The 60,948-nt window shown below is 40.8% G+C and overlaps 4 protein-coding genes and 1 long non-coding RNA gene across 6 annotated transcripts; 4 read left to right on the top strand and 1 right to left on the bottom strand.

Annotated features, from left to right (window-relative positions):
• The first annotated feature begins 13,682 nt into the window (after positions 1 to 13,682).
• LOC149948546 (uncharacterized) lies at positions 13,683 to 15,897 on the top strand. The gene is made up of 7 exons (XM_090171107.1): positions 13,683 to 13,841; positions 13,929 to 14,090; positions 14,181 to 14,331; positions 14,401 to 14,777; positions 14,865 to 15,240; positions 15,282 to 15,637; positions 15,865 to 15,897. The coding sequence occupies exons 1-7, from the start codon at positions 13,683 to 13,685 to the stop codon at positions 15,895 to 15,897; spliced, it is 1,614 nt and encodes a 537-aa protein (XP_090027233.1).
• Positions 15,898 to 28,323: 12,426 nt separating this feature from the next.
• LOC149948545 (uncharacterized) lies at positions 28,324 to 29,882 on the bottom strand. Of its 2 annotated transcripts, none has more exons than XR_016480385.1 (3): positions 29,345 to 29,882; positions 29,037 to 29,233; positions 28,324 to 28,973 (listed from the first exon to the last, which is right to left on the bottom strand). It is a non-coding gene; the product is annotated as an uncharacterized LOC149948545 (long non-coding RNA). The 2 variants fall into 2 exon arrangements; XR_016480384.1 differs by having other exon boundaries at positions 29,037 to 29,569; positions 29,640 to 29,882.
• A 12,016-nt stretch (positions 29,883 to 41,898) lies between these two features.
• LOC149948544 (uncharacterized) lies at positions 41,899 to 43,016 on the top strand. Its single transcript, XM_090171106.1, has 2 exons — positions 41,899 to 42,060; positions 42,201 to 43,016. Exons 1-2 carry the CDS (start codon positions 41,899 to 41,901, stop codon positions 43,014 to 43,016), a joined length of 978 nt encoding a protein of 325 aa, XP_090027232.1.
• A 402-nt stretch (positions 43,017 to 43,418) lies between these two features.
• On the top strand, positions 43,419 to 45,731 carry LOC149948543 (uncharacterized). The gene has a single exon (XM_090171105.1). It carries the CDS (start codon positions 43,419 to 43,421, stop codon positions 45,729 to 45,731), a length of 2,313 nt encoding a protein of 770 aa, XP_090027231.1.
• Positions 45,732 to 45,830: 99 nt separating this feature from the next.
• LOC149948542 (uncharacterized) lies at positions 45,831 to 48,548 on the top strand. Its single transcript, XM_090171104.1, has 2 exons — positions 45,831 to 46,840; positions 46,895 to 48,548. Exons 1-2 carry the CDS (start codon positions 45,831 to 45,833, stop codon positions 48,546 to 48,548), a joined length of 2,664 nt encoding a protein of 887 aa, XP_090027230.1.
• Positions 48,549 to 60,948: the final 12,400 nt, after the last annotated feature.

The following is a 60,948-nucleotide window of genomic DNA, read 5'->3' as shown; positions in this document are numbered from 1 at the left end:
ATCATAGTTTTTTTTTCCTAACTACGAGAGCTCGTCTCGGGATCATAGTTTTTTTTTCCTAACTACGAGAGCTCGTCTCGGGATCATAGTTTTTTTTTCCTAACTACGAGAGCTCGTCTCGGGATCATAGTTTTTTTTTCCTAACTACGAGAGCTCGTCTCGGGATCATAGTTTTTTTTTCCTAACTACGAGAGCTCGTCTCGGGATCATAGTTTTTTCTTAACTACGAGAGCTCGTCTCGAACTCTTGAATTTTTTTAAACACGAGAGCTCGTCTCGGTTTCATATTATTTTCTCCCAAACACAAGAGCTCGTCTCGAACTCATTCCTCTCCATAAACATTAGTGCTTTGTATCGGGCTCATACTTATTTCTGTTACTAACAAGGGCTCGTATCAGTCAAGTTAATAAGAATTTGCATAACTCGCGGTTCTCATTCCAGTCTCTTAATATATCTTTTAATTCTTATGATTTATTTATCAATATGAAAAATAGGAAGTCAAACGAAACCGCCGGGCGACCAGGCTTGGTACTCTTTTCACTACAACAACCTTCGAAAATACCAGAAGGTATACTACTTTGGACCAATCAGAAAACGACTGAGCTAAGTCACGTTATCCGAAATAGCCAATAGGCGCTTAAATAAATCATCCTTCCTAGGAAATCGCCAAGAAGATATATTTCCGAGAGCCAGGACCCGCAAGGTTTTTGTTTATATAGTGCTTGTGAAAATAATGGAAAGTTTTCACCTGTAAACAGAACGTCGTGTTTTTGCCAAGCCTTATTAAGTCGAAAAAGCTAACGGGTTAAAATATAACGCCATGGGGAACGCTTGTGGCTTGTAAAGGTAAAAAGTGTCAATTTTTTTTAACAAGCACTATATAAACAGTGACTTGCAGGTCCTGGCTCTCAGAAATATTCCGAAATATTCCTTCTATGTGATTTCCTGGGAGGATGATTTATTGAAGCGTTTTTTATGTAAACTCCGAATTAACCCTGTAGGCCAGAGCTCTCTTCACACGGCCAACTGTGCTCACGCGCTGTTCGAGCTTTAGCTATAAAATGTCACGTCAAACTATAGCGCAAACAGCACGTAATCAAAGTTGGTCGTATCGGAGAGAACAAAAGTGGTACGGTTACGGCACGTGTTGCTATGCGCCGCAGCACTCCCTAGTGGCCAAGGGAAACATAATCGTGGAAAAACGGCCACATAAGCGTCTCTTAAAAATTAGAAGGTCTCATATCGGGCTCGTTACAAAAATATGGTATCAGTTGGACTTTATAATATTACTCTGCTCAGGCTCACAGCAATTTACTATATTTGAATGGTCTCATCTCGAGATCACAAAAATACGCTATATTAAAATGGTCTCATCTCGGTCTCACATTAAATGAACAAAACGTTTTGGTCTCTTCTCGGGCTCGAATCATTTTCTTAATAAAGCTTGGGCTCAGTCTCAAATCGAGCTCGGGCTCTTAGTGTGAGACGAGCCCGTTCAGCTTTGGTTACAGTCTCTGATTGACTGCCCATCGCACATTGGATGACAGTTAAAACATTATAATTTTCATCAATAGGCCTTTCCATCAATTTTTTCTACGTGCTTTCACTGTTTTTTCTACGTCACCCACCACCAATTTCCCTCAAACTAAACAAAAATTTGGCTGTACTTTTTGCATTTTCCGGTAAAAATTTCCCCAAACATTTTACGCGGAGCTCGGGTTAGGCTTAGTGACTTCGGAATTCAAACTGATTTTAATTTATTTTTGATACTAATTGAATGAATTATTATTGCAATACTTATATCAACTCTGTGAAAGTATTGTTAATATATTTATTAGCTAATATTTTATGATAAACAACAATTAATCTTAACCCGATACACTACTGTGGCTGTCAATGAAATGTTAAGCCTTAGTTCACAAGACTATAAACATAATTGTTAAACATCATCGAAACCATGTAAAATTTTTCGTTATTTTAAATATTTAAATCCCCTCCTATTATGACTAGTGAAGTAAACGAAATATTTTATACTTTAAACATTTGATATAACAAATTTATTAAAATTACTGGGATTAATTTTAATCCTCCCGGTTTTGTAAATACTTACACTCGGCAGCAGACGACATACCGAGTAAAAACAAGGAGTAATATATATAACGTTGATCTAAAATATCCTTGCAAAAACAGTTTTCCTTCCCCGTAACGAACATTAGGAAAGGTCTATTTAAAAATATACATTGCGGAGCGCCTCGCTCGCTCATACTACGCCACTGAAAACAGTGCCCTACTAGTGCCCTACTCAAATTTTAAGGCTGGTTACGGCGCTGATTCCATAACGTTATCTTTTCCCATTTTATGCTGTAGTGTTATTTACCATTATTAAACAACTTTTCCCATTTTATATCATGTTATTTACCATACCACGCTTTCATAATCGATGGAAATTTACTCCTCAAGCTAAAACGTTGATATTTGGTATATGATAAAAAGTTCCCTTTAGTAAAAATTTTCAAACCTGGCGGTATTTGTTCGAATACTTCAGCTCATTTTCGAAATCAAATTTGACAAATGATTTCTAAAAACCGAAATATTTGGTTTTTGACAAATAGCCAACATGGGCGCCAGCAGACATTCTAAGGGAGTGCCATGATATAGCGACCTCACTCACTTCGCTCACTTGCTATCTCGTCGCCACTTTGGTGCCACCAATTCGTACGCCACCCAAAATAAAAAGTGCCAGGGCCTCACAATATGTAAAGACGGCCCTGGCAGCGCCACGAAACCCTGGGTAGGAAGACTTCGACAAAAAAAGAACATAGCCATATCAGAGCACACGCATGTACGTAATATCAGGAAACTATAGAGGTATACACTTGGAATGTCTAAGGTTCCATTGGTACGGTGTTACGAAAGCGCGTCGAGAAAAAGGCGGGGCTTAACTACGTCGAGTGTAAGACGTAATGCTTGTTTTCCACTAGCGCGCGTCATAATGTTATTTTCTTAACGCGCGTAAAAACGTTTGAACGTTTCAAAGCTGAGAGACGCGTCGTTGCGCGTGCCAGTGGAAAACAAGCTTAACACGACATTTCTAATTCGTGGCCAGGGCCGGCTCAAGAAATTATTTTCACCCGGGCAAGGGGGATTTTTGGCGCCCCTCTCATTTTGAGGCTAAATTAAACTACCCCCCCCCCGTAAAAACATTACCGTGTCCATGTTATAAATTTACCGTTTTCATAACAATAAATAATCTCTTTCTAAATACTTTGTGTAAACATATTTAATACCTTCTTTATGGTACATGGTCATTTTACATGGAGTTTCAAACACTAGGTAAGGTGGCAAGACTAGTATACCTTAAGTACTTTACTTATAATGTCCATGCTGAATAGGATAATCGTTAATATATAGGTTGTCCTAATTTGATCGGCCCAGGCGTTTATAAGAAAGGACCCTTTTCTTTTGGAATTTTCAGAAAAATCGTTAAATTTTTCACCGTTTTGAAATTTTTATTTTTTGAACGATAATTATAATTATTATTGAGAGGGGGCGGTGAGGCATGAATGCCCAACCATGCACTTCGACCCTAGGTCCATTGTTCTCCCCTGACCTATGACTTAGAAAAGTCCTATCTCCGACACAAACCTTAAGATACTTTTGGCTGGCATATTAAAGAAGTCGTTAGTTTCCAATTGATGCATCCCAAGATGCTCTAGCCTTTGAGCCGCATAAAAATCGCAGCTACAGAGAACGTGAGAGGCAGTTTCCTCCTCGGCCATACAGGCCCTACATAGTGGGTCATCGCTGATACCAATAAGATTTAAATGTCTGTTAAGCTGGCAGTGACCTGTAAGCAGGCCAGTAACCCACCTTATACTAGATTTTGAGAGCGAAAGCAGTTCTTTCGCCCTTTGCCTAGAGGGGCCAGGAATAAACTCCTTATAGCCTGTGTTTGGCCATCCATCTCGAGCCAGAGCTCAAGTTGATGGTTAGTCATGTACTTGGAGACCAGGCTGCGTATCAAGCCACGGGGGATAGGGACAGCAGGTTCTGGCCCACAGAACCCAGCCGTCGCACCCTCCCTGGCCAAGATGTCAGCCTTTTCATTCCCATGATACCCCTTATGTCCTGGGACCCAATAAAGTTGAACCTTATTAAGCGTACCGAGATTGGAAAGGAGATCCAAGCAGCTAAGAACCAGTCTGGAAGAAACACTAGACTGGTTTAGAGCTTTTAAAGCAGCCTGGCTATCCGAACAAATTTGGATAACTTTCCCGCGATAGTTCTTCTTAAGACAGAAGTCAACACAGAAGCAGATAGCAGAAATCTCTGCCTTAAAGACACTTGCATAAATCCCAAGGCTCTCGTAGAAGCCGTACTTGGTCGTTAGGCAGTTCATCCCTGCGTCCGCACCTAAATGGGTTTTAGACCCATCGGTGAAATAGACAACTTCCCCTCTGGTACCGAGGGTAACATTTGACCATTCTGTGCGGCTAGGGAAGTTCACACCGAAAGGCTTACTAAAACGAAGTTTAGCAGCCATGTTGTCAGAACCCATTGAAAGAACAGGTAACCGACTGGAAATATCCCTAAAAAGCGTAGTGTGGCTCTTTTCCCAACTATTGGCCATCCACCACCCGTTTTGGTTTAGCCTATAGGCACCAAAAGTAGCAGCGTACTCGAACACCATTAATGAAATTGGTTTGGTCAAAAACGGACAATTTTTCATTGAAATAATACGTCATGAAAAAAACCAAGTTGGTACTACCCAAAAAGGTTTACGACTCATGAAAAAGAAAGAGAAACCTATCTAATTTGAAATGATCGTATGTTGGTAAAGATAAAAATAGGGACTGCTTTTTAAGCCAAATCATCTTTTTTTAGAGAAAATACAATTTACATAGTAGATCAATTCCAGAATTCACCCGTCTTATTTGGGGCAAGAATGTTGCAAGAAGTCCACGAAACCGTCTAATTTATGCCAACTGAATTTCCCACGTGTTTTTTATTTTGCACTACTCTGTCGCTTAAAGTGTGGTTCCATTTTATTATTTAAAGAGACAGCTTCGTTTTAAAATCATTCTCTGAACGTACTCCAGTAAAATAAAAAGATGCCTCGTTATACCTGTGAACAGCGGTCCAGGATGGTCGAATTATACTACGGAGATGGTCAACGAAATGTACTTGAATTGAGTCGATTATTTCAAATGTTGTATCCTGACAGTGTGTCAGAATTTATAGCCCGGTGTACCTACACCTCCGACTTCGGTCAGGTTTGGGCTGGAAACTGAGCTTCGGGTCACCCTAACGGAGATGGTCGGTGCAAACTGGCCACCTCGGCGGATTGGGTAGCCTGCTGTGGGGTGGCGGGCCTCCATATGAGGTGGTCCTGTTTCCTGGCCTTTTGGAGCACACCGGGATCTACGGTGCCAGCTGTGCCGGGTTATGTGGACTGCTGTGTTCCCGTCGTTCCCCTTTAGGAGCTCTCTCCAAAGGGTATGACCTACGTAGGTAGGTTGTCAGCTGGAGTTGTTGCTATAGCATCCACTCTTAATCCCACCACTGTGTGCGAAGTGAGAATTGGTCAACCCATTGCCGCACCTTTAGCTGGGTTGAGTGGTTTGCATCAAAGGTGCGACCATCATTAGTAGGGTACTACTACCCATGCTGGATTTGTCACCTGTCCGGGCTTTGGGACGCTGGCGTAGGGCACTATGATGATAGGCCTCCGGTGGTATGGCCCCTGTTACTAGGTACACCGGGCTAAAAATTCTGGCACACTTCTATTCTTGTAGTATCGCCCAACCACTTTTTCTTCTTATTATTATATACCCTGGTTTATAATGTTAATACCAGAAAAATGCTTCATCCGTCAGAATTGCAAAATAAATTAGTAGCAAAAAAACGTTCATCGACGATGTTGGACATTTTGGTTGGGAAAACGATTTGTATTTCTAATTAGCTAAAGATTTTTCAAATTATGTTACGCTTTCATTAAAAAATTTATAAACAAATCCAATTCTTGGTAAACCAAAAAGGCGCACAACTCAATTTCGGCGCCCCTCTCGAACCGGCGCCCCGGGCAATTGCCCGGGTTGCCCGGCCCTTGAGCCGCCCCTGTCTAGAATCGTGGCTCGAGGTTTAGCGCGAAAAGAATCAAATAGGTGATCTTCCCGCGCAAAAAACGGCTTACCAGAAAATTGATTTAAAAACCTCCATTTGTTATCGTACTGCAGTTTTATGAGTATTTATAAAGTTATTCGTTAAACAAATGTAGTGATACCTAATTTCAGGTATTTATATGGTTCAAAGTTTTGGCAGTGCTACGTCACTGTTTTTTCAATAGTTTTTATAGTGGGAAGAAAAATATAACGACAATGGCGGCCATGGCCAAAGCTACGGCCAAACCTCAATTTGTTATCGTACTGAAGATTTATAATGTTATCCGCAAAAACAAGTAAAGTGATACCTAATTTTAGGTATTTATATGGTTAAAAAAAGAGAAAATCAGGTAAGATAATATATAAAAACCGGGACTAGGCTTAATGAGTCGAAGTTTTCGTCGAATTAGGGTAGTGAGTCGCGACAGTTTATCTCGTGAGTTTTCGCGCTTTAAGCCACGCCCGTTTCTACGAGCATCATCACGGCTGCCAAAATCTTCCTCAGACATTCCAAGTGTATACGTATATAGTTTCCTGGTAATATGTATAAACTAGTAAATTTGAACTGCAAAGAGTTTCGCGCAAGGGATAGAAAAATTACCAAAGCAACAAGAACTAATTCGGGGAAAAAATGGCACCCGGAAGCGAGACTCAGCGGACTCAGCGCTGAGGTCAGCGCTGAGCGTTGAGCTTACTGTACGCTTTTTTGAACTTCCGGTTTCTACGTCATGTTGCTCAACGAAGTCAGCGGTCGGAGGAGCAGGTTTTTCCGTTGCTCATCGGTGTCGTGACGTCATTCGAAAAAGTTAAAGGAGGGGTAGCAGACGATATTTTGTTCGTTAAGTCAGCGAACTATGAAATCGTACAACAACTTTTAGATTTTTGTGACGTAGCGTTGATTAAAAGAACTCAACCAGGGCTGCGTTCAACAACTATCAACGGAGAAAAACCGCTGAGTTATCGTTGAGTTCTTTTAATCAACGCTACGTCACAAAAATCTAAAAGTTGTTGTACGATTTCATAGTTCGCTGACTTAACGAACAAAATATCGTCTGCTACCCCTCCTTTAACTTTGTCGAATGACGTCACGACACCGATGAGCAACGGAAAAACCTGCTCCTCCGACCGCTGACTTCGTTGAGCAACATGACGTAGAAACCGGAAGTTCAAAAAAGCGTACAGTAAGCTCAACGCTCAGCGCTGACCTCAGCGCTGAGTCCGCTGAGTCCCGCTGAACGTAGCCGATAACTCAGCGGTTTTTCTCCGTTGATAGTTGTTGAACGCAGCCCATGTTTAAAAGGTCGCCGATGAGAAATCGCCTATATTGGGCGATGTTTGCAAAAATAAATAAAACTGCGGGAAATCGGAATTATTATGCAAAAAAGACTTTGAATTTGTTGAAAGGTTATGGGAAACAATATTAATTACAAATAGAACCAACTTGAGATGTAAAATATTTTATGCATACAAATTTATTTTAAATTATGACTTATGAGTAACACTTATTAAAACTTTTTCCTACGTAAACGTTTTTTAATTTAATCGCTAAGTTTTAAATTCTGTTTATTAAACATTAATTAACTTCAGTGAAATTTGTAAACCTTTATTGAGCGTAGCTCTCACTGTGGAAACTGGCAGAAAAAGTGGCTGTCCGGTCCTAGAGAAGCTATTGGATGAAACGAAAAGGGGCGTTTCGGAAAACGACTCGAGAGGGAAAAACGGGTGATTGTTCCGCGCTTTAAAAAAAATTGGTATTCTCTCACTGCGATGAATTGGGGGGAAAAAAAGTGGGGTTTCGGAAAACGAGTCGAAAGGGAAAGAGTGGTTAATCGGTCGTGTTGGGGGGAAAACGACTCCAGAAGAGCCGGCGCCAGAAAATTGCTGTCTGACGGAGCCACGAGAGGGGAAACAAGAGGGCCCGGCAGTCCCAAATAATAGTTTCACACGAGCCAAGCTTTACGAACACACGAATAGTAGTATAACCGGTAACGGAAACATGAACAAATAAAATAAACGGTCGAGAAAAACCGCTCGAAATATTTTTGTGGGTAATATGGGAACCGCTCGAAATATGTTTGTGGGAAATATAGGGGTGACAATTTCAAAAATTACCCATAGTGGTTGGGCTAAAGGGTTAAAAAACCAACAGAAGCGATTTCACCACGTTTAGAGATGCACTTACGAAAACCCATGCCACCCCCTCCCCTCCCTTCACACCTAGGGGCTCAGGGAAGGTGATAGCATAGTTCCCAAATTCCACAGAATGGCTGGGCTCCGAAGAGTCGCCAACAATAGATAGGAGCGCTCGGTGGGAGAGTCGCCATATCTTACCCTCCCCCACCCGAATGGAAGCGAGAGGCAAGCGCTGTTGCGGAAACCGTGTGCGAACGAAAACGCCAAAACGCCTGAGACGGAAACGCCAGAAGATCGCCGAATCCCGATTGCCTGACTTGCAAGGTTGTTGGTTGTCTAAACCGCGTGAATTTTAGGGATGAAAAGCTGGTGTAACTATAGCAGCATATGGCTAGCTTTCTACGGCCTTTCCCTCTCTGGTTTAAAGCGCGAGCGTAGGAGGATTCTACCGTGGCGTAAGAGAACGACGTTATTGCGGACGGTGGGAATCCTACCGTGGCGTTCGAAAACGGCGTGTTTGCGAACGGCGGCGGCGGGGACCGTAGCGGCTACGGGAGTTTTACTCTAGCCTATACTAGGCTCGTGTAAAACTAAAAAGACTCAACAGCTGACAATGACCGAAAAACACAAAACGTTTAAATGAATTTTTAAATTTATATTTTTATTGACCGAAAAAAACAAAACGTTTAAATGAGTTTTGAAATTTATATTTTTATTTAAAAAAAACAACACGTTTAAAAATTTATTTTGAAATTTTACGTAAAAGAACATTTAAACAATGGGCCACGTCGACGTCGACCTCAGATTCCACACCGGCAAGTCGTTCCCCGCATCTTATAACTGTTTCTCCACTCATTAATGCAAACGAATTGAAATAAAGAGTAATCTTTAAAAACTAAATTATTTATCTCGCTTTTCTTTCTCTACTTGAGTTTAATTAATCTAAGCCTAATTAACCACCGGATTTGCATCTCGCTCCGCTCAAGTATTTGTTGAAAATTGCGTTTTCGGTTTTTGCAACGTCCTAGTTTATTATTTAAATTTATAATGTCTTCCAACACATTAAAATTTCGCGAGTGACTGATTTTTCTCGATTTAAACTAGACCTATTGAATCGGCGTGTTTTACCGAAGAATCTCAATCTAACGTCTTACAAAGATAGGTTGGCGTAAAAGTAAGCATTATCTCTTCTGCCCATGGGCCAAATAATGATAAATGATAATGATTTATCATTATTTGGCCCATGTTCTGCCGTAGGCACTAAACAAAACGCTAAACATAATCCTTTACAACCGCGAAGTCCGAGAAAAGGGTCGACAGTCGCTACAATAGAGGGGCTACGAGGGGGAAGTAAAAATAATGTTTGAATCCTGTTTTTTGTCCAAGAGAGGGAGAACTTTAGGCCTAAAATAATGTAAAGAAGAGCAACGGGTCACCCCGGAGCGATATTCTAGGTCTATGCAATATACGGCTATGTCGTATAACGACACTCGTTCCTACCCTCATCCATCCGGGACTGGAACTCTCTGCCCGATCATCTCAAGGGCATTTCCAAGCAAACCCTGTTCCGAAAGGAGCTTGCGAACTTTCTTGAGCTCTACGAATAAGGGTCAAAAAATCTATCCTAACAAATTTATCGTTATTATTTCTCTATTTTCGATGTATGTATATATTTCTATCTATTGTTTGTACATATTTCATTTCTCAATGTCTTGACGTGATGGGTCTCAGACCTTTTGTTAAGCAAATAAAGAACTAAAGAACTAAAGAACCTTCCTCGTGCCTTTTCACCCCTTACCAGGTGACCCACGGCCAGACCTCATCCCATAGAGTTTCCATAGGAGGAAAACGTTTTTCACAATCATTCTATCTGGTTATATTAAATGCGACTAAAAGTTGAAAATATTATAATAATAAAACAAAAGTATTATTTTATTATTAAGTTAATTTATTTTTATAAATACGAATCAAAGGAAGAATTAAAGAGTTCTGTGTATTTTTTCGTCATTTTATAAATTTAAATATATCGGTTTTGTAGATGGCGTAGTAAGATTGGAACGCCTGCGAAAGGTGTAACGGTCAGCGCCATCTGTCGATTTTCATTGGTACTAATAGTCTAAAATGCTTCCCCTTAAGATTTATTGGTAAACCCCAAGGTTCTTACAAGCGGCACTTTGTAAACCCATACAAAGTACAACCATGGTACAACCCCTTGAAATCGGGGCGGCGTCAAAAAATAAAAGGGAGCACGGTTTAAAAACAATACACAACATTAAACCAAATATATAAATAGAAATATATACTAGGGCGTCACCATGGACAGTAAATTAGGAGTAAATTAAGAGGACAGGTTTTCGATACCCGGGCTTTATATTCTTTGCTTCCACAGTGCATTTTATTTCTCCCCGCGTGTCAATCAGCTCTAGAGACTCCGAGGGAGTCTTGCAAGGTCGTTTGTACCACGTGATCTTAAAATTTCAAAATGACAATCTAATGCGCTGCCCTACATTTCAGCAACTTGATTTCAGAAACGCATTATCGACCAATTTTGAGTTTCACTACCTTTTATACTAATTTTAAATCGCTGATTCCTAATTTCAAATCCATTTATTTTTATATCTCCTAGATTTCAAGATATTGTAATTGACAAAACGCATTTTTAGGCCAAATTTTCAAAATTACCGCGCAGAAACGCATTATCATGCACTGCACAAGTTTTGATCAAAATTGAAAATAATTAATTGTAAAATTGGATTAATATATAGATAAATTTTGTTTTTTGAAGAAATTGATTTATTTTTTCTAATTGGTCAAACTTGACCAAAATTGTTAAAAATAAATCAAAAATTGCAAAATTTTAAAATTTTGAAAAAAATATTTTATTTCAAACTATTTTGGTTTTTTAGTAAAATCATTGTAATTTTTTTAATTTAAAATTTTGCCCAATATGATCTATTGATTCAAATTTTATCATTGTTGACCAAATTGACCAAAATATATATGTTTTCAAATGCACCAATTTATCTATATATTATTCGGATATTTCACAAATAATGTATTTCAATCAATTCCTATCAATTATAATCGTTTTTCATAAAATTTACTGCTTTTGTTAAAGTTTTTCACGGGGGGGGGGGGGGGGGGCTTGGAATTGGTTATTTTCAATAGAAAAATTTTAATTTTTTTTGTCAAAAACATTTTTTGTTGCTATGGCAAAACGGTTGTCCATTGAATAAATCCCCTTGAGGATTTTTTCATGATAAATAAAGGCCTACCAATCCCCCGAGTTTGATCATAATCAGTGGGTTACACTTCGGGATGCCTCCTTGTAAGAGAAAATAACAAACCCACGAATCAGAGGCTCTCGTGACGGAGACTTCTGAGACTGATAAAAATCTAGAGGCAATAAACAAGACCTGGACGAGAAATCGTTGCGTTTGCCATTCGCTTCTGTTGGTTGTTAATAACTCCATAAAGACAATCGTGCGAGCCGAGTGCATGGTGAAACGCATCAGTGAGTGGGTGACTTTCTTGCATCGGTCACCCAAATGGAGCTAAGTCTTTAGGACGAAATCACCCGAGGGCCTTGACGTAAAGACCGTCGGCGCCACAAGATGGAATTCCATATAAAGAATAAGAAGTGTCATACTTATTTAACAATATTTTTATTCTTATGGTAATATTAAAAAAATTCCACATTTATTTACGATATTTATTTATTAATTTCTAATAATCGGGCCGAATCGAACCTTGGAATCAAATAGCAAGTGATTCGGGCATTTTTTAATTAATATTATTTATTTTGATTGCTATACGATTCCCGGTTTGAAAGCATTGAAATGGCCCCATACTTAGAACCCTATTTGGTTAGACTGCAAACCTTCTTTCGCAATTTCTACTTTTTTCATCCATTGATCCATTCCAAACAGCAAAGGCGCCACTCTCTTCTTAGTGCACTGATAAGGGGATATTTAGGGGCAGTCTATGACTTGAAAGTGCTGTGTTTGTCCACTTAGCATCCAGACTTACAGTCTCTTAAAATTTTCTTCATTCTCGCGGTTTTCAATTTCAACAATAGCGTATACTACTTAGTCATATGACGATGGAGGCTCCACCGGCGCCAAATGCCAAGGGGCCTCCCCCCCTTCCTTTGGGGCTTGGTCGTATAGGCTGGGCAAGCTTCCTATACTTATACCTCGCTTCATAATCCTTTCTACGGCAATAGTATAAATAGTAGGCTACAAACTCAACTCGTTACAGTTTCTTGTCGACTTTTCTCGAGTCTGCGTCTTTTGAGTTTCAATTCCTATTTCAAATTTTCAATCCTTTCGGCGTATAATTTTTTCGGGTCTAGGATCTAGCTTCGAACTTCGGAAGTACGAAGTTTCGTAATTTAGAGTCCTCAGTCTTGTACTCTTGTTTGGGAGTTATACAATTTCAGTTTAACTTGTTTAAGACTTTAGGTTCGCTTCGTCTAACGGACACCTTTCTACAGCTAACAGATAAAAGGCAATTATTTTTATTTATTATTTCTTAAATTTTTAGGTCAGTTTCTTACTTTATAAAGTTTCCTACTTTGATTTCGTTTGTTTTTCTTTTATTTAAACTTGTAACGGTGGTTTGGTACCTCTTTGCTTTTTTCATTACTTTAGTTTCTACTCAGCAGTCCTTTATTCGATATAAATATTTTATCAATGAAATCACTATAGCATTGATTTCCTTTAAATTTAATTTAATTTATTTCGTTGATCAGTTCCGTTTTCGTTTATTTGTTGGCTAAATATTTTTGTTCTTTTCTAATTTACAGTATTTACTATGTCGAGTTTCCTTAAAACTCCTTCACCGAGTACCGCGAGTACTAGTACTTCGACGTCTTCAATATGTTCAAGTTCTTTTGAACTGGACTCACTGGAAGACTTGGAAGAAGTCTCTCCTTCTTCCCCGAAAGTCCTTGCCTTGGAGGATGCCCTAAAAACCCTTTTTTGTAGGGGTGATTTTGGCAACAAAAACATACAAGAACATGTTGTTTATATTGGTAGTTGCCCGTCGACCAAATCTGGAGTCAGCAAGACTGCGGTTGCTGTATGCAACTATTGCGACAAAGAAGTAAAAACGGCCCAAAACAACCCCACATTTTGGGAACGCCACGTGACGGTACGTTATTTACGATTAACTCTTCGAAAGACCCTCATTATTAATTATTAATAATTATTTATTTAACGGCATGTACAGATGGTCCACAAAGTAGCTTTGCGGATCAAGAATCGCAAACGCCTGGCGCCCAAAACCGCCTTTTTCCCCGAAGTCCCCCCCGAAGAGGAAAAAGTCTATAGAAAATGAAAACGTAGTAAAAGCCAAAAATTTAACATTTCTTCAAATGTTGATAAATATGGTTGCCATGGACGGTTTACCTTTCTCCGCGGTTGAAGGAAAAGGGCTGAGGATGGCCTTTCAGTTCGCCAACCCGGACCTGAAAGTGCCATCGAGACGATCTTTGGTCAGGGGCATCGAAAATACCGTTAAAACCGATTTGCTACCCAAAATGAAAGTAAGTTTAAAGTGTATATTTTTTCCAAATATCTATACTTAATTAATTAATGTAAAATTAAAATTTATTTTTAGACTTTGTTGACAGAGGCAATCAGTAATGGGAGTGAGGGTCCAGTTTATAGACCAGACTTGGACGTTCAGGAACGTCCTCCTATCATTTATCCATTTCCCCGGTAGCCATACGGCGGAACGAATTGCGGCCAAATTGAAAGAGATTTTGCAATCCGTTGGACTGACTCTTTCAATGGTGATTATATACATCCGTGTTTTATACTTGTTATATTTATCATATTAGGAGGAAATATGTATAACTCTATAACAAATGTACTTTTCTTAGATATATAGTGTGTGTGCGACCAACGCCCAAAATATTTCGAAGGCCCTGAATATGATGGACGTGGTGGAAACTAATTGGACGGTAACCGGACTTAACCAAGAAGAAGGGACTTCGGAGGATGAGGAAATTAACCAGGCCATTTTAGATGATGGTATATCTTTAAGTTTGCTACTAACTCGTAATTTTGTAATATATTATTAAAAAGTCTTTCCGCCTATAGGTTGGAGTTCTTTAAACCAAATTTTCAATCCCGAAAATTTTGCAATGCCGGAACCAGACATTTCGGCGGAAGACATGTATGAAGACCTCCTCACGACGCCGGAAGAAGTCATCCAGGGGGTTCTGGATGACAATCCATTATGGGAAAGGAAGCGCTGTATTGCCCATTCACTGCAGTTAGTTGTGAATAAGTCCATTAGGAGCAGCGATGTAGTGAAAGGAATGATCGAACGCGTAAGCGCTTGGATCGCTTTCCTGCATCGCTCTCGTAAATGGAATGAAGCCTTTAAGCAGCGTTCTCCTTCTCATTTGGATGTCCGCTCTGTTGGCGGTGTACGGTGGAACGCCGTATATTTGGCACTGGAGCGATTGGCCGAAGTAAGATCATTCTTAAACGCGCTTATTTAATTTAATTTTTCCAAAAAATCAGTTTAAAACACGTACGTATTTATTCAATTTCTATAGGACGGAATGGTTAAAGCACTCCGAGATACAATTTTGGACGCGAGGGAAGCGAAGCAATGCCCAACCGACATTGAAATCCCGAGCGTCGCCGACCAAAAAATGATGAGAGATATCCTATCACTACTAAAACCAATTAAGGTGGCGACGGATGCTTTCCAAGTGAACGGACCGACTTCCCACCTGGTCATAGGTCAATTGATGACGGTTTTCCAAATCCTAAAAGGCGTGGAAATTTCGTCATTGGACGAATTTAAAACAAATTTATTGTCTAATTTGGCATCTCGTTTTGCCGAAGAAATTCGGGATAAAGAATACATCGCCACTGCCATTCTAGATCCTTGGCAAAAAACCACCCTATTTCAAGTTTTGTCAGAATGTCTGATAGAAAACACGAAATTAAGTTTTTTTCCTATATAGATATTTACAGCAACCCTGGAAATTTTCTTCCGACAGACCTTCCGGATCTAGACAGTCAAACTGTAAATTTTCAAACTCCGGATATCGGCACAGCCACCGCTACCGTGTTGGACTTCTTAAAGCGCCTCCCCAACGTCAGCGAGGAAAATTCAAAAGACATAGTCGCCACGCCGAAGAACTCAACACGTTTTCCTCATTTGATGGCACCGAGAAATCCGGCGGGAAAGTCAAGCTGCCCTCAATATGAGAAAGAGCTGAAATCATACCTTGAGGAGAAGCTGTGTGATCAGGAGGAAATTCAAATATTGGACTATTGGATGATCCATGAAAAACGCTTCCCCACTCTTGCAAAACTGGTGAGGCGAGTGATGTCGATACCGGCATCCTCCGCCGATGTCGAAAGGATGTTTTCAATTGCGGGAGCAATCATGAGATATCGGCGGAGTAAAATCTCGCTCGAGCATGTAGCTCAACTGTTAACATACAGGGAATACCGGTTATTTCACCGCACGTAAGGTAAGTTGACCAATTCAAAATGAATAGACGCAAAATAATTTAACTAATCACTGTCTCTCTATCTTAGGAACAATTTGACGACAGCGTACGTCGTATTTGACAAAAACAAAAGGCCTTTCTAAAGGCCATTAGAAAGTGTTCATCGTGTAAAATGCAAAATTATTGAGTTTATATTAAGCGTAGTTGTTTCGCATTTTACAGGATGAACACTTTCTAATGACGTATGAAGTTCCACGGAGGAAGGCTTTAGTTTCCGCCGTGGAGCATTAGCGGAGTTCATTGCCTCCCCGTTTGGCATATGTCGGTAACTAATTTAGGTTTCGCTATCATTGCTTAAAAAATGTGCAAAACTTAATTAGGCTAAAATGACACGCTCTAAAGAAATAACGCTTCCGTTTAAGATTATTTACAGGTACGAGCAAAGAGTTCAAGATTTATTTAATTATTAAATGAACCATTATTTTCGTGGATGTAAATAGAAATAAATAACAATAATGAAATGCAACCGTATTGTTTTTGTTTTCGAATAGCCTACAATTTTAAGTTAAAACCGATTATTACCTTCCACCAGAAGTAAATAGAAGAAATGGCCCTTTGTACCTATCGTTAGTGCAAGTGTTCCCTTGACCACAAACTCATTTTTGGCGGGAAATCGCGGATTAATACATTGTTTAATTTCCATTTAAATAGTAATATCATTATTTATCACGTCGAAACGATGGTAATAGTATTGAATTTAATTAGGCTTAAGTTAAACTGATGTGTCAACATTTTGCTACCGCGAAATATTGCTACTGTTGTTTAAATAAGCTTAGGTGTATATAAAAAAAGCTAAACCGCATCAAGTTGCCTTAATACTCGGCTACGTATTTATTTTTCTTTATATACTAGCTTTAATACCCGGCTTCGCCCGGGGTCTTTTTGATTTGTACGTAATAAAAGTACCGCACCATAACAAAACCGTCTTCAGAAAACTTCGTATTTTTATTTCCTTCTGACGATTCTTCCTAATAACTTTTGGAAGAGCTAACTTTGAATTTGTTCTTTAATTAGCCGACTGAAAAGCTAACTAACATTTAAACCTACGACTACATTTAAAGAGACTGATTTTGTACTCCTTAACCAAACTTGATTTTATTTCTCCATTTGGGAGCGACCTAAATGTTTGAGCCCTTTCACTCGGCCTTTTCGAGTTTTAATTTCCACAAATGTTGAGTCCGTTGAAGAGCCCCCAAATTCGACCCCTTCTACCTGTCCGTCAATGTAGAGCCTACGGGCGACTAAGATAAGCCCTTCCCGTCAAAACCTCCAGCAAAGTCCAAAGTCGAGTAAAATATAACTGAATTAGATATAATAAAATTGAATTAGATTAATAACCATGTCAGGTATTTGGAATTAGGTGCGTTTAGTTGCAAATCAGGCCCTGAACATTGAGTTAAAATTTCAAAGCTCTAGAGCTAACCGTTCTCGAGTTTTTATGAACATGACATTTACAAATAACTAAATAAATAAATCTATATACAAAAAATCTGATGTTTGTATATATCTATATCAGGAATTCATACCTCGAGGTATGAATTCCTGTCTATATATATTGGTTTGTTACCTTCTATGCACGCCCAAGATAATGTCCGATTCGCACAAAATTTGGCCTGTGGCATTGTGGCCCGGCCCTGCCGTCAGGTTTTAGGGGTGTCTTGAGATTGCTTACCTTTGTAGTTTTTGAACACGGGACCAATAACCGGTGACCGCAAGACCGAAACCCGTGACCTCACGCTGTCAAGAGACGCGGGTATTAAGAGACACGGGAGTTTATCTCTCTGGCTCTAATTGCCTCACTTAGCATGGCACGACCTTCGACCCTTTTCGCTTGCGTTCGTTCTCTTTTCTCAGCCCCCCACCCCTCCCCATCTGTGTCACGCAGACACCTTTGCCCGGGCCGTATTCATTCCATGCATACCCATAATTCCAACCGATATGCCATTTGATTTTAAACGCCTGCAATTTCCAATCAATCTTAGCTTCGCAAGGACAGTCACTTAAAACTGCGGGAATTAATTTAGAAAACCCATGCTTTATGTGGCGTGCTCAAGAGTTGGAGCTGCAAATAACGTGTACATACTTACTCCAAACGGAGAAACTAAAAATATTGTGTACAAAAACGCTTTATCATAATTACATCTTAAACTAATCAAAGAAATCAAATATATGTTAATATTACAAGATATGATATTTTGCACTATTAAACGTTTTCAATTTAAAAAAATGCCTATTTACTATTTAAAAATAATTTAATTTGCATATTTAAAGTAAAGTGCATTTTGTTTCCGTTTTCTAAACCTCAATTTACTCAACTAGCTGAAAGCACGGTCGGAGGCCGGGCTTCTCAGCTAGTAAATAAATAAATAAAAGGACAAACTTATAGACTTATAGTTATAGATTGATTATATCACCGGCGTTGTGGGTTGCTCTGTATACTAAACAAACTTAACACATCAGGAGGATTGTGTGTATTCATGTTTACGGCGCCAAATGATCATTAAATTATACATACTATATTTTTAAAGCTTATATTTCAATCTACAATATGGAAAATTTAAAAAAGTGAGTATGAAGCCTAATTCCCACTTAGCGCGAAATTTAGTTTTCGTGATACGAATTGACGGTCGCGAATAAAATTTACTAAAGTGCAAAGCTACGGCAAAAATTTAATTCGTCGCGAAAATATCGAAAAGTCGTTAGTTTTCTTCGTAGACAACATTTAAAAACTACAAAGAATTTTGAGCTAAAAATTTAGTTTTCTCACTAAAATTATATATGTTAATAACCTGTAAATTTTCATCAAAATTGGTTATGGTGCCGAGGGGGACTTTTTCCAAAATTCGATGGTTTAGTAAAATAGTATAAACATGAAATTATCATTGTTTGTTTATACATAAATGTTTCCGGTGAAATCGGAACAATGAAACCATCGAGAGGCTAACCACTCTTAGAAAATCTGTACACCGGATTACGCTTAGATTACCACAGCCAAAGGCAGGGACTTCAAAGATTACGCGTAATCCCATTAGTACAGTCAAAGGTACGGCTCTGTACACCGATTACGCGGAGTGATCAGCCCCTCGGAAACCATAAAGATCAAGTGAAAGTGTGAAACCACCATAGCGTTACTGGAACAAGGGGAGGGCTAACAGTACAAATAAATCACACTTTTACCAAAAATAAATAGACATAAACAGAAAGTCTCGCATTTGCGGTATTCTGTACCTTTCCCTTTGGTTTCCATGAAATCTAAGGTGCAAACCCCCAATGCTTCCCACCCTTTGAGTGCCACCCAATCAGATCGCCTGTAAAGCATTGGAAAATTTTGGTCGGAAATTTGTAAAAGTAGTGTTTCGCGATGCTAAACACCCTGGCGGGATTTCCTATAAGCTCTTTCGATCGTCCGCTTAATTTTCAGTTCTAAATGGCTCGGAAAAAAACCCAGCATTAATGCCAGAAAATTCTAAAAACCAGGCAAGTCAATGTAATTTATACATAAAAGAGTTGCATACGACTGGAGTTCAAACTGAACTCGTTGAAATTGAAAACAATTAAGATATTTTAAAAAAAAAAGCAAAGCGTTAGAAGACGTAGATAAGGTAGACCTAGGCTTAGTAACTGAATATCCAAAATCTGTGGAAGAGAAAGAAACGAACACTGAAATATTCGGATTTATAATTCCTTTAAGTAAATGGGATGAAATAAATACGTTTACGTCTTCAGCATAATTCTTAATAATAACATCCATAACTCTCCGAGAATTTCCATCATTATAACACAAAACTAAAACATTAAGTTTTGATTTTGGTACACACGTGCGCGCCTAGACTACGAACTTAGCTGCTAGCTATTTCGCGGAGAGCGACGTTTTTAAAACCAGTTTTCGCATGTACCTCGTGCAATGCCCTAAATTTGTAACGGTCCGCGAAGGGGGTCGGCACCGCCGAAAGGTGTTAAAGTAGTTTCTCAGATTACATGGCGCGAACTTTGCCTCCAATGCGAGACTTTCTGTTTATGTCTATTTATTTTTGCTTTTACATACCACCATATATAACATAATAAAAATATGTATGATTATTATAAAAAGCATACTAAACTGATTTCCAGAGTTTTGCCCTAATTCAGGTTTCTTTCAACACCGAGACCCATAGTGCCTAAAATATGTTCAGGCCGAAATATATATTACAACTACTACCCAATGTTCTGCCAGGAAATTCGTATTAACATTTTAGAAAGTGTCATACTGGTTATGTTACTTATGATACCTCTGTAGCTAATCACTATACAACGATGAATATTAAAAATATAAATATAACAATAATGTATCTACATCTGCCTAGATATTTTTAATGTTAGAGTATACAAATCGTTGTGAAAATAATACGTAAAATAATCAGTCGAGTAGAAACTGATTAAAAACAGAATAAACAAATCGATGAGAAAAATAAAATATTTTCAATGTAGGCTCGCCACCCGGTGAGCGATTTTTGAAGAAAAAACCAGCCCATTGCTCAACGTGATCATAGACAGTATATATCCCTAAGGGGACGAGAAATCGCCTACCTTCCACTGCATTAACGTCGCTGTTTCTCTCACTGACGCTCTGTTATTGAAAAAGGGGGGGAAGCGCTTCAAATGACCTTGAAAGTTCCCGTTTTTCAAGTACGGCCGTCTTTATTCAGTTGGGGCCCTAGCATCGACATGAACTCTTGCAGCTGGTCGCAAAGCGACTGTGATGGGGTTTAAAAATCAGAGCGTATTCTCGTCCCCTTAGGGATATATACTGTCTATGACGTGTTCAAATCCGTGGTCTACGAGCTTTCAAAATTGAAAAAGCTGCCACGCCGCTAGAGGCAGTATCGCGTAAAAGTGAGCAGGCTAGCCCGTCGATCGGCTGATCTTGCTCACCGCGTCGTGAGAGCTTTCATCTGAACAAACCGCGACGCCGCTAGAGGGAGTATCGCTTAAAAGTGAAAAGACTAGCCCGTCGATCGGCGGATCTCTCTCACCGCGTCGTGAACATTCAGCCGCTGAAAAGAAAATTCCGCGCTCGCCTTGAGCTTGCTCAGTTGAAGAGAGATAACATATTATCGCCTGCGTTGAGATCAGGTTCACTTGAATGCTCGCGGAAAAAATTTCTGAGCGTTCACTTTGGAAAGCTGCTCAACATTTTTGCCCACCTCTGTCATGCAGGAGATAAGCATCTGCTTAGGACGTAAAGTTGGAATTGGTTCGATAAATTTTTCAAACGCGATAGCATTGTCTGCTAGACTTTCTCGATTGGTTTTAGGGCCCACTGGGGCCCCTATTAAAAAGCATACCGGTATACCGGGCATACCATTAGCCAAGATAGGAGCGAACTTGGCCTAGCTTATACAAATCGGTCTGGTTCGCTCTGTTCTTAGCTAATGGAAAAAATAAATAGACATATGTCTATTTATTTTTGCTAATGGTATGCCCATGCTTTACAGCACGGGCATACCATTAGCTAAGATAAGAGCGAACTTGGCCAGCTTATACAAAGCGTTTTAGCTTCATTTTCGCGCAAGGTTTTGAATGTTTATCCATTTTACCGACATTTTTATTCAGTTTAAATTTCTTATAACTTCATTTTCACACAAGGTTTTGAATGTTTATCCATTTTACAGACATCTTTTTCAATTAAAATTACTTTAAAATGATTTAATTTAATTTCAATAATAAAACTTGATAATAAATTGTTTTAACTTCATTTCCGAGTACTTTTCAATGGGCATACCTGCGCTTAGAGGGGCAAAATTGGGCCAAAGGAATGGAACTTCATGCAAACGTCATATTAAAATGTTTTTCCTTCATTTCCGAGTACTTTTCAATGGGCATACCTGCGCTTAGAGAGGCATACTTGGGCCAAAGGAATGGAACTTCATGCAAACGTCATATTTAAATGTTTTTCCTTCATTTCCGAGTACTTTTCAATGGGCATACCTGCGCTTAGAGGGGCATACTTGGGCCAAATGAATGGAACTTCATGCAAACGTCATATTAAAATGTTTTTCCTTCATTTCCGAGTACTTTTCAATGGGCATACCTGCGCTTAGAGGGGCATACTTGGGCCAAAGGAATGGAACTTCATGCAAACGTCATATTTAAATGTTTTTCCTTCATTTCCGAGTACTTTTCAATGGGCATACCTGCGCTTAGAGGGGCATACTTGGGCCAAAGGAATGGAACTTCATGCAAACGTCATATTTAAATGTTTTTCCTTCATTTCCGAGTACTTTTCAATGGGCATACCTGCGCTTAGAGGGGCATACTTGGGCCAAAGGAATGGAACTTCATGCAAACGTCATATTAAAATGTTTTTCCTTCATTTCCGAGTACTTTTCAATGGGCATACCTGCGCTTAGAGGGGCATACTTGGGCCAAAGGGATGGAACTTCATGCAAACGTCATATTAAAATGTTTTTCCTTCATTTCCGAGTACTTTTCAATGGGCATACCTGCGCCTAGAGGGGCATACTTGGGCCAAAGGAATGGAACTTCATGCAAACGTCATATTTAAATGTTTTTCCTTCATTTCCGATTATTTTTCAATGGGCAATTAATCCTTCCAAGAAAGCTAAACTAATTGAGGAAATTATTTGTCGAATCCCCGTGATTCATAGATTATTTTGGATGGAGCTGCCAGAAAACAACAATAGCAATGACTTACTAAAGAGTCGTGGATTGGCTGAAGAATAGAGCGTTATATAGAATGTTATGTTATAATGTAAATTAGTTATAATAGTTTTTATGCTTTGAACAAAATGTTCCTTATTTAAGAACATTTATTTTAGCAAATAAAATGTTTTCATTTTTTTTATTTTAATACTAAGCTTATTTATAATTAACTTATGATAATATCATTAAATAATTTTTTTAATTAAGTTATGATAATATATAATGTTAAGATAATAGTTACTTTACTCCAGTTATTCTTTACTACTAATTTAACTTATGATAATATATTTATAATGTTAAGATAGTGACTTTACTTAAGTTATTCTTTAGTAATTATTTTGATTATTTTCCTTTAAAATTAACTTATAACTAAGACAAACATGATTTTTGTGGAATCGTCCGATTATAATTAGAAATGCAACAAATTGCATTTAATGCGTTTCTGTTTTGACTCAGGAGTTGGAATTTACTGCGCAGAAACGCTTTACGGGCGCGAGGGTCGCGTGGCATTTTTTAACGTACGCTGCGATTCGCGTTTTCGCATCGAGTCGACTTTGATTTCCGATTTGGTTTTTAAATTCTTTATTACAAATTTTCAAAAGTGATGCAAATGTCAGTTTCTAGAAATGCTCAAAATCTGTCGCCCCTGAGAGTTGGGCCGTGTTTGCCCCAACACGCAATACACCCGAAATTTTCTCTCTTTCCGCCGCCGTTTTCGGAGGGATTGACTATTTTGCTGAATTTCTGAACTGTCCGAACTGCTGAATTTAAAAGGAAACCTTCTATAAATCCTATTATCTGAATTTTTTGACTATTTTGCTGAATGCTGAATTTCTGAACTCAAAATTTCAACAACGCATTTATAGCCGTCAGAACGGGTCTGTCTGAACTTTTTGACTATTCAACAATATCCTATTTTCGTAATGAAGGTGGACTTTTTTAGCTACAAAACTAGCGGGAGATGCCACCAAGTTTTAATAAAGCCAAATCTACCGTTCTAATCGGCGGGCATTCTGCCATTGCCAAAATCGTTCTAGTTACTTTCAGATTTCTATGCAAGTAACCTTGGAATAGGCGTAGAGTAGAGTGCGTTGGTCTCCGTCGAAATTTTATCCGATCGTGTACAATTTTTAGATTAACGGAAACGGATAGTTGAAAACTCATTTGATCCCAAAGGGGTCTCAAGTACGAATAAAAATGCTATTGGCCGAACCAGGCTGGTGACGTCACCTGTAACTTTCAGAAGGCTAGCATTTTCCGAACCCAGTGACAACGTGTACTACAGTAGAAGGTCGAGTAGCAGACCTACAATAAGACGACGCATAAACCAAAACAGCTGATTACAAACGCCCATGTTTTATAGTTTAGAGAAAGGATATTTATTTTCATTGTACTGCAGTATATATTTAAAGTCCAAATAGAGCTCGGCGAAACAGCTAAATTAACCGCTAAAGTTTTGATTAACCATAAAAATTACGATTAACTGTTTATCCATGGATATTATCCACGGCTATATGGCAATTTAACATGTAAAATAATCGTTTTTTTTTCGGATAATTTTCGTTTGTGGATAAAAATGAATAAAGTTATTATTTCTTATCCAAACGCCAAGCTCTAAGTCCAAAGGATTTATTGTTTGGTCTCTTATAACTCTTTATCTTTGAAAATTACGCCTATTATCGATTTCTAAGGCTATATTTAACAATACAAGCCGAGCTATAGCAAGCGCCATTGCTTTTTTCCCTAAGAAAGACGGTTTGGGTAGTGGTAGCTTTTTGGCAACACGGGAGAAGGGGGGGGGGGAGGTAGTTAAAAAGAACTACTAGCTCGATGATTGGTTGAAACCTCTGTCGCAAGCGATCTCGTAAGCTTCGGACACGACGAGATCGACTTCGAGAAGTCCATCGAATTCGAGTAGCATTATTCGACAAATATTTTATAGAATAGCGTTTTTCGACATCTCGTGAGAGCGATTCGAGATCGAGAGAGATCTCGATCGAGAAGTGCTTACAGAATAGGGTCCCTGAACCACCTCACGTGCTGACGTCACGAAAAGGGGGAGAACACGTCCCAGAGAACAGCGCGTCTTGGGTACTTAGAGTAATACCACTTATGATATTACGTCAAAATATATTAATAACTGTAGTGTTTTCAGGTTGGTTAATTATTTTGAATGAGACCAACTGTTTTTTCGGTCACTCTCCCTTTAAGGGGGTTGGTCGGAGGGGACGGAAATTAACGGCACTGCGTGCGCGTCAAAGAGTTCTATCGAATGAGAGACCAACTTGTTTTTTCAATCACTCTCCCTTTAAGGGGGTTGGTCGGAGGGGGCGGAAAAAGAGAGACTAAAGTTTAATTCAAACTTCCAGCCAAACTAACTGCTCGATGAAATATTCAAACAAAAAAACGCGCCGAAACTTTCGGACAAGAGCGACATCTCTGGACCAACTATAGAAACTATAAACGTGTTCAACGCTAAAAGTTAAAACAACTTTTCTGGGGAGGACGGCGTTGCTCACTTGAATAGGGCGTCGGTTTTAGAGACTACGCGGTCAGAAATCTCGGTTCGAATCCCAGTGTCGTCAATCGGATAAATTATTTTTCGCAGCTCCATCTACCGGGTCGTCGCTTTCCAGAAACAAACAAACAAACAAACAACAAACACTTAACGACATTCCGTCCATAGCAATAGTGTCACTTCGAATGTATATTCGATGTGAAACTAACAAGGAAGCCCAGCTGAAATATTAGTTTCACATCGTCTAATTCAAACTTCCCGCCACCCGCCAATCACCCGCCAATTATAATCCTATTCTAGTATATCGAAAGAAATTGTCTCATTCAAACTTCCCGCCACCCGCCAATCACCCACCAATTATAATCCTATTCTAGCATATCGAAAGATATGGTCTAATTCAAACTTCCCGCCAATCACCCGCCAATTATAATCCTATTCTAGCCTATCAAAAGAAATTGTCTAAATCAAACTTCCCGCCAATCACCAGCCAATTATAATCCTATTCTAGCATATCGAAAGAAATTGCCTAATTCAAACTTCCCGCCACCAGCCAATCACTCGCCAATTATAATCCTATTCTAGCATATCGAAGGCAATTGTCTAATTCAAACTTCCCGCCACCCGCCAATCACCCGCCAATTATAATCCTATTGTAGCATATCGAAAGATATTATCTAATTCAAACTTCCTGCCACCCGCCAATTATAATCCTATTCTAGCATATCGAAAGAAATGATCTAATTCAAACTTCCCGCTAAACTAATCCTATTACAGTTTTTATTCTTTTTTTTTTAATTATTTTTATTAATTTCAAACTTCCCACCAGAAAGACTATATAACGATTCGCGAAGCGTTATTTCTAACTTCCCACCAAAGCTCGGCGTGTAGCTTGTAGCTCCATCTACCGGGTCATCGCTTTCCACAAACAAACAAACAAACAACAAACACTTAAACGACATTCCGTCTATTGCAATAGTGTCACTTCGAATATATATTCGATGTGAAACTAAAAAGGACCGTAATCAACATAGCAACCATTGGTAGCAACTAGCAAAATGTGGAAATTTTAAGTGAAGAATCAATTAAAAACATTTATTTATTTATTAATAAGAGAAATGCGGCTACTAAAAACTTTTACATCTCGAAATGTTTATCGATTTAAGAAGCTATAAACTCATTTGGCTTTGCAAGTCAGGTATTAATTTTTTCCCCCGCCAAGTTTCTCGTGAGCCGTATTTAATTGTTTATTCTTTACAAATCCCTAATTTCTTTAATGTAAGCTATATTTTTATATTTTTCCATAAATACGTATGTTTCTTCCAGGCCAGACCGTTCTAACGGCTATAAATGCGTTGTTGAAATTTTGAGTTCAGAAATTCAGCATTCAGCAAAATAGTCAGAAAGTTCAGAAATTCAGCATTCAGCAAAATAGTCAAAAAGTTCAGACAGAACAGTTCTGACAGCTTTAAATGCGTTGTTGAAATTTTGATTTCAGAAATTCAGCATTCAGCAAAATATTCAAAAAGGTCAGACAGTTCAGAAATTCAGCATTCAGCAAAATAGTCAAAAAGTTCAGACAGTTCAGAAATTCAGCATTCAGCAAAATAGTCAAAAAGTTCAGACAGTTCAGAAATTCAGCATTCAGCAAAATAGTCAAATAGTTCAAACAGAACCGTTCTGACGGCTATAAATGCGTTGTTGAAATTTTGAGTTCCGAAATTCAGCATTCAGCAAAATAGTCAAAAAGTTCAGACAGTTCAGAAATTCAGCATTCAGCAAAATAGTCAAATAGTTCAAACAGAACCGTTCTGACGGCTATAAATGCGTTGTTGAAATTTTGAGTTCCGAAATTCAGCATTCAGCAAAATAGTCAAAAAGTTCAGACAGTTCAGAAATTCAGCATTCAGCAAAATAGTCAAATAGTTCAAACAGAACCGTTCTGACGGCTATAAATGCGTTGTTGAAATTTTGAGTTCAGAAATTCAGCATTCAGCAAAATAGTCAAAAAGTTCAGACAGTTCAGAAATTCAGCATTCAGCAAAATAGTCAAACTGTTCAGACAGTTCAGAAATTCAGCATTCAGCAAAATAGTCAAACTGTTCAGACAGAACCGAAAAGGAACCGTTCAGATACCGCACAGAAGCCGAAATGAAACGATTTGAAATTTCGAGTTCAGAAATTCAGCATTCAGCAAAATAGTCAAAAAATTCAGATAATAGGATTTATAGAAGGTTTTCTTCTAAATTCAGCAGTTCAGACAGTTCAGAAATTCAGCAAAATAGTCAATCCCGATTTCGGAAAGGAGGGGGGGGGGGGACGTTTGGGGTAGTTTCAGCTTGGAGGAATAAAACAAGTATACAGGAGTTGCGGAGAGCTGCGAAATCGGTTTCGTCAGTGACCGTGAACTCGCGCGAGACGGAGGGGTTCAAACGCGACTAGCGCCAACTGCATACGGAATTTTGCAACTATTATCGTTTTATATCATTGTTTTCGCGTCGTCTGGTTTGTTTTATTCCTCCAAACAAATACGAGTCATTTTGGAAAAAGGCGCAAAGAATTTAGAAATGTTTCAAAACAAACCAGACGACGTGAAAACAATGCTATAAAATGATAATAGTTGCAAAATTCCGTATGCAGTTGGCGCTAGTCGCGTTTGAACCCCTCCGTCTCGCTCGAGTTCACGGTCACTGACGTAACCGATTTCGCAGCTCTCCGCAACTCCTGTATACTTGTTTTATTCCTCCAAGGTTTCAGAAGGCCTGTGAGTTACGGAAACGGGGAGGTGGGGGGTTTCGGGGTCGTTCCGATTTGAAAGTCCCGTGGCTCTCTCGGCCTACGTTAGTCCCGTGGCCTTTATGCATCAGCCATTGGATACAGGGGGTTTAAAAGGGTACCACGGTAATTATAACATGGGAAAAAGGGGGAGGTAGGTACCACGGTCATTATAACATGGGAAAAGGGGGAGGTGGGTACCACCAGAGAGTGTAAAGATTATGAGAGGCGTCTCTCTTTCAAAAAAGCGTACTAACTTTTTTTCCCCAAAAATGTCCACTACTACCGTAAGAGCGATGGCGCCACCAGTGGCGCCGTTCTCACAGCGCGTGCGTTTCGATGTTAGGTTTAAAAGAGACGCAAAAACTTTCCAGATTTTTAATGGTAGTTTTACAAGGTTTTTAAATAATTTAGTAGGTTTTAAATTGTAAAATATCGAAAACAAGAAATCCTTGTTTATCTTTTTTTAAGTTTCCAAAGGAAAAAGCCTGGTAAATTCGCATTTTCATTAGATAGGCTTATTGGCATATTAACTTAATATAAATTTTAGTTCTATTTTGTGGCTGAAAATTGTAAATAATGATGGACTTACAAATAAAACTACGGAATATTTACACGTTAACCATAGAATTTGCGCGAATCATTTCATTGATGCCAGTTTCATGAATATTAGAACTAAAAATAGGCTCACACCATCCGCTGTGCCAACAATTTTCAGTCTTAATGACTCTACACCATTGGAAATTTCAGAAAATGGTAATTTCAATTCAAGCCTTGCTACTCCTCTGGGAAGATCTAAATGATAATTTTGGTTTTAAGTTTTTATTAACGGACAGGATTAGCCAAGATTTTGTAGATAATTTTCTTGGATCTATAAGACAGAAAGGAGGCAACCGTGATCATCCCAATAGACAACAATTTCGAGCTGCATACAGGGCTGCCTCTGTAATAATCTCTTGAAACCACCGGATTCTAATTGCATTGATGATTTGGATGAGTTCATTTTAAACATTGACACTTTTAAAACTGCAACTCCAGGACCGGATGAAGATTTCTCCAATTTTGAAAATCTTGTAGTCTCGCAAAGCCAGGGGCAATGTTCCGATGAAGACTTAGAATTTTGTAAATCTATTGAAAGTCCAAACCTGCTAAAACAAAATGTTCTTAGTTACATTTCAGAATATCTAATTCACCGCTGCTACTCAAACCTTCAATGCTCTTCTTGCATAAGTCAACTCAAAAAATACAATCCAATTGTTGACCCAACAAATCTGCTCTTTTACTTTTAAGCTTTCAAACCAGCAAAGAATTCTTCTATCAGCTGTTCAGCAGCCTCATCGTACCAACTGATAGTTTCTTCAAATTTGTAACGGAGACAAATGAAGTATTTGACACCAGTTTTAAGCTTTTATCGCACATGACAAATATTAAAGGACGTTTGGAGAGATTCATCATTCAAAGAATTGACAAGAAATATTTTAAAGCTAATGAAGATTCTCCATGTGCAACTGCTTACCAAAACATGATATCTTTTTTCATAGAATTCTGCATACATAGTTCCCTTAAAAAACAAGATCTCAACCATGAATACATGAAAACCCAGAAAAGATAAGTTAGGAAACTGTTAAAAATACAATATTAATCACATTTTACCAACTTCAATGTTTCCTCGTATTTTTTAACTTATACTGCTCTGTTCTCGTTAAGCCTCGGTAATTTCATAAAATTTCCAATGAATTTCCTTGGTTAATCAAACAAATTAATTCTTTTAGTATCAAAATATTATAAATAGTCCGCTTTCTTGTACTTACGTTTCTTTATTTTTCATGGAATTGAATTTTATTAATTTTAAATTAGCATAATTCAACTATGTTTAACAGCCATGACTGATGAAAAATACTTTCCGGATGTTTACAAAATTTAAAAATTTTCCAGTAGCGACATCGTGTGTCGGATAGTATCGTAACCTCTCCTATAGGCGCGTGCTCTCAAAATCTTGTACGAAATTTTAACGTTACGGGAATAGGAAGAGACGCCTCTCATAATCTTTACACTCTCTGGTACCACGGTCATTATAACATGGGAAAAAAGGGGAGGAACTGTAATTATCACATGGGAAAAATGGGGAGGGGGTACCCCGGTAATTATCACATGGGAAAAAATTGGAGGAAGGGCCTTACTGCGGTGGTTCGACTATGGGGTAAAGGGTGCCACGGAAATTCTCGCGTGGGTGCCTTACTGCGGTGGATCGACTATGGGGAAAAGGGTGCCACGGAAATTATCCCATGGGAAAAAGGGGTTGGGGGCGTACTCGAGTGGAGTGCCTCGAAACACACAACTATAGCTGAGGGCCCACCTGTAGGGCGGGCTTCTCGGCTAGTTTAATCTATAAAAACGTGAAGAAATACCTTTTGGCGTAAAAATGTACTTCGTGTTTATCTTTTTTCTTTTTTCGAACAGTACGTATCGTCCACTCTTAGCGATACTTGTTTTTTTTTTCAAATAACCTTGGCCGACTCCCTTAGTGTGATTGGTTTACGGGGGCTAAAAACCAGGCTTTTTACTGATCCTCTAAAATCTACTAGACAATATAAATAATTCAAATATTGAACACACATTTAAAGAAATTAAGGTAATAACTTTTATTTTTATGACATACATATCATAGTCGTTTCAGCCTCTCCAGTTCTTTTTTTGGAAGCTAGTCCAGTCCTACTATTGACTTTCAAAAGTCGTTCTAAATTTGGAGGGCGAAAGGTAATTGCACAATATATTTTAATATTTCCATTATAAAATTGCCGTTTGCCATTATAAAATTTCCATCATAAAATTACGTTTGTCATTATAAAATTACGTCTGCTAAATTGGCCAGTTCGATACCGTTCACTTTAATGTCTGGGGAAACTGTGATGAAATTAGGGAGAAGAGTAGTTGAGGTGGAGGAAACTGGCAGTTTTGGTATACCCATTAAAGTTTTAGATGTCATGAGTTTTATTTTAAATAAGTTGAAATAAGAGTGTAAATAAATGTGTAATCAATCGTAGAATAATAATCTAAAAATTCGAAATGGTTTTATGTAGTTTTTGCCTATCTACCCCTTTTCTCTATCCCCTCGGAGCGCAAACGGACAAAATTTCCACCAGCTCTCGCTCTGTCTCTCTTCTGCTAACGCTATACGTTGGCCTCTGACACTCCCTCTAGCACCCCCTACCATTCCCCTCCACTTCTCTACAAAATGTTTCCGTACAACTCGCTCCTATCACCGTCTAGCGCCCCCCTACCATGGACTAATTAATGTATACACAGGGACGGTCCGCATAGGAAATTTAGCGGCTAGCGATTGCTAAATGTGCCCTCGAGCGGCGATTGTGCGAACTAACGACAAACTGAGTCAAGGGGGATGGAAACGGGAGGAAAGGTTTAAGGGTACAAAAAAAAGCAGTCGTCTTGCCGGCGATGTTGTAAGCTCCACGTGCGTTTGGTAAATGAATTCATTTATATTAACAATTAAATTGATTGATATTAATTTTTCGGCCCATACATTCGAGACGTTATTCTCAATTAAAAAAGTGGATTTAAGTGATTCCGATAATGGTAAATCAAAGATTTTTTTGGACAAGGCTTAGAAAAAGATGAACAGGAAAGGTATAAAGAAATATTTCGTGTGTTCTTTATGACAATACTTCGAATCACTTTTACACGAAGGGTAAACACACAGCTTTTTCCTTATAATTAATTTGTAAAACTACTTAAATAAATTAAAGCTCTTAAATCATACACCTTATTCAAATGAACGAAAAAAACCCGTTTGTTTTTCAAATCATAAGCAGACGCCAACATCGATAGACTCCAAGACTTGCAGATAGAGGGCAGCATCGTTTTTCCGTTTGATGACGTTTTGACTCGGCTAAACTTTGCTTAAGGGGGGAGGAAAATAGGGAACAGCATTAACAAGACTTAGTCGCCGATTTTATGAGAGAGTGGCGTTGTGCGGACCGTCCCTGTGTATACATTAATTAGTCCATGCCCCTACCCTCTCTCTCTCTCTCTCTCTCTCTCTCTCTCTCTCTCTCTCTCTCTCTCTCTCTCTCTCTCTCTTGGAGATAAGTTACGGGACGCTTCCTTAACGCGCTCCGGTTTTTTTCTATAGTTTTTGGTTTTTCAAGTGCGCAACGGTGTTCTATTTACTTCTGAAGTTAGTTAACTTTTTGTCTACTTCCATTTTAAGACCTTCCCGGTCTCTCTGCGGTTTTTAATAGTCGCGCTACGCGATTTCTTTTTTCGCGTTTTTTCGACGTTTTTTTGCGTCGGGCCTTGGCGACGCGTATCAATCGGCCGATGACGCTATTCACGGCGCCGGCACGCGCCTTTTCCCGGGGACTACAACCAGTGACGCCGCCGTTCCTTTAACGAACGTCACCACCTCAACCGATGGGAATAACGCCGCCGTTTCCTCAACGGGAGTCACCCCTACTACTTTCACTCTTTCTTCGACCACAACCACCTCTTACGCCAATGCTGCTTCTACAGCTGCGCAACACTCGTCTAATAAACAAAAAGTACGTCACTTTCAAGCAAATTCCGCACATTTAAAATCCTGGATGTCACGAGCTATATCTTTCACTTAACGACTACTTAGAAGCAATCTGCCGTGTCGTACCGCCTGACCAGATTACGGACTCCGCCCGTATTTCCGGCTCAGTGCAAGTGTACTTCAAGGAATCCACTTGGGCACAGCAATTAATTGCCACTGGCCTCGATTTTCGCAACGAACATTTTGACATTCTTCCGTTAATCGCGTCATCATCTCGAACATCCCGCCTTATTTTCTCGATTCGGACCTTCGCACGCTAATGTCCGATTTCGGCGAGGTCCAAGGACGAATAGAGAGATTACCAGCCTCAGTTGATACCTCAAAATTTGGCTCGATCAACAGTTTTCGCCGTGTTATACATATTCGTTTCGCGACGGAAACTGATTTTGACAAACTACCAACCTCCGTCGACTGCTTTTTAGGTCCTAAAAAGCACACTTTTTACCTCAACAATCCTATTCGCTGTCACCTCTGCAAGGAAGCGGGCCATCTACAGCAGGGTTGCCCAAACGCGCAACCTCCCCCACATTCCACCAACGAGTCTAATGAGACCACCCCGAAAGAGGTCGTTAAGACTAAAAGTAACCCCTCAATTTCTACTGACGCCATAAATACCGATACACTGATGGTTATTACGAGTGGTAATGACTCAACAACTGACTTCAAGAAACCAAAGTCCCGGAAAAATAGAAAACGTCCATCTCCTTCTATCTCGAATAGCGTTGTTGACGAACCTACCAAGAAATTGACTCCCGGTAGAGCCTCACCCATTCCCGCCTTCAAGTATTCCTACGTTTCAGCCACTAATACGTGGAAAGATGCTGACGGAGTTTTCACTCCCATCGTTGACCTCGCTTCTCTCGCCGGATTTACTGACGCCGCTTTGAATGGTTCGGCCGCTGATAAGCGCCGTCTTATAGAAGGAATTGTCACGGATACTGACTCGGCCTCGGCTCTCGCCCGTCAAGTCACAGTTTTCGCATACACCGACCCTACCATCGGCGGCATTACCGACCCTACCGCCCGCCATCGCCTACGTAGACGCTACGTGTACATCGCGAAAGAGATCCGACGCTTATATTCCTTTTCGGAAACCACAGACAATGATTCGGATTCCATCCCGAATTCCCAAACATAATCTTCATCCTCTCTTATCAACTGTAAATATGTATATATATATCCTTTTTATGTTCAGTTTATTAACAATCAATGCGCGTGGCATAGGCACCGACGTTAATTGTTTTCGCGCGCGCGATTACGTCGACCGTTTCCGTCCGGAAATCGTTTGCGTACAAGAAACTAACGTGTCTCCCGCATATTCTCGCTCTTTTATTTGGACTCAATGGTCCTAAACTACTCTCACAGGTCGACCACAGTGAAACTTTCGAGAGTCACGGCGTCTATGTTCGTTTTCGAGAATCCTATCCCAACGTTCCGGACTCCGTGAAGCACCTTTTCGGGCTTCACGTACCGCCTAAGGACGACGACAAGGCCATCGCCCTTTTTGGCTTCATTTCGCGTCTTCTGCAAAACGCGAGTGACGATGACCAAATTATTATCTGCGGTGATTTTAACTGCACTCTCAATCCCGCGCTCGATCGCGATAATTGCGGCGAACGTCGCGCGAGGGTGGCAGAGGCGCTTCGCGAACTCGTCGCCTTGTTTGACCTCTCCGACGATTTTCGCGCCATCAATCCGAACTTAAGAGCGTTCACCTGGCGCTCCTCGGAACGGGTTAATGGTCAAATGAGCGCCCGTCTTGATCGCGTCTACGTTTCCGGCAATGCCCGTTTACGAGGTGCTAGACACGTCCCTTCGTATTTTTCGGACCACGACGGCGTGATGTGTGACTTTTTCTCGTCCAGCAAAGTGCCTCGTCGCGCTCCATACTGGAGGTTTCAGGCTAGTCTTCTAGATGACCCGAACTTCATCTCGGAGATACGAACTAAACTACAAACACTCGGCAATGAAAAACCCGCCGATACCTCATTCGGACTTTGGTGGTTCGACCATCTGAAACCTCAGATTAAGTCTTTCTGCGTATCATTTTGGCACGCGGTTATTACCCGCGGTAACGCAAGAATGACCGAACTAGATCATTTAATCGCCACGTCTCCCGCCGACTCTCAGGCCCACGAGACTTACGTCACTGAATTACGAGATCTGCAGCTAAAGAAAGCCCGCGCCTCCCTTTTCCGGGCCCGTTCCGAGCATTACGCCGCCGTCGATACGCCTTCAAAGGCTTTCTTTAATTTAGAGAGAAAAGCGTTTTCGGATAGCTTCATTCATGGTCTTTACGGCCCTGAATGTGAGCTATTCACCGAACCTGACGCGATTCGCGACATTGCTTCCGATTTCTACGGTAACCTCTATTCGCCTGTTTCGGCTCTCGCGCCATCGGCCACCGACGAGTCTACATTATTATCGAATCTTCCGACGATTGACCCGGCTTTGATGCGGATCTCGATTCGGATTTAACTGAGGGAGAGACCACCTCCGCAGCGAAGTCCCTCTCACGCGGGAAATCCCCGGGCCGGGACGGGCTTCCAGTAGAGTTTTACCTGGCATTCTGGGACATTTTCTTGCCTATACTGTTACGCGTTTTCATGACATTTTGCAGACACCATCCATGATGAAACGTTTTTCCGAATCTATAATTAGCCTAATCCCTAAATCCGGCGACCGCCTAAACATCAGGAACTGGCGCCCCATTTCTCTCACAAATAGCGATTACAAAATTTATGCCAAACTCTTGGCAAACCGTCTTGCCTCGGTCGTGGATACCGTTATTCACCCGAGTCAAACCTACTCGTTAAGAGGCCGTTCAATTTTTCAAACGATCGCGGTTCTCCGGGACCTTATCTTTCTGGGTAATAAAAACAACGAAGACCTCGCGATTGTCAACATTGATCTGGAGAAAGCCTTCGACCGAGTCGCGCACGACTACCTTTTTCGGCTCCTTAGTCGTTTTGGTTTTCCGGACGGGTTAATACTCAAATTACGAGCTCTCTATACCGACTCGTTCTTCCGCCTACGCATTAACAACTCGTTAACCTCTCCGATACGTTTTTACCGTGGAATTCGTCAGGGATGCCCACTTTCTGGCATTCTCTTTAACATCGCCTTAGAACCTCTACTTCGTCTACTACGGACACGACTGGATTCCCGCGACGGTCCCCCTCATACGCGACTCGTTAACGGTTCCTTCGCGGACGACCTTAACGCGTTCCTGAGGTCTAACGCGGATTTCGCGATCCTCGGTTCTGCCCTCGAAGTCTATTGTCGAAAGAGCTTCGGTCTGTGTTGTGGCGCTTGGCGCGGTCGCACTGACCGCCCACTCGACATGGCATGGAACTGTGAAGGAGGAAAATTTATCGGGGTTTTCCTAGGTAACTCCTCTACCTTTATGGAACGGAACTGGCCCGACCTTAAAACCCGGCTCCAACGGGTCTTGGGTCGTTGGTTTAGACTCCGACACTTTTGCTCGGCTTACGGTCGTGTCCTAATTATCAACCAACTAGCTTCCTCCGTCCTCTGGCACAGACTCAAAGTCTTAGATCCACCTAAAGATTTTGTCTCCGGTATCCAAAAATCCTTATCTCAATTCTTTTGGGACGGTTTTCACTGGATTTCGGAGAGAAAACTCACACTCGACAAGAGGTGTGGAGGTCTCGGTCTAGTCGACGTCGAGACCAAGATTAAGGCCTTTCGCCTCGCCCTAGCCGCCGACCTTCTACAAAATATTGATCAGAAACCCCCTCACATTATCACCGCGGAAGGGGTTTTTCGCAGCCTAAACCGCGACTTCACGACCATAAACGAGCTGTTCGCCTCCAGTTCTTTGGAGCCTTCAGCCAACCATCGTACCATCCTCACCACTACTTTGAGCGTTTGACTCGATTCCCCAATCGCAATCCAGACCGATGATTTTTCGATCGCCACCATAGCCGAACTCCCGGTTTTTAATTACCGATTCCTATTAGACCCGGACGGTGACCCGCTTTGTCGAACCTTACATAGCCGATTTACATCCGCAAACAGACACCGTATCAAGGATTTCCTTGACGAATCCACCCTAAAATGGTATCCGCTATCCGACCTGTTAAACTTACCTCGTCCCTCTCGTTTTATTATCAATGCCCATCGAGTCATAGTAGAAAGCATCGTTAGAACCTTTCCGACTTTCTTCGGCCAAAATGGGTACTTTTCTCCTCCTATCGGCTCCGCCAATCAGACCAGCTATCTTTTAAGAGCTTCAACTTACTATGGTATGAAGTCTCTTCCACTTTCGGGCCCCACCATCACGCGACAGATTTACCAGCTTCTAATCCATCACGATTATAAACCGCCACTACCACTCACTCCCATCTCAATCACTCTTGACGCGCGTGGACGGAAACTCTCCTCTGTCTGGATGGTTTATCGCAACGTAAGTCTGACGACACGTATGGAAAATAGCGTCCAATGGCGCCTTCTGCACGCGGCTCTTCCGACTCCCCACCGTCTTTTCCACATTCACGATAGTCTTAGATCCACCTAAAGATTTTGTCTCCGGTATCCAAAAATCCTTATCTCAATTCTTTTGGGACGGTTTTCACTGGATTTCGGAGAGAAAACTCACACTCGACAAGAGGTGTGGAGGTCTCGGTCTAGTCGACGTCGAGACCAAGATTAAGGCCTTTCGCCTCGCCCTAGCCGCCGACCTTCTACAAAATATTGATCAGAAACCCCCTCACATTATCACCGCGGAAGGGGTTTTTCGCAGCCTAAACCGCGACTTCACGACCATAAACGAGCTGTTCGCCTCCAGTTCTTTGGAGCCTTCAGCCAACCATCGTACCATCCTCACCACTACTTTGAGCGTTTGACTCGATTCCCCAATCGCAATCCAGACCGATGATTTTTCGATCGCCACCATAGCCGAACTCCCGGTTTTTAATTACCGATTCCTATTAGACCCGGACGGTGACCCGCTTTGTCGAACCTTACATAGCCGATTTACATCCGCAAACAGACACCGTATCAAGGATTTCCTTGACGAATCCACCCTAAAATGGTATCCGCTATCCGACCTGTTAAACTTACCTCGTCCCTCTCGTTTTATTATCAATGCCCATCGAGTCATAGTAGAAAGCATCGTTAGAACCTTTCCGACTTTCTTCGGCCAAAATGGGTACTTTTCTCCTCCTATCGGCTCCGCCAATCAGACCAGCTATCTTTTAAGAGCTTCAACTTACTATGGTATGAAGTCTCTTCCACTTTCGGGCCCCACCATCACGCGACAGATTTACCAGCTTCTAATCCATCACGATTATAAACCGCCACTACCACTCACTCCCATCTCAATCACTCTTGACGCGCGTGGACGGAAACTCTCCTCTGTCTGGATGGTTTATCGCAACGTAAGTCTGACGACACGTATGGAAAATAGCGTCCAATGGCGCCTTCTGCACGCGGCTCTTCCGACTCCCCACCGTCTTTTCCACATTCACGATAGTCACGTTACTCCCACACTCGGCGATTTGCCACACATGTATTTAAATTGTCCCCTTGCAGCAGCCGCGATTGGACGCTGTTTGTCTTGGATAGAGGAGTTATGTGGTCACCGACATAGTCTACGTGACTACTGGCTCCTTGTTCAGGACAATCGCCACGAATTTTGTAACCTAATTTTTATTTTATTAAAACGCGTTTTTGTAAGCCATTATCGGTCTATAAGCGACGCCAGTACAGATTTTAACTTCGCAACTTTTGATTTTGACAGCACTGTAACCAAAATTTTCTCTAATTTAAAACGACTGGTCATAGGTCGGATTTTTGTGAAACGCATTGGAGCCCCCAACCGCGATACTTACCTAAAGGACCTTGGAATCCTCGGAAATTTACATGGCGCTATGTGATTTCTCACATGCGTCCACATTTGTATATATATATATTCCTCTTATTATTGTATTCTGATTGTATCTTGCACTGTACTAGCGTTATGTGATATTAATATTTTATCTATTATATTATTATTATTCCACATATCTAATTCCACCGAATTGACCTGTTTTACGTTCTCAATATTATATACTCTTTTTACTGTATTGTAATGCATTGACATTGTTTTTGTAATTATTAATTATTAAAGATGTTTAAACACTCTCTCTCTCTCTCTCTCTCTCTGGCTCACTTTCTACCTCAATAACCCTCTCCGCTGTCATATCTGTAAGGAAGCGGGCCACCAACAGCAGGGTTGCCCGAATTTGCCATCCCGGCAGTCAACCAACGAGCAAATCGCATGCGAACGAGCACCTAAGTCCGAAACCACTCCGAAACAAGTTGACGCGCCCTTAGATACCACCTCAACAAATACCGTTGAACCAATGGACGCACTGTTGTTGAACCTTCGAAGAAGTCTACCACTGTTAGGGCCTCGCCAGTTCCTGCCCATAAGTACTCTTTCGTCTCGGCGACGAATACTTGGGGAGACGCTGACGGCTGTTTCACACCCACCATCGATCACGCAGCCCTCGTGGCCTTTACTGAGGCGGCTGTGAAGGGTTCAGCACCTGACAAACGTCGTCTAATCGAGAACATTGTTACGGACGGTGACTCCGCTTCGGCTCTCGCCCGCCAGGTGACCATTTTGGCATACACCGACCCCACCATCGCCGCGGATACTGACTCTGCTACCCGACATCGCTTGCGTAGACGATACATGTACATCGCGAAGGAAATCCGCCGGTTGTATTCTTCATCAACAACGACAGACAATGATTCCGATGCATCTTCCCTTTCGCAGCAATAATTTATATATTTATCTATCTACTATCCCAACTGTAAATTTGTACATAATCTTAATCCTAATGTTTAGTTTATTAACAGTAAATGTACGTGGCATGGGGACCGCCGTCAATTGCGTCCGGGCTCTTGACTACGTCAATCGTTTTCGCCCGGAGGTGGTTTGTCTTCAAGAGACAAATGTGTCCCCCGCTTTCTCCCGTACTTTTATTTGGACCAAATGGTCATATCGCTTCATCCACGCGCACCCAACTCAATCTCACGGCTCTGGCGTAGCTATTGGTCTCTCACCTAGACTTTTGTCGCAACTTGACCACAGCGAAACCCTTGAGAGCCAGTGCGTGTACGTCCGTCTTCGCGAGTCCAGACCTAATACGCCGGACTCTATGAAACATTTTTTCGCGATCCACGTTCCTTCGAAGGACGACGACAAAGCGCTTGCTTTGTTCGAGTTTATTTCCCGTCATTGCCAGCAGGTGAATGACGACGATCAAATCTACATCTGCGGCTATTTCAACTGCACGTTGGACCCCCGCTTGATCGTAATAATTGCAACGAGCGTCGTCCGCGAGTTGTGAATGCGTTACGCAATCTCATCACGCGTTTCGATCTCTCTGACGCTTTTCGCGCGATTAATCCAACACTACGAGCTTTCACTTGGCATCTTACCAACTCGGATCATGGCGTAATGAGTGCGCGTCTCGACCGCGTGTACGTTTCGGCCAACTCGCAATTGAGAAGTGCTCGACACGCTCCCACTTATTTCTCTGATCACGACGGTGTTTTTTGTGATTTCTTCGCACCCTCCAGCATGCCTCGTCGAGCTCCGTATTGGAGGTTTCAATCTACTCTTCTTGAGGATCAGACTTTCGTCGCGAGAATGCGCGATAAATTGTCTCATCTAATAGAAGAAAAACCTGAAGACATCTCTTACGGACTCTGGTGGTTCAACATACTAAAACCTCAGATAAAATCATTTTGCGTATCATACTGGCACGCCGTCGTTACTCGCAATAACTCTAGAATATCTCTTCTCGAGCACCTCATTACTACAGCTCTCTCTCTCTCTCTCTCTCTCTCTCTCTCTCTCTCTCTCTCTCTCTCTCTCTCTCTCTCTCTCTCTCTCTCTCTCTCTCTCTCTCTCTTTCTCTCTTTCTCTCTTTCTCTCTTTCTCTCTTTCTCTCTTTCTCTCTTTCTCTCTTTCTCTCTTTCTAGAACAGGAGGCAATGGCGCTGTCAAACCAGTCTGGATCAGGAAATTGGACTCCTACTCTCAATAAACCTCCATGTGTCATGAAACCCTGTCCACATTGGGGCAAAGTTTTTAACGGTGACCAGGGGATTAGAGTCCATATTTCTAATTCTCACAAGGAGATCTCTCGTGCGATGGTGGCCGCCAATTCTCGGGCTTAAAAGGTAGTACCGTCTGATAAACCATATCCGAATAGCCGAATTGGAATTCAACTACCAAAAGATAACCCTAAAGTACCGGAAAACCCAAGACCAAACGATACAAGTAATCCATCTCAACAACGAAATAACCACGGGCAAATGATTGAAGTGCAACAACCTACACCTATTACGTTCCCAGAAATAGGTGATCTTGAGGAGCGCTGTTCACACCTCACATTAGACTTTGATGCTTCAGCGTTAGACTCGATTTGTCGCGTTCTTCAAGCGTTCCTGGCTTCAGTTATTGGTCGTCTGCCGGGACCAAAACACCCAGCGTCGAAATTCTAATGCAGCCCGGAAACGAAAAGAAGCAAAAGAAAAAGACAAGGGATATAGAAACTCTAAAAATCCGCTAAGGGACCGAAAGAAACGATGGAAAAAAGTCACGACGAATACAATTATGAAAAAGTACAATATGAATATTATAATCGACGACGAAAAGCCTGGAGAGCGGTCACAAAGAAAGAAGAGAACGTCACGTGCAAAGTTCCACTGTCTGAAATTCAAGCCCATTTCGAGAGTCTATTGTCTCAGCCGAATCCATCCGTCGGAGAATACTACGGTGAAGCGGTTAAATTATCTAACGAGTCTGAAGTCGACCAGCCATATACCGTAGAAGACATACTAGCACCTATGAAAGGTATAGCCATCGACACAGCTCCTGGACCGGATAGAGTGTTGATGAGATCAGTCAAGGAACGAATAGCGCCAAAGTCATTGCCAGGATCGCCACACTGATGGAACAGTGGTCTTATGTCCCATCTCCGTTCAAAGCCGCCAGAGCCATCTTAATTCATAAGGGCGGAGACGAAAACAACTTGAACAATTGGCGTTCCATAACGATATTCTCTATTATTAGAAGAATTATTGAAAGGGCAATCGACAAAAGAATTAGAACGCAGTTCCAACCTTGTGCCGCTCAGAGGGGTTTCGTACCAAACACCTGGAACGCACATAAATTCGTCACTGGTCAATGGTGTTCTAAGGCACACGAAAGCGAATGCGTCAGACTGTACTGTGGTTTTCCTGGACGTGGCAAAGGCTTTCGATAATATCGGACACTTGCACGTTGAAAAAAACCTCGAAGTTCTCCCTTTTTCAAAAAAGCAACGAAGTCTCCTTTCGTTACTTATTAAGGACAATGAAGTCCAATTAGAAGTGAATCGAATGAAAACAGGGAAAATCCAAATAAGAAATGGCGTGGCTCAAGGAGCGCCTCTCTCTCCATCGCTATTTAATATGGCTATTGACTTAATTCTGAAAGAATTAACGGAGGAAACAATGGCCAAGGCTTACGGGTACGAAATTGTGAAAGGAGAGAAACCGTTATCTGGATTGGGCTTTGCGGACGACACCACGGCAATTGCCAAAAACAAAGATTCCGCAGCGATTATGGTACAAGTAATAATTGACGGCCTGAGGGAAATCGGTCTGTCAGTGAACTGTAAGAAAAGTAAAGCAATAATTATCAGTAAAGGGCGCCTAGATTGTTCAGAAGATTTCTTAACATCTTTAAACGGATAATAATCCCTACTCTGAAGCACGAGGAACGGGTCAAGTACTTGGGAATCGATTTCAACGATGAAATTGTACTTGACAAATTTGATGTTCTAAATACCATCGCTGTGAACCTAGACCTGCTGGTGGCTAGCGCTCTCTTACAACCCAGTCAAAAATTTAATATCTTAAACGAATTCCTTTGGCCGTCGGTAGTCTATCCACTGCAAAATGCTCCGCTCAAGAATATGACCAACCAGTTTCTGAGTGACATCGACGTAAAACAAATAATTATGATTCCGAACGATAGTCCGGACACCATGATTTATTCCCCGATAAAGTTAAGAGGGCTTGGAATCATTTGCGCCTCTTGGGAGGCATACCTTCAACATTATAGCATCGTAATGAAATTAAACAAGGTCAACGATCCGGTCCTTCACGCGTGTCGTGACTTCGAACTGGAACGCGGTGATTGTTTGAGCAGATTAAACATTCAAACGGGTGCGACCGACACCGTTCTGTCTTCACAGAAGCTAAGGGACTTGCTTCGAAGGAATGCCTTTGAGGAATGGGCCAATTTACCGGGTAAGGGTCTCGGTGTAGCCCAGTACGCGGAATATCCACAAGCAAATTCTTGGATGACCACCGGGAAAGGTATTTCTTCATCTCAATGGACTTCAGCGATCAAAATGAACGCAAATTGCTGCTCCACTCGTGGTAAAAAGGGTCGATCGCAGGGCAGAACCTCATGCAGACATGCCAACTGCAGGAAGAAGGAAACATTATGTCACGTCCAACAAACGTTTCGGTGGCGTGTTATTAAATACCTGTTTGTTCTCAACAGATGCGTTTTTAGTTAATATAGTCATAATAGTACAGGGAATTCAAATGATTTTTCAGTCGGTCATTTGAGTTAAAGTCGGAACAGCTCTCCCGAAACTCACGTAGCGTCTTATACGATTCCGACATCTTATAATAACAGACGAAGACGCTACATTTTGGTGCCGAAACCCGGGACAAGAACCGTGGTACAAGTATATAGTTGACGACAAGATCAACAGTTGACGGCGACGAAATGGCAGAGCTTGCCGTAGCAAAGACGTTCCGGAAAGTTACTCGAGACAACGTAACGAAAATCATAAATAAGCTTAAATCATTACTACAAGATGGTGCATCACGCGACGAATTCGAAGACCAACTAGCCCTTCTTGAACAGAAAAAAAAAGGCCCTTCTTAAAGTCGACGAGAAAATAGCGGCGTTGATGACGACAGCTAGTGAGGGAGAAATTGAACTGGAAGCGAAGGAGTGCCACGAATGTCAGGACCAAATCATTCTTATCAAGATTAAGGTTCGGAGATCGCTAAAAGGACGAAGAACTGAGGTATCATCGAGCTCGGACGACGATTTGGATGCCACATCAGTCGACTCAACAGCAATTACAGCTTCGAGAAATCAGCCAAGACTTTCTACTCTCATCATCACCAAGTTCAGTGGAGAGATAACCGAGTGGCCTGGCTTCTGGTCTCAGTTTCAGTCGACGATTGGTGAAAGATCAACTTTAAATAAGGTAGAAAAGTTTAATTATCTACTTTCGTATTTGGAGGGAGAACCCAAAAGCGCTTTGGGAGGCATCAAGGCGTCGGCCGTAAACTACGATGTCGCTGTGAGAATATTAAGAGAAAGATACGAACGTAAAGACATGATCGTACACAAGCTCATGAAAAGACTTCACTCTATAGAGTCAGTGTATAATTGTAATGATTTGTCAGCTCTTAGAATGTTGTATGATACTTGTGAGTCTAATATTAGAAGTTTAATGGCGTTGGGAGTCGATATCGAAGCAAATGGAGTGTCCCTTTGTCCCATAATTCTCGGTCGACTGCCTGACGAGATTCGTTTAAAGTATAGCATGAAAAAGGGTAGAAATTCAGAGTGGGATATAAGCGAGGTAATGGCCTTTTTTCAAAAAGAAGTTGAAGGTAGAGAGACATGCGCTATGTTAACAGAAAGTGCCAAACCTACTCAAGTGAAGGAATTACGTAAACAGGCCACTGCGAAGAAGTTTTATAAAGAAAAACGCGAAGATGAAATCATCGCGAGTGCAACAGCGCTACAAACCAACGTATCACAACGAGGACCCTACTGCATTTTCTGTAAGAACAACACTCATTCCGCGATCAATTGCGCAAAAATGGACTTAGAAGACAAATTGAAGTTTTTGAAAGATTCGAACAGATGCTACATTTGCATGAAGGTGGGCCATCGAATGAAAAACTGTCGATCTGGGTTCCATCCTTGTAAAATTTGTAAACGAAGACACAACGTTGCAATATGCGAAGAGAACAAAGTGAACAAGAAGACACAATCGCAAACACAAATTAAAGGAGTTCAAGATGAAACGTCAGTTAAGGTGGTTTCTCTGATCGATTGCCAGAAAACGGTATTTCTACAAACTGCTAAAGCCACAGTAAAGGGCCCGAATAACAACGGAGAATCTCAGGTAGTAAGATGTCTGTTGGACACAGGAAGCCAAGCGTCTTTTATAAGAGAAGACGTGGCGCGAAGACTGAAACTGCCAGTGGTGGGGCAGCAAGTAATCGAAATCCAGAACTTCGGTAACGAAAACCCCACAAAATCAAATCGAAGAATCATTAGAGTGAATTTACAGAATGTGAAAGATTCAAGAGAAGTGATCGCTATAACGGCCATAGAAGTCCCATATTTATGTAACGCTCTTTCGCTCGTAAAATGTGAAGAAATTAAGGATCTCGTGGAATCGAAGGGATATCAACTGGCGGACGAGCCAAACGAAACGACACCTGCTCTATCAAGCATAGGTATTTTGATTGGAGCAGATTCCTACTATGAGGTAGTTACTGGAAAATTCGAGCGATTGACTAATTCGTTAGTTGCGATTGAAACGAAATTAGGATGGGCTATCCAAAGTCCCGCAACGTCAAATTTGATCGGTGTAAATACAAACCGAATTACTGTGATGAAAACAGGCCTCCACGAATCGGAAGTGGCCAAAACGTTGAAATCCTTTTGGGAAATTGAATCGCTAGGTATCAACAGCGATGAAAATCAAACTGGAAGTGAAGTCGAAATAATGAACAGGTTTAAAAATGAGATCATCTTCGAAGAAGGAAGATATGAAGTGAAATTTCCCTGGATTGTTGCTAAAGAAATTCTACCAGATAATAAATCGGTGGCCACCAGGCGAATGAGACATCTTCTGGAGCGATTTTCAAGAGATCCAGTATATTTTGAAGACTACCGGAAAATTGTTGAAGAACATATTCAGCTCGGCGTAGTCGAAGAGGTTTTACCAGGTGAAGGCACAAGTGAAGTCGGTACATATTACATGCCACATCACGGTGTTAAACGCGAAGCCAGTCCGACCACAAAATTAAGGGTCGTATTTGATGCATCGTCACACGTCAAGGGTTCACCGTCATTAAATAATTGCGTATCGAGCGGACCAAACTTAAATCCGGATCTGTTGAAGCTCATTATTCGTTTTCGAAGCCATCGAGTCGCCATCACTGCTGATATCGAAAAGGCATTTCTTTAGGTCGGCCTCTCTAAAGAAGATAGGAGCGCAGTGAGATTCTTATGGGTGAAAATCCACGAAGATGGAGGGTTTCGAAGAGACGATTTTCGAATACTTCAGATGACAAGAGTTCCATTCGGCGTTTCGGCCAGTCCGTTTCTGTTGGCAGCTACGATTAAAGTGCATATTGCAAAATACAAAGGTGATGAAACCGAAGTCGTTCGTTCACTAGTTGAAGATTTGTACGTGGACGACTATCTCTCTGGTGCGGAAAATGTCGAAGGCGCCTACGAATTGTCGAACGCAGTTTTGCAAATAATGAAAGAAGCTAATATGAACCTTCGAAAATGGAAATCAAACTCCAACGAATTACAGGAAAAATGGGGTAGTAAAGCGGCAGATTCGAACGAAAATACAAAAATCGAACACGAAACCAACGTCGAGCAGAAAATCTTAGGACTGCTATGGAACCCAGAAAGAGACAGTTTTTCGTTTGATCTATCCAAATTGGCAGAAATTTTACAAAATACTAAGGGAACGAAGCGCCACGTACTGAGTGCAGTTTCTCAAATATTTGATCCTCTCGGAATGTTAGCGCCGTACACGATACGCGCCAAATTACTGTTCCAAGAACTATGGGATCCTCCTTTTGAATGGGATCAACCACTACCAGAAAGTCTGAACAACAAGTTCCAAGCGTGGTGCCAAGAAGTAGCCACAATTCGAAAAATCCATCTTGATCGCTATTACTTCGGGGGAAGTAATGAAGGGGCCTGGAAAGAATTACACGTGTTTTGCGATGCCAGTCAAAAGGCGTATGGCAGTGTGGTGTATTTTCGTTATGAAACAAACACTGGAAGGGTGGGAACGTCATTTGTGACGTCAAAGGCAAGAGTGGCGCCAATGAAACAAAAATCATCTCTTCCTCGGTTGGAATTAATGGGTTGCTTGTTGGGATCTCGACTCGCAAAAAACGTAAAGGCCGCTTTGAAGATCGAAGAAATACCGGTTGTCTATTGGTCAGATTCTATGGTCGCGCTCTCATGGCTGAAGAAATCACCCAAAACTTGGAAACCGTTCGTACAAAATCGTGTAGCAGAAATTCAAAACATAACTAGGGCCAAGGAATGGTGATATTGTCCCGGTACAAATAATCCAGCGGACTATCTGAGTCGTGGATTAAGGGCGACTGAGTTAGTTGAAAGTGATAGATGGTGGAATGGTCCGAAGTGGATTTTAAAGGAAGAATTTACATGGCCTACAATTGAAGAAAAGAAAATTAAAGCAGATCCTATTGAAGAGATTGATTTTGAGAAGAGAAAGACAGTCCTCACGATTCACCGTGAAACAATTAATGGAATCCACAATATATTGCAGTTAAAAAGGTACAGCGATGTAAAAAAGGTGTTCAGAATAACTGCTTTCGTTCTACGATTTGTGAACAAAATCAGGAGGAGAGAAGTCAACTCGGGGCCCATCGGGGTTGATGAAATACGAGAAGTGGAACAAATATGGATTAAAAATGTTCAAATCTTGGAGTACGGATCAGAAATAGAATCTTTGAAAAGGGACCAAGCGATTCCCAAGGAATCTAATATCATGAAGCTACGACCGATTTTAAGGAATGGTCTGTTATGTGTCGGTGGACACCTCGAACAAGCTGATTTAAGTGAAGATGAAAAACACCCTATAATTCTTCCGTACAAACAAGACTTGTCGAAGTTGTTAATGATTAGAAGCCACATCGAAGTTCTTCATTCGGGAGTACAAAATACATTAACACAAGCGAGAGGTCGATATTGGTGTATTTGCGGTCGGCAATTGGCAAAATCTGTTGTCGAAGGGTGCATGCTTTGTAGGAGATTGAGATCCAAACCAGGTGAAGCCCCAACAGCTCCACTTCCCAGGGAGATAATCCAAGAGTCTCCACCTTTCGAAATAATTGGTTTAGATTTCGCCGGACCATTATTCGTTAAGATGAATAGAAATCTGGAGAAATGTTATATTTGTCTGTGTACTTGCTCAGTAACAAGAGCCATCCATTTGGAACTTGTGCCGTTACAAAATACTCATAAATTTTTATTGGCCTTTCGACGTATTATCGCCAGACGAGGAATACCTCGTATAGTCTATTCGGACAACGCGAGAACTTTTCGACGAGCTGAAGAGGATTTACGATTGCTATGGAAAAATATGAAGAGTACTGAAACTCAAGAGTTCTTTGCCAACAAGGGTATTCGATGGCGCTACATCGCTGAAAGAGCAGCGTGGTGGGGTGGATGGTGGGAAAGATTAGTTCGCTCTACAAAAACAACTTTAAGGAAAATTCTGGGTCGTGCAGCGTTAACGTATCAAGAATTGGAAACAAATCTCGCAGAAGCTGAAGCAATGATTAATTCTAGACCGATTACATACGTACCCAGTCATGCTGAAGAACCATCACCATTAACCCCTGCCCATTTTTTAACCGGAAAACGTTTAACGTGTCTACCGTCTCAGCGAGGTAGAGAAATAGAAATACCGAGAAATCAATTAGAAATGACCCGACGGGAGCGACATAGAAGTGCGCTTTTAGATAGGTTATGGAATCGGTGGAGGAAAGAATATCTACTTGAATTGCGCTCAGCGCATTACGACAGTGGAGTGCGAAAAGAATCGTCAATAAAGGAAAATGACGAAGTACTGGTACACGAAGAGAAATATCCCAAACACATGTGGAAATTGGGAGTGATAACTGAAACACAAAGGGGTCGCGATGGGAAAATTAGATCGTGTTTAGTCAGAGTCCCAAATGGAAACATTATAAGACGACCGATATCGCTCCGCTTTAGAAATTAATAATTAATGCGCTACGGTGTAAAAAAAAGAGTAAAATAATACTAATGTATAGCATTATTTTGGGGGGAGTGTTGAAAATTATCGCGCATTAAATAGTATAATTAGTTTTATTGGTATTATTGATTTTAAAAATGTAACGCTGTTAAAATTTATTATGTAAAAAGAGCAAAAACTGTTGGTATAGAAAAAATATATAATTTTAACACATGTATATTTATATCAAATAGTATTCGCGTATATATGTATAACAGAATATAGACCTATAACCAATGTAATATATATTGAAGGAAATTAACGGCGTCAGACGCGTGATTTGAAATTCACTCCTTTAAATCGCGCGCTCTTTCGAGCGCAAATAAAAAGAAAACCCAACGATCTTTAGATTTGAAATATAATTAGAGTTTGTAAGTTCCCGAAAAGTGGAGCTCCGTTTGCAATAACCGAAAAGTGTTATTAAATACCTGTTTGTTCTCAACAGATGCGTTTTTAGTTAATATAGTCATAATAGTACAGGGAATTCAAATGATTTTTCAGTCGGTCATTTGAGTTAAAGTCGGAACAGCTCTCCCGAAACTCACGTAGCGTCTTATACGATTCCGACATCTTATAATAACAGACGAAGACGCTACACACCGCCTCCGTCGTTCTTCGTGGGTGCAACCCTACTTTCACGTCGCTCGAAGACTCGCTCCTTCGTAGTCCGACGCTACAAAACGCCGACTCTTTCTACGCCTCTCTTCTGGCCAGCTGGTTTTCCTCGGGAGTCATCTACTCGACCTCCGTAGTTACGCTCGCGACTCTACGTACCTTACCACTCTTCGACTCACCATTTGTAAAGTCGGTCGGTGGTACTCCACTCGCAACCGCCGCGCACGGCGCCTTCGTAATTTCGGGCCGCGTTTGTATCGGTGACTTTCTTCACGGGCGCAGCCAGTCCTGGATTCCCGATTGCGATGTGTTCGGAGACTCGCGACCATCTCGTACTCAAATAGTGGCTCTTCGCGAAATACGCGCGGCTATCATCCGGTCCTTTCCAGGGGTGTTTAACTCTACCGGAATTTCTCGAACTTTTAATTTTGGAACTTTGACCTCTCACGCTTTCGTGTTTGAGACCCGCGCCGGTACCGCTATTACGCGTCTCTGTTTAAGTGACGACCAGTCAATGCGTTCAGTCTACCATGCCCTCGTGCGCAGAGAACAACCCGCCGTTCAACCTTTCAAGGTTGCTCCGTTATCTGTCGGGTACTCGCTAGGTACCGTTCGGCTAGAGCGTCGGCCGCTCTAGCCAACGACATTGTAAATTTCTTGTCGCGTTGGGACGTTCCTAAAATGGAACATCGCCCCTTTTCTTAATTTTGTGTTATCAGTAGCACTTACCACGTACTTTTGTTTTACCGTACTCGCTTTGTTTCCTTAATATAATATTGTAACTTTTTCTCCACCAGACCATGACGTGAAACTTCCTACACATGTTGTGTGTTTTTGTTCCGTGTTTTTATTGACCTTGTAACTTTGATTTTGTAATTTTGACGCCAATAAAGGCCCTGTTTAAAAAAAAAAAAAATCTCTCTCTCTCTCTCTCTCTCTCTCTCTCTATCTCTCTCTCTCTCTCTCTCTCTCTCTCTCTCTCTCTCTCTCTCTCTCTCTCTCTCTCTCTCGCAATCCGTGGCTCATACCATTCCTCTTTCTCTTGCGCCCCCCCTACTTTGCAACTTTCTAACGGACGGACGGACAAAACTTTCCCATAGAACTCGCTGCTAAGAGAGCTACGCTCAATAAATATATATAATATATAGTACTGGAAAGTAACACATATAAGTTATAGAATGCAACAATAAAATTATATATATAACGAATAAACATTTAAATTCCTAAATATTTTCACGACGCCACATATCTTTATTAGCCCCCCCCAGGTAACCAGAATGTGTTTAACTATATACAAGTTAAGAAAATTTCCACACAATCCAAGAGCTTCCTCTAAGGAGATCTCCGGGTTCCGCACGCGCCATTCAAAGATATCTTCATCGCTTTCACCAACCGGACAATGAAAGAGTACATGGACGATGTCTTCATAGGCATTCCCAGACAGCTTGCAGGCCGGTTCAAAACCAAACAACCGATGTTGCCTCTCTCCCGTCAGAAGGCAGCCCGTTCTAGCGTCGAACAGGAGGCCACTACACCAAGAACCACCATAACACGATTCGGTCTGTGGCTTCTGTTTCACTTGGTAGAACTTCAGACTATTCCTGCTTTTGACATCATTACGCCAACGCCTCTCCGCCGCTTCATGAACATCTCACACTACTACAGCAGCCCATTCTCTCTCGTTCGTCGCTGTATTCCGGGTCGTGCCATTGCCATAGACACGATCAAGCGGCGCCATACGCTTAAGTAGCCTGGTCTCAACTTCTTGAAGCCTCAGCGATCTAAAAACTATGCCAGGAAGCATGGACGCCGACATAAGTAACAGCCGTCCTAGGTATTTCAGCTTACTCGTAGCTTCACGTTCCATGCTGCTCCAACCCATTTCACCCTTAATTGCAGCCTTAGTTTCGAAAGGGCCCGCCGAAAGTGCAGCACGGCCAACTTCTCTCTGAGCATATTCAAAGGCTGTGATTGAGACCCGGGAATACGGTAGAACATCGTTTGCATACGTGATGGTGGGTACCGCCACAGCTTTCCACAAAGTCCTAGATACACTGTATTTGTTATATGAACCATCCGCCATATTCTTGACCACCCACCGTAGACGAGTAGCTTTAGCTACAAGCTTGCGCTCATGATTTTCCATATAGTTAGGCTTGGAACAGAATAGGACACCAAGATAACTATACTCTTCCACCACTTCCAAAGAGGCGTTTTGCAACGTAAAGGGGACCGGGCTAGCTTCCTTTGACGTACCAAACATCAAAACTTTTGATTTCTCTGGGCTAAACCTTAACGCCTTGGAATCAGCATAAGCAGAACATCTATCCAACAGCTCCTGTAAATCCGCCGCAGAATGTGCCAAAAGAAGAATGTCATCTGCAAACAGTAAGCAAGGGATCGACACTTTGCCAACAGAGGCACCATTATCCTTCTCCACCTTTTCGATCTTAGCGTCAACTCAAGACTCGGACAAACTCACCGCAACGCCATTGATATAAGGAATAAACAGTACGGGGGACAGTGGACAAACCGACACCACACCTCAACGCCTCAGTAGTAACACCTTGGGCTGTGTAGATATAAGAGATATCGGCGTACAGTTTTTGAATTTGGTGAACGACACTCGGGGCAAAGCCGAAGCCACGCAACGTTTTCCACAACTTATCATGATTGACACTGTCGTACGCCTTGTGAAGGTCAAGAAACGCAGAATATAGAGAGAGCCCCTGCTTCTGATAGAGTTCAACCAGCTGAGAAAGCAAAAACATATTGTGCGAAATCCTTCTAATTGGGGCAACGTCATCACTCACAGTATTAACTGGGCAACTCAACAACTCATTTTCCAAATCTTTGACATATTCAGACAGCCTACGAACCATTTTCGACTTACTAGTCAATAACTGACCATTCTTAGTGTTAAAACCAATTCATTACCAGCTTCCGCCCATTTTACTTCAGAGCCAAGTTGGATATTCAAAAAACCAAAATAAAGGGTGTTGTTTCCGTGTTGGTTCTGGCAACTATAACGTCCCCTCCTAACATTTCTACGCTGGTTTCTCTGGATAGGAGGCTCAGTGAAAATCTTCATATCAACAGAACAAACCGGAAGTGACGCACACGCTACCTCCTCAAAACAGTGGTTTTTATGGCCAGACTGTATATGACTAATATCTCCGTCAGTATGATAAACCCCTTCGCCACCATCCTCAATTTTAATATCATTTACACTATCAAGGTCAGAATGCCTTTTAAAAATAGATACACTTGAAAAACTATTTATAATTTTATTATTAATTACATTTGAAAACATGTTGTCTTTATTGACAATACTTGAGGTTTTATGCTCATAAACGCAATCTGTTGGAGCACAGGTAGGGTCATGAACTATTAGGCCTGATTCCCCACCTTCAGGCCCGACCGTTGGTTTTTTGGCTCAGAACCATCAGAATTTGCATTGGAAGTTTGTGAGCTCAAATTGAATCTCCTTCGTCGCATTGTAAAGCCATGTAACCTTGCCATCAGTCTCTGTTCAAACGTACGATCAGGGGCTAAAGTGACTTTCCGATACTGTGGAACCTGACTATCTCTCAACATAGTAGCCGCTTGAAGAATAATTTGTCGATTTTCCGCACTGTCAAAGCAGATAAGGATTGGTTGTTCCTTTTTCTCGTTTCGCCTCCCAAATCGTGCACATGCGGAAGTGACCGAAAAAGTCAAAGACTCCTCTAATGCAAGGTTTTTACGCAGCTAATTTTCAGCGCCTTGCGGCGTATCCAAATCATCAAACTCCACCCCAAACGCCATCAAATTCTCCCCAGGAGCTCACTTGACTTCTCACCGTCCACCGATTTCTCCTCCAGTCTCAATTTAAGAGATTCTACCTGCCCACATAGAGTTTTGACAGTTTCCCTCAATTTTTCAGTTTCCTCCCTCTGTACTTCAACCTTCTCTGGAGTGAAATTCAAACTCAACTGGTCAACCATTACTTGAACATGGTCAACTTGAGTCTTAATGGCCGTAGTGTTCTTCTCTTGCTCCAATTGTTTCTTTTCAATATTATCACATCTCTTCGTATTTATTTGCTGTCTATGGTCCAACTCCCTCAAAAGAGAACTCTTCATTGATATTAAACTGTTTTCAAAGGAAGTAAACCTATTTCCTATAAGGTTATCGATCTTAGTTAGGAAACTATTCATCTCAAATACATCTAGGCAATTGGACTGTTGCAAACACATTTTATTCAGTACTGCCGATGCACCACTTTTGACTAAACTGCTATTAGCATCACCTAAACCTTCAGTTTTTGACTCTTCTTTTCCCATTTGCCCCTCTTTTGAGACGCATGTCACACAGACAAACGTAGCTTTGGTAACATCTAGTTGGCCATTACCTGGAACCACCGGTGGGGGGTGTAGGCTTGGGTCTTTGGTTCCAGAACATGGAGAATGCGGGTTAAGGGGGATAAACTCAACATGAACGCGCCCAGCAAAATCCCCAAAAAAAGAGTGTATAGTATCGCTAGAATGACAATTTCAATCTGCCTTCCGCGAAACAAATTTTTCAAAATTGAGAACCCTATCATTTGCCGGTGTCACCATCCGCTGTTAGTTAATATATAGTTCACGCTGCTGCAGCGTGAACTATATATTATACAATTGAATTAATAGTACTAATGTACTTTGAAAGTGATAGATGGCGCCACCCGTATAATGATAGAGTTGGCGTCTGAGTGAGCCGACTCGAAATTTCAGAATTTGTTTCACGAAACCACGACTCCCGAACGGGGCCTATGTCATTCTAGTGGTAATATTCCCAATTCAATGGTTTTCCCGCTCATTTGAGTCATTTGTTAAAACACTAGTAGTTAAAACCATGGTTCCATCAGAGTCAATGTCCAAGCAACTTTTCTTCTTTTTCCGGCCATAAAAGTATTTACATACAGGGTGTCTTAATTTGATCGGCCCAGGCGTTTTTCTCAAAAACTATAGTTGCTAGAAATGTGTAATTATCAGGATATACTCTCTCGGGGAGGTAGGGCTCGTATTTTTCTGATCGTTTCAACCGGTAAATTCAGTTAACCATGATTAATCGGAAAACTTCCAGATAATTTAACGGTAAAATCTCGAGTTTGTTTATCAACTAATTATATAGTTTGAAAAAAAAAACATTATCTTGATCGCAATAAATTCACCGCCGCCTTACTTTCCCCGAATGTATTTTTTTATCATGAAGCCGATATGAACTTTTATTTAAATAAATTTGTACACACTTGTTTTTTTTAAGAGAAATAAGATCAAATTATAACTCTTCGAAATATTTACGAATTAAATATTTACCGAAAAAAATCAAATTGTTTTTTTCTGGAAATATAGACCATATTTCTTCGTTAATCAATCATATTTGTTGTTCCAGTTGTGATGTACCCCGAATAAAATGTAATAAAACACTAATGGAAAACTCGTATTAGTCTACCCATGGATAATAGTGAACTACTTTAACTATTTTTTATAATAAAAACCATGGTTTAGCAAATAATATAACTATGTTTTCATCTGGTGCTGCTAGTATCTTACACTTAATTCCGAAAAGGATGGATAGATAAATCACGAAATAAACTGAAGTGTCAATGCTGACTAATGAAACGGTGAAATACATTTTATTTTAACAAAATGGATAAAGTTGGTCATAAAATTCCCTTTCTAATCTGGGTCGCGGAAGTCTACAGACATCTGGCCAGAGCGCAATATAACCTGTGTCGTTTGCGCAGTTTACTAAAATACGGGGCGACGTTTCAGTGAGATGGGCATTTTTGGTCCTCAATGCCCCCACAACGCGATTGAGTGACCAGTCCTTACAAGCACCCGGGTACAAGTATCGCACTTTCAATAATCAGCCTTTTCAGTTTACATAGAGCCACGTAGTGGCAAATGCAAGAAGCTCATAAACTGCTGGATTTTCTTAGCAGACGAAAATCCAGCATTTCATGAGCTTCTCGCATTTGCCACTATGTGGCTCTATGTAAACTGAAAAGGCTGATTACGTTTCTTTCTCCACTTCTGAAATAATATCCTTTTAGTAAGCTATGGAAATTTTACTTCCTTAATAGACAACATAAGTAAGGACTAGTAAACGTGTAGGGTGAATAAATATAGGAGTTATAGTCTTACAAGTTTACTCATTTTCTCCCAAGTTAATTTTTTCTACGCTTAACTTCCATAGTGTGCGTATAGATAATGTCAACAGTAGCAGACGTTGTCGTAGACAAATAAGTTACACGTAGAAAGGAGTTCTTCATAGTCCTTCAAAGAAAACAGGTGTCGGTTGCAAACAGCAAAGCTATACGATATACACTCAGTGGCGTAAATAGCGCCCCCGCAGACCTCGCGGCGCGGGGGGGCCCCCGAGAACTAGGGGGCCCCCAAACGTTTATGATTGAAATTGATGCTTTTTAAAAGGGCCCCGAGTCGTTTTTCAAGGGGGGCCCCGGAGTTCCTAGTTACGCTACTGTATACACTCCTAAAAGTTGCCGCTGGTTATTATTGTTATATTATTTATTAGCTTATATATGGGGCGCCAAACCGGAAAAACTAAATAACATTTCTAGGAATATTTTAACAATTCTAGGAATATTTTCAAACTTCTAGGAATATTTTCAAACTTCTAGGAATATTTTCAAACTCTAGAAATATTTTCAAACTCTAGGAATATTTTAAAATTACCTATCAATTTTAAAAATCCTATATATTTTAAAGCGTTTCCTAGTTATTTTAAGAGAGACGTTTCCTACATATTTTACGGACATAATATATTTTTCGGCAAAACGCGGGAGAGAAAGCAGCGCTTGTAGTTTCCAATCGGAGAGTTGAGTGTGAACACTGTAAAGGCTAGCTATGATGGGATGGTACTTGTACCGTTGATGGAGTGGTACTTGTACCGTTGACCATAAATTTTCTTGAGGCGAGAACACGTAGAGCTCAAGCATCCGAGTTCAATTAGGAATTAGGAGACCAGGTTTTCCAGAGGATACCCGTAAATCAGATCGCTTATTGAAGGATGCAGATTCGGACACTAGATCTTTCAGTGGAGGCTTATCATCAACGGTACAAGTACCTCTCCATCAACGGTACAAGAACCATCCCTGCAATGTAACAAGTACCATCCCATCAATGGTACAAGTACCATCCCATCAATGGTACAAGTACCATCCCATCAACGGTACAAGAACCATCCCATCAACGGTACAAGAACCATCCCATCAATGGTACAAATACCATCCCATCAATGGTACAAGAATCATCCCATCAACGGTACAAGAACCATCCCATCAATGGTACAAGAACCATCCCATCAATGGTACAAGAACCATCCCATCAATGGTACAAGAACCATCCCATCAATGGTACAAGTACCATCCCATCAATGGTACAAGAACCACCCCATTAACGGTACAAGAACCATCCCATCAACGGTACAAGAGCCATCCCATCAGTGGTACAAGAACCATCCCATCAATGGTACAAGTACCATCCCATCAATGGTACAAGAACCACCCCATTAACGGTACAAGAACCATCCCATCAACGGTACAAGAACCATCCCATCAATGGTACAAGTACCATCCCATCAATGGTACAAGAACCAATCCATTAACGGTACAAGAACCATCCCATCAACGGTACAAGAACCATCCCATCAGTGGTACAAGAACCATCCCATCAATGGTACAAGTACCATCCCATCAATGGTACAAGAACCACCCCATTAACGGTACAAGAACCATCCCATCAACGGTACAAGAACCATCCCATCAATGGTACAAGTACCATCCCATCAATGGTACAAGAACCAATCCATTAACGGTACAAGAACCATCCCATCAACGGTACAAGAACCATCCCATCAATGGTACAAGAACCACCCCATTAACGGTACAAGAACCATCCCATTAACGGTACAAGAACCATCCCATAAATGGTACAAGAACCATCCCATCAATGGTACAAGTACCATCCCATCAATGGTACAAGTACCATCCCATCAATGGTACAAGAACCAATCCATTAACGGTACAAGAACCATCCCATCAACGGTACAAGAACCATCCCATCAATGGTACAAGTACCATCCCATCAATGGTACAAGAACCACCCCATTAACGGTACAAGAACCATCCCATCAACGGTACAAGAACCATCCCATCAATGGTACAAGTACCATCCCATCAATGGTACAAGAACCAATCCATTAACGGTACAAGAACCATCCCATCAACGGTACAAGAACCATCCCATCAATGGTACAAGAACCACCCCATTAACGGTACAAGAACCATCCCATTAACGGTACAAGAACCATGCCATAAATGGTACAAGAACCATCCCATCAATGGTACAAGTACCATCCCATCAATGGTACAAGTACCATCCCATCAATGGTACAAGAACCACCCCATTAACGGTACAAGAACCATCCCATCAACGGTACAAGAACCATCCCATCAACGGTACAAGAACCATCCCATCAATGGTACAAGTACCATCCCATCAATGGTACAAGAACCAATCCATTAACGGTACAAGAACCATCCCATCAACGGTACAAGAACCATCCCATCAATGGTACAAGTACCATCCCATCAATGGTACAAGAACCAATCCATTAACGGTACAAGAGCCATCCCATCAGTGGTACAAGAACCATCCCATCAATGGTACAAGTACCATCCCATCAATGGTACAAGAACCAATCCATTAACGGTACAAGAGCCATCCCATCAGTGGTACAAGAACCATCCCATCAATGGTACAAGAACCATCCCATCAACGGTACAAGAACCATCCCATCAATGGTACAAGTACCATCCCATCAATGGTACAAGAACCAATCCATTAACGGTACAAGAACCATCCCATCAACGGTACAAGAACCATCCCATCAACGGTACAAGAACCATCCCATCAATGGTACAAGAACCAATCCATTAACGGTACAAGAACCATCCCATCAACGGTACAAGAACCATCCCATCAACGGTACAAGAACCATCCCATCAATGGTACAAGAACCACCCCATTAACGGTACAAGAACCACCCCATTAACGGTACAAGTACCATCCCATCAATGGTACAAGAACCACCCCATTAACGGTACCAGAACCATCCCATCAACGGTACAAGTACCATCATAGTTCGCCTTTACAGTGTTCACACTCAACTCTCCGATTGGAAACTACAAGCGCTGCTTTCTGTCCCGCGTTTTGCCGAAAAATATTCTATGTCCGTAAAATATGTAGGAAACGTCTCTCTTAAAATAACTAGGAAACGCTTTAAAATATCTATAGAAAGTCTATTAAAATATATAGGATTCTTAAAATTGATAGAGTTTGAAAATATTCCTAGAGTTTGAAAATATTCCTAGAGTTTGAAAATATTCCTATACTAGAAGTGTTAAAATATTCCTAGAAGTGTTAAAATATTTCTAGAAATGTTATTTAGTTTTTTCCGGTTTGGCGCCCCATACGTTTCAGCCATGGTTAATCGCAACAATTAAACATGAAATATTTATTTCAACTACCTTGCGCATAAGTTTTAAAAATCGTTTTTTTTTAGTACGATAAGAAACCAAAAGTCTAAAGATTTTTTTTCCGGTAATTGATAAATATGAATTTTTTAAATATTACCAACTATAAATAATGAAAAACTCACGGAAGATAATCAAATAAAGTTTTGGCCAAAAAGTGATAGAATAATTTAATTTTTTGGTTGAAAAAAAACCTTAGGTGAATTTTAGATTATTGGATAATAGTTGAACTAAGAAAAAAACTATTGAACATATTTGCTAATAATTACATCAAAAGATAACTTTATTTAAAAAAATATACGTATTAATCAAATTATACGAATAAAATTGATCGAAAAATATTAACAACATTTTTATTCAAAGAAATAATTTTCGAAAAAATTCGTTTGTGTCTTAGTTACGGTTAAAAGTTTACCGACACCGAGCCCTACGGGGAGGACCCTTTTCTTTTAGAATTTTCAGAAAAATCGTGAATTTTTTCACCGTTTTGAAATTTTTATTTTTTGAACGATAGGTGGTAGACGAAAATTTTCAATCAACAAGTTGTAGAGCGTACTCGAAAACCATTAATGAAATTTGTTTGGTCAAAAACGGACAATTTTTCATTGAAATAATACGTCATAAAAAAAAAATAGTTGGTACTACCATATGTAACATAATCACTCATAAGTATGCCAGAAAAGCATTTTCGTTAATGAAACCTTGTTCACGGGATATGACGTAAATTACGTCACTTACAACTCCGTGACGAAATACGCGTCATCAACATTACTGATGGGAAACGGAAGTTAGTGAGAATTCCTCGCGCGTTTCTGGCTTTGCCCATGTCAAGTTTAGCTCGTGCCTCGCGATCACATGATTTCATTTCCATGGTAACCTTTTCACTAGCGCAAGGATTATAAGCATTTTTGCATTTTTGGGTCCGCTTAATGTATGTTCCGCGTGAAACAAGGTCTCATTGAATTTTTTTCAATGGAAATGTTATACAGAGGCATACTTATGAGTAATTATGTTACATATGGTACTACCCAAAAAGGTTTACGTCTCATGAAAAAGAAAGTTAGAGAAACCTATCTAATTTGAAATGATCGTTTGTAAAGATAAAAAAGGACTGTTTTTTAAGCCAAATCATTTAAAATAATTTTTTAGAGAAAATACAATTTACATAGAAGATACTCGGTTTTTACTCCCCTCTCCAAATTTATCTGGGAAGTAACTATTTCCGGTCGGTTGGTTAAACGGTTAGAATGCTAGCCAAAAAGTCATATTTAAGCCAATTAGAGACGCGTTTTTGCCATCATGAGAATTTTGCGTCAGATAAGAAATGCGTCGGCTCATTTTCGATAATATATTTTAAGGTAAAATATATAATGTTACTAAAACTAAGTATAAGAGAATAATATTATTATTATTATCATCCTCTTATGGTATAAATAATTAAAATTATGCGGAATATTTTTATATTACCGGGCAATTTTAAGGCTTCTCATGGAGGCAGAGTTAAAGGGGCTCCAAAGTTTGGTGGCAAAAAAAATTAAATTGAGCATGCTTTTCATCCCCCCCCCCCTCACTCGGCCTTGCAGAGGCGGGCAGAGTCAACCGTTAATTTCACACTTTACTGACTTTACACATTTTGCCACCGAACTTTGGAGCCCCTTTAATTCATTTCGTATAAAATTATCTTTCGGAAAATGATGAAAATTAATTCCTTTAGAACTAAACGTATTACTTTTGCAGTAATGTGTTTCCTTTTAACCAGATAACTTTTTTGGCGTGTTAAGGCTTAGCAAAAAAACCGATGTTATGTTCGAGAAAGGGTTCCAGCTTTCTAATATTTCAACAAGCACTACATAAATAGTAACTTATGAGTCCTGGCTGTCGGAAATATTACTTCTTGGCACTTTCTGGGAAGATGTTTTATTTAAGCGCCTATTACAGAATTCACGCGTCTTATTTTAAATGAGGTTCTATAATTTCACCGTCCGCTGCAATAAAAATCCGTGCGCGATGAAACATATTTTGAAACGAAGCACGGACCATCTCGGGAGTTACGAGTTGGAACGCTGCGATGATTTTCTGCCGTAGATCTTCTTCGTTAGTGACAGGCGTTTTATACACTTCCTCCTTGACGAATTCCCACAGGAAAAAGTCCGGCGGTGCGAAATCTGG

This window comes from Leiobunum rupestre, chromosome 4 (assembly GCF_980474605.1).
Source record: "Leiobunum rupestre chromosome 4, qqLeiRupe1.1.hap1, whole genome shotgun sequence".
Taxonomy (NCBI): Eukaryota; Metazoa; Arthropoda; class Arachnida; order Opiliones; family Sclerosomatidae; genus Leiobunum; species Leiobunum rupestre.
This window is presented reverse-complemented; position numbering and strand designations above follow the sequence as displayed.

What these genes read in the sequence shown, in the direction of transcription:
- LOC149948546 (XM_090171107.1), top strand. Translation starts at nt 13,683, where the DNA reads ATGGTTGCCATGGACGGTTTACCTTTCTCCGCGGTTGAAGGAAAAGGG. An exon ending in ATTTGCTACCCAAAATGAAA is followed by an intron (nt 13,842 to 13,928) that starts GTAAGTTTAAAG and finishes CTTTGTTGACAG; the next exon opens with AGGCAATCAGTAATGGGAGT. An exon ending in TTGGACTGACTCTTTCAATG is followed by an intron (nt 14,091 to 14,180) that starts GTGATTATATAC and finishes TACTTTTCTTAG; the next exon opens with ATATATAGTGTGTGTGCGAC.
- LOC149948544 (XM_090171106.1), top strand. Translation starts at nt 41,899, where the DNA reads ATGGCTATTGACTTAATTCTGAAAGAATTAACGGAGGAAACAATGGCC. An exon ending in CCGCAGCGATTATGGTACAA is followed by an intron (nt 42,061 to 42,200) that starts GTAATAATTGAC and finishes CCTACTCTGAAG; the next exon opens with CACGAGGAACGGGTCAAGTA.
- LOC149948543 (XM_090171105.1), top strand. Translation starts at nt 43,419, where the DNA reads ATGACGACAGCTAGTGAGGGAGAAATTGAACTGGAAGCGAAGGAGTGC.
- LOC149948542 (XM_090171104.1), top strand. Translation starts at nt 45,831, where the DNA reads ATGACAAGAGTTCCATTCGGCGTTTCGGCCAGTCCGTTTCTGTTGGCA. An exon ending in ATAACTAGGGCCAAGGAATG is followed by an intron (nt 46,841 to 46,894) that starts GTGATATTGTCC and finishes TCGTGGATTAAG; the next exon opens with GGCGACTGAGTTAGTTGAAA.